Source organism: Narcine bancroftii, chromosome 5 (assembly GCF_036971445.1).
Source record: "Narcine bancroftii isolate sNarBan1 chromosome 5, sNarBan1.hap1, whole genome shotgun sequence".
Classification (NCBI taxonomy): domain Eukaryota; kingdom Metazoa; phylum Chordata; class Chondrichthyes; order Torpediniformes; family Narcinidae; genus Narcine; species Narcine bancroftii.
This window is the reverse complement of record NC_091473.1, coordinates 210,023,317-210,095,405: the sequence shown is the minus strand read 5'-3', so window position 1 is coordinate 210,095,405 and position 72,089 is coordinate 210,023,317. Positions and strand designations below refer to the sequence as shown.

Genomic DNA, 72,089 nt, shown 5'->3' with positions numbered 1-72,089 from the left:
GATGAAGGGAAAGCTGTGGATGTTGTCTATTTGGACTTTTGTAAAGCTTTTGACAAAGTTCCCCACAGGAGGTTAGAAAAAAAGGTGGAGGCATTAGGTATAAATAAGGAGGTAGTGAAATGGATTCAGCAGTGGTTGGATGGAATGTGTCAGAGAGTAGTGGTAGAAAATTGTTTGTCCAATTGGAGGCCGGTGACTAGTGGAGTTCCTCAGCGTTCGGGCCTGGGTCCACTATTATTTGTTATATATAATTAACGATCTGGATGTTGGGGTAGAGAATTGGATAAGCAAGTTTGTGGATGACACAAAGATTGGTGGTGTTGTGGACAGTGAGGAAGATTACTGTAGATTAAAAGGTGATTTAGGAAGGCTGGAGGTGTGGGCTGAGAAATGGCTGATGGAATTTAATACAGTTAAATGTGAGGTGCTACATTTTGGAAAGGCAAATTTAAATAGGTCATATACCTATGACATTGCGGGCTGTTTTACAGGAGCAAAACCTCGTCCTCAGCTTATTGCAACAGATCATCACATATCAGTCACAGGTAAACGCGAGAGTCGTGGATGTCGAACATATGGTAGACAATTAAGGAGTGCAGAGCAACAAAGGGATTTAGGAGTTATGGTAAATAGTACCCTCAAGGCTGATACTCAGGTAGATGGTGTGGTGAAGAAGGCATTTGGAATGTTGGCCTTCATAAATCGGAGTATTGAATTCGAGAGTTGGGAGGTTATGATGAAATTTTACAAGGCATTGGTGAGGCCAAATTTGGAGTACTGTGTACAGTTTTGGTCACCAAATTATAGGAAAGATATAAACAAAATAGAGAGAGTGCAGAGAAGGTTCACGAGAATGTTGACAGGATTTCAGGGTCTGAGTTACAGGGAAAGGTTATGCAGACTGGGGCTTTTTTCCTCTGGAGCGTAGAAGATTGAGAGGGGACTTGATAGAGGTGTTTAAGATTTTAAAAGGGACAGACAGAGTAAATGTGGATAGGCTTTTTCAATTAAGAAAGGGGGAGATTCAAACTAGAGGACATGGTTTAAGATTGAAGGGGGAAAATTATAAGGGGAACATGAGGGGAAATTTCTTTCCACAGAGGGTGGTGGGAATGTGGAATGAACTTCCGGCAGACGTGGTCGAGGCGGGATCATTGGTTACATTTAAGGAAAGACTGGATCGTTACATGGATAGGAGGGGCTAGAGGGGTATGGACCGGGTGCTGGTCAGTGGGACTAGGAGGGTTGGGATTTGCTACGGCATAGACTAGTAGGGCCGAACGGGCCTGTTCTGTGCTGTAAGTGGTTATATGGTTATATGATGATGGGGCAAGTCTGTTTGGCACGATACTAATCAGAGGAAATCAGTTTGTTTGTATGACAAACTACCAGCAATTCTCTGTCTTTCTGAAACCAATTAGAACCTAATTTAGCCTGGTGAGAATTCATAAATGTTAAATCCTGCGCACAGTATAAGAATTATCTGATACCGGTAACTTTTGAGAAGTGAGAAATTACTAACTGGACTATTAAAGGGAAGAATTTCCTGAACATATACACATTACATACACGAATTAGAATTAGAACGGGGTTTAATTAGATTAAGCCTGTAGTATAAGTTAAAGTTCGTTCCTGATTTTATATGTAGAGTAAATTAAAATTAACTTTTGTTGAAATTTGTTAGTGTTAGTGAAATTCTTTTGCTGCTGGGTTTTAAGTCCTCTGGACTCGTAACAGGAAACAATTTAAAATCACTAGCAAGGTAACGAAACACATGAAGTTAGTAAAGATACGGGGAGTGAGGGTGGAATATACTGAAATATTTAGCAATTTCACTCTCACATACTTGCTTCGATGAACTGATGCCAAAATAATCATGGGGTCGAACCGATATAGATGTGCAGGTGAAATAATGAGACAACGCCGGGAGATGTGCCAGATAATTGCTCGCTTCACCGGAATGGAGATCGATGCACAGCACTGGTGTCAGATCATGGATTGTTTTCGAATATTTGATTTTACTTGGAAGAAAGGATGGAAATTAAAATGAAACATCATGAGTGGCTGAAAATTGATGATCCGGTCAAATCCATGGAATGTAACAACCGCACACAACGGAGAGAGACAACACAGGCGCCGCACAGAGAATATAGAACGTGGATGTCGAACATAAAATAACGCATGAATGTATCCGTCAGCACATTCTCTGTCATAGTCTGGCTTGCTACATATAATTTGAATATCCCCCTCCCACCTTTAAGCAATCCTTTTTGACGTTGACACTGGTATTAGATGTCTCTGATCATCCACTTTATCCACGCTTTTATGTGAATATTAATCTAGGCGCACCTGCGCCTCCGATGTTCCATATAAAATTTTCTTTAGAATTAAATACATTTCAATCCAAGGAATGTTCAGGCGAACAAATTCACCACCTCTCAAAAGCTTCTGCTTAAACTGTGTAAGGCAGCGACCAGGACTGTTCACAAGACTAAATCTTTTCCTATTCCCGGTTGCGTCAATTGCGGTTTGACAACCTGAGCATTTTTTAATTACTGCTTGCAGACGGATGGAAGCAATTTTAGGGAGTATTGTTCTCTAACATCTCTCCATTTGTTAACGCGTTCAGGCAGCTAAACCAAGATCGTTTGTTACGTCAACGATCCCATGGATCAGGATCGAAAATGGAAACATGAAGCCGTGTTATTAACCGTATTCGTTTAATATTATGTTAAGGTTAGAGGGATCTGATGCATGAAACTGGAGGGCGATCTCACTGGGTCGAGGAACAGCAACGAAGGGAAATGACATTATTTCATGAATATTTGAAGGAAAAATGAACGAATGTCTTATTCAAAACCAAAGCTGAGAGTAGAACACAATGAACATTCTATGTGGCAAGAGGGAATTGTGGAATAGGGACAATATCAGGGCAGTTTCCAAGAGAGACGCAGCCTTCATACAATCGCACCACGATGCAATTGGTTCTGTGCTGGAGCTCAACCCCTGCGGGATCGGCTTCTCGCTGCTGTAAAGCGATATGTGAGGGGAGAAGAAAGATTTGTCCCGCTGAGAATCAACACTGATAAGCTGTGTCTTTACTGAGTGCGGTCCAACATTTGGAAAGGTGTGAAAATCTGTATGAACAATGTCCTGCACTTCTTCCTAAAGTAGTGAGAAGATCCTGATGAAAGGCGCTGCTGACGCTCTCGTGAGTGCTGGGAACGTCATGTCCGGGATCGGCACGACGTTCTGGCGATGTGTCCGTGTACAGCAACGAGGAAGGTCTATTTGATAATAGAAATACGAAGTACTGCTGATAAGGTGTTACCGAGGGTTTCGGAGTGGGAGAGATGATCTGTTCATAAAACAAAACTGTAAAAGTAAACATAATCGCGTTTATAAGTCACGTATTTCAGATTAAACGTAACACGTGGGAAACTAATTAAATTAATTCAACGATCTGAGTGTATTTTTGTGTTCGTAAAATGTGAATGGTCGGTTGCAAAAAAAAAACAAATGTCACCGAGACCACTTCTTCAAAAACAACCCGGCCATTGGTTAAACCGACGCTCTTTTCTTGAATATTTAATTTAGAATGAACACAAATGAAACAAAGAGAAACCATATATCTCATTGTTACAAATGAATGATTGAATACATGTTGATTTGTATACAGAGAATAAAATGAAAGAAAGCTACAAATAGCCCATCTAAAACCACCTCCCAACCTCCGTTCCCACCTAAACCCCACTATAAGATGCACTAAACTACACAAAAACCCGTAAATTACTAATATACTATCATGAATTATGGATAGATATTACATTGATTTGCTTTAGGAAACACTCAAAAGGTCCATAAAACATTTCATAAGAAACATGATTTATTATGGGAAGTCTTCACTGGTCCAGAGGATTCAAATGAAGTATTTATAATTTTAAAACATATTTTCGAGCATTCGAAATGAAAACCCATAAAAATACAGAATATTTAACTCTCAAATTATATGAATTTTCTTCTCATCGACCACAACGTTGAATCTCTGTTTTCCATCTTCCTAATGTTAAAGAATAATCTGATTTCCACATAACCACAATGCATTTCCTGGCTATCAACAGAGCAAATTTAACAAATCTGATAAACATAATTAAGGAGTTATATTTTCCAAATTCCCCATCAAAAATACCCCAGGATTGAACGAAAAAATTGCACCTGCAATCTGTTGCCAAAATTCACGAACAGAAATCCAAAAAGGTTTAACATTTAATATATAATTGATGTAAAATATTATTCTGTAGTCATCTATATCTTCCATTAATTGTATTAGATTTAGCAGCTTTACATAAATATAGCCAAATATGTTAATCCATTGATATATTGAAATCATGTCCCCATTTTTCCTTTGGCCCAAATAAACCTAATTTAGGTGTGTTGTTTCGTGCAGTATCACATATGTTCATGAAAGAAACTTTTTGACAATTCCGTTAGTAACCAATTGTTCAAATTCTGTACAGTCCTTTAATACAATTTATGGTCCTAATTTAACTCTCAAATAATAGCTCAATTGAAAAAAATAAACAAAAAAGAGTATGATGTGGAATATCTTATCTAATTCGCAGTTCATCAAATGACATTAATCTCGCACTCTGATAACATTCACACAATATATATTCCTTTACTATGCCATATGTTTAAAAATCGAATATCTTTGAAAAACTCATGAGAAAATTATCCAATGGAAATTTTTGGTGGCAGAGAGTTTTCATCATTTTCTAATTTAATTTGATTCCAAATATTAAACAAATATTTCATTAATGTCAACAGTCATTAACCTTGGCTCCCATTTGTAAATAAACTCTTCAGCTGTACCTTCTCCAATTTTATCTAACTCAATTTCCACCCGTGATGGCTTAATATTTCCAAATGTGGGGGGAAGAAACCTTAATTTTACTGTTTTATAGATAATTCTTAAAATTAGGAAATTGTAATCCACCTAGTTCATACTTCTGTTATTTTTCTACCACTATTCTCGCCTTCGTACCTTTCCAAAGACATTATACAACGTGTTTATTTAATTCCTGAAAATAAATATGCTATTGACATTGGAAAAGTCTGAAACAAGTATTGAATTCTCGGTAAGATATTCATTTTAATACAATTGACTGCTCCAATTTAATTTATAGGTAAAATTATCCAACTTTTTCAAATCCTCATTTACTTCATTAAAAAATTGCAAACAAAGCAGGAGATAAAGGACCACCTTGCCTAATTGATCTAGTCAAATTAAATGATTGAGATATTTCCCCAGTAGTTATTGGGTTATCTTAAGGATTTATATAATGTGTTTTAATCCAATTTACAAAATTAAATACAAAACAAAATTTACCTTAATCTTTCAATACAAAAATCCTATTCGAATCTATTAAAAACTATTTTCTGCATCCAATACAACTGCTACACTTATATAACCTCTTTTGTGCTAAACGAACTGCACTTAATAATCTTACTATATTTTCAGAAGTTTGGCTATTTTTAACAAATCCAGTTGATCTATATTTATTCAGAAAGTCAATTATTTATTCGATTTGCTAATATCTTCGCTATAATTTTATAATGAACATTTAACAATGAAAGTGGTCTACATGAAGCTGACTTTAATGGATCCCATTCTTTTGTTTAGGAAGAACTATAATTGTTTCTGGAAGAGCGTATGCACTCGATGCTTGTTCGATTACTTTCATATATAAAGGAATTATTAATTCTTTAAATTATTCATAAAACTCCACAGGAAATTCCACATCCTCTCCTGGAGATGTATTATTCTGTAAACATTTAAGTGCTTCCTTAACTTCTTGTTCAGTCAATGGTCTATCAAAATTATGTTAATCTAGTTTATACAGATGTTCAATTAAGATTCGAAGAGTGATAGCTAAAATACATGTATTGTCGGGATAACAGCTGGAAAAGGGAAACTCTTTCATAATCAGGTGCAATCACTTACCCGGGACCCCGAAGGCAACCACAGTCGGGTAGTATACCATAATCGCCTGCAATATTGGAGGCAACGAAGAAAATAGATAGGCAATGAATGGAATTCTCATCTTGGCGATGATGTGGAGACTGAAAGAGGTAACTCTGTGATAGAATGCAGCTGTGAGCAGCTCGATATACAGCTTTCATCTCTCGCAGGGAGACCATCAATAAACGGTAATTGATATTACTTTCAGAGAAATGAGCGTCGCATAAACACTGCTCACATTTTTGTTTGTGCCCAGCGATGCAGACGCGGGAATTTAAAAGAACGGCGGCACTGTTAGCGGAGAGCTCAGCGACAACCGTTCGGCAAACGGTGAAGCCCGTTTGTGTTTCACCGTCTTACTGCACACACAATTGCAGCCCGGCCCACAATGTTCATCACAGAGCCCGATATTGCTTCTAATTTCAGCATCTAAAGTCTTGATTATCTGCATGAAAATGTTATGATAATCCGTGATCATTGCATGAGGGGACAGTTGAAAGGAAATGCCAACTTCCACGGATTCGCTCCATCACGAAAATCAAGTTCACATATTTCCATCACGTGTAAACATCCTGTGGACTTGCCCACGACCAATAAACAAGTCGTGTCCATTATAACTGCAGTTTGATACATCAGTGACTGCCAAGGCGCTTGTGATAAGTTGCGAGAATATATAAATTATTTGTTCTTCATTCTTCATTATCATGAGGAGGGGGGAGATGAGGAGTCTCTTGAACAGCGGTTCCAACAATAGTCCACGTCTTTTCACACATGTACAAGTTTGTTACATGCAGATCAGAAGGACACTTTCTGCATACAAGAGAAACACGTAACGGAACAGCCCAGGTACTGGCCATTCGGCCCACAACAGTATGTCCACACCGACCATGATATCCAGTTAGAAATACCATATCTCTCCGCATGATTCATCTCTCCTCTCCCCCCCCCCAACCATCCCCCCCCCCCCCCCACCACACACACACATACACACAGATATTCGTGGGCCTATTAAAAGTCTCTGGAAATTCACTCGGGGTTCGACTTGGACCATCTTCATCATACTGGCATCCTCTAGCATCCCAGTTCAGATTCGTGATACCCCTTTACCCAGTTCTTCAGGAACTCTCCAGCAGTCCAATATGAATACCTCCACTGCAGTCCTCGTCGGTTCCTTACTTCATCTCACCAAGGCCACTGAATGTACTTTTTTTGCAGCCGCAGATCCCCTTAATTTCTCCATTGTCGTGATCACCACCCAATGGGTCATCTAAGCACTTGTCATTCTCAAACGAGTGTTGTTCTCCCCATTTTCTGTTATTCTGTGCTAGTCCCCTGCTTCCCTGTTGTCTGAAGCACCTCGTGGCTGATGCATCGCCATAGAATATAGAAACCTGCACCTTGGGCTCTAATTGAACTGGTGAGACAATTATTATTTTTCAATAATGCCCAAGATGATAGGATGTTGATATGAGAAGATAGTATGACTTACATTGTGAATGTGCTTTATCGATTAGTTCATTATATATATATTAATTAATTATATTCAACCCTGGTGAAGAAATTTAAATATGGTACTTGAGATTTACGTTTTAGATATAATAAGAAAGTAGATAGTTTCTTACATTCGGTTGACCATGTGAGACGGTTAAAACATTTTTTAGATAAAATTTTGTGAAGTTCTGTTTATACTTAAAATTCCATTTGACCCTATTATATTTTTATTGGGTAATATTAAAGCATTATTTTAGAGTTAAAGTTAAACAATTTTCAAATTAGTTTTTTGAGTTTGGCTTTAGCAATAGATGGGATATGCCTTGCAGTTCCACAGAAGAATGATATTAAATTGAATATTGAAAGTTGGTATGCGAACATAAGGTTATGTATTCCGTTAAAGAAGATAAGATATAATCTACAATATATTTTTCCTTTTTGTTAAAGTTTGTAACCCGTACATGTATTGGAAGCGTTCTAATTGTTAAAATATTTTACGAGACAGGGGTGGTGTGATCCCAAACCACGACACGTAACTGAATGTATTGGTTTAATTGCTCTTCTCAATTTCGTTTTTCTTCTTATTTATTTTTGGGTTGGTGGGTTGGGTGGGATGGGATGGATAGGGATGGAGGTGGGGGTTTTGATGGAATAAAATATATATTGTATTCTATAATGAATGTATCATTTATTGTTGATTTTCATATTTTCAAACGTTATTTAAAGATAGAAAAACATATCCAATAATCGTCAAAATTATTTTTAAATATGTATAAAAAACAACAACATAAATTTAAAAAATTCAAAGAAAAACCCAAAAATATACAATACAAATATCCGAAAACCCACTCTCCCACCCCTTCCGTCAGCTCCATTAAGGGGAGCCAAAAATATACATTTTATGCTAAAAAAATTACAAATGTTAAGAACAAATCAAAGGATATCTTGATGCATATATTGCAAATACGGAAACCATTTGCTAAGAATAAAAGAATAATTATCTGGTAAATTTTTGCCATAACATTACAAGTTATCAATTCATTATGCCAACGTAGTATATTAATCTCTCTATTGTCCTCCCCAGCTCTCACAACACATTTAAACGCTACTGAAAACCCCAAATGCACAAAAGCAATTTGAATTTTATCCAAACCTAACCCCCTCAACGAAATCAAATTACCCAACAAGACAATCGTTTGGTCTAATGGTAATGCAAAGTTATACAATTTTTCCAAATCAACTTTAATTCCTTGCCAGAATGATTGAACTTTAACACAAGTACAAACAGCACGTAGAAAAGTTCCAATACATGTACCAGATCTAACACATAAGTCTAACTTACTAAATCCATATTTTTTTAGATTCTCCGGAATCAAATATAATTGATGTAAAAAAATTACAATTAACCATTCCACATCATACATTAGTCAACTTAATTACATTTTCCTGATACATATTTGCCAAACTTCATCAGGAAAATTGAACACGAAATCACTTTCCCATTTAAGTTTAGATTTATCCCAATTCGGTTTATCCATATTATCTTGCAACAAATTGAACAATACTAAAGTATTACCCTTCTTCGGTACAGAGGAAATAAAAGACTCAAATCTCATGAAAGTAGGTAAATTAATTTTGCTACCATAATGATAATTTATCAAGGCTCTAAGTTGGTAATACACAATCAAAGAATTTACAGATATATCAAATCGCCCTCTCAATTGATTAAAAGAAAGAAATTGTCTCTTTTCAAAACAATTCTGTATTGTCTTTATACATTTGAAATCCCAAATCTTGAAATAATTATTAAACATTGAAAAGGAAAAAAGTTGGTTATTATACAATGTGGTTAAAATTGATAATTTATCTATTGATCCCAAAACCCTATTTATTAAAATCCAGATCTTTAACAAATATTTCAACAGCGGCATAACATATTCCTGTAACAAATTCAAGTTCCAGCAAAATATAAATTCATGTACCTCGACCTCAGAAATGCACTCCATTTCTACCTTAGCCCAGCTAGGAGGTTGATCTAAATCTATCAACCTACTAATAAACTTCATCTGGGCCGCTTAATAATAATTTTTAAAATGTGGTAACTGAAGTCCAACTGATGCATATTTCCATGTACGTTTATACAGTGCTACTCGAGCTAATTTTTCCTTTCCATAAAAACTCCAGTACTACCTTATTTAAATCCTGAAAAAAAAACTTTTGAAAGTAACCAAGGTATTAACTGAATTAAATATTGAATGCGAGGAAAATATTCATTTTAATACAATAGACCCTACCAATCAATGTCAATGGAAGATCTTTCCATTTAATCAAATCTGCTTTAATCCGTTTTCATATCGGCACATAATTTAATTGATACAATGACTGATAATAAACATCTCAAACACACCTAAATATTTAATTTTTTTTTGTCCAGCTTAATTTGGTAATAATTTTAAATTCTGAATAATCTCCTATTTTAACTAATAAAATTTCGCTTTAATTCCAAATTATATCCTACCATTTCTCAAATTTCGACAAACACTCTTGTAACTGTTTCGACGACCATTCTGGTTCCATCAAATATATCAATACATCATCTACAAATAAATTATTCATATTCTTCATTCATACCCTTCATCCCTCTAATTTCATCGTTTAGCCTAATAGTGTGTGCTAATGGTTCAATAGCCAACGGAAATAAGGCTGGAGACAACGGATAACCCTGCTGAGCTGAACGATTCAACCTAAATCATAGAGATCTGAGCATTTGTCACCACCCTAGCTGTCATGTTTGTATATAAAACTTTAACCCAACCAATAAAAAAGAGATGAATTTCAACTTTTATAACACGTTAATAAAAACATTCCCACTCTACCTACCCTATCAAAAGCCTTTTCTGCATCTATAGCAACCACCATAGGATGGTTAAACTGCTTTCGGTGTGCATTGACCAAAGTAATTAATTGAAGAATATTATCTAATACATTTCTGTTCTTAATAAAACCTGTTTAATCAGTATGTATCAACTTAGATAAGTATGTATCAAGTCTATTAGCTAATACCCTGAGTATAATCTACATTTAATAATGAAATATGTGTATATGAAGACACTTTTAATTGATCTCTAACTTTTTAGAATCACAGTTATTAAAGCACTTGAACAAGATTCTGGCAACTTATTTTCTTCAGTAGCTTGTTTTAACACATCTCCAAATACATTATAAAGAATCATCATAAAGAAAGTTATAAAATTCCACAGGAAATCCCTCATCCCCTGGAACTTTCCCATTGGAATTTCCTGTATAGCTTCCTGAATTTCACAATATGTAAATGGAGATGCCAAGTCCTGAATATCTTTCTCTTCTAATAATGTTAACCTTAATTTAGATAAATAAGATCTACTAGAACCATTATCCTGCTTCCACTCAGAAATATATAATCTTTGATAGAATGAATAAATCTGATGATTAATTTCCTAAGGCTTACAGGTAATTATGGAATTATTTTTAACGGCATTAATAATCCGAGATGCGTGTTCAGCATTCAATTGCCAAGCAAATACCTTATGAGCTCTATCTATTAACTTATAATAATGTTGTTTAGTTCGATTAATTAAACGCTCAAACTGATAAGTTTGTAAAGTATCATGACATAATTTCAATTTTGCTAATGCAGCTCTTTTTAAATCTTCGGTCACATCCTTCTGAAAATGTTTCTCGAAGTCAGCAATCTGGTTTTCCAACTTTAAACTCTGCCATATTCTGTTTCTTAACTTTCGTAGAATAACTAATAACCTGTCCCTTCAAACAAGCTTTTAACGCATCCCACACTACAAAATAACTATCCACAGAATTAATATTCTCAGACAAAATTAAAGAGATATGCTCTTTAACAAAAATAACAAACTCTGGGTTTTTTCAATAACATTGCATCAATCCTCCATCTACATGATGAACGTACCACTTCTGAAACTTCACAGGAAAGAAACTAATAATTAATGGTTTGACAGAACACTACTTTTATATTCAACTTGCAATGCTCTACCCTGTATGTGTGCTGATACCAAAAGGTTGCATCCTAGAAACCTAATCATGTCGTGATGAATAAAACAATTATTTCTCTGTAGGATTAACCTTCCTCTAAACATCTGCCAGATTTAAATCTTTCATCAATGCTTTATTCTGAATTGCTATCCATGATTTCCTTATACCCTTCGGGAACCTTCCAATAAACGATCCAAAACACAATTAAAATTTCCACCAACTAAGATATTTTCATTAGCTTGAGTTAACAATAAAAAAAGCTTCTGAAATAAACTGCTGATCTATATTAGGAGCATAAAGATTAAACAAAGTCCAAGATTCAGCAAAAAGTTTACAATTCACCAGTTAAACTCGACCTAAATATCCCTCTGAAGATTCCAATTCAAATGATAAATTGTTATGAATCCAAATCGCCACTCCTCTTGCCTTACAATTAATAGAAGAAAAAAATACATGTCCAAACCAAACTCTTTTCAATTTCAAATGTTCATTTTCAGTGAAATGTGTTTCTTGTAAAATTAAAATATCAATTTTCATTCATTTTATATAAGACAACACCATATTTCTCTTAATTGGATTATTTAATCCCTGAACATTAATTGTTGCAAAATTCAAAATAAACATTTTACTAACTATAAATATATTTACACTCTATAAAATAGCGCTCCCCTTTATAATCCTTCAAAAACCAATAAAAACAAAACCCACCCCTCAATTAAAAAATATTTAAAAACCACCCACCAGTAAATCCCACCCAAAGGTAGTAACAGCCTAAAATATGTGTGTGGTAATCCCATTAGTGCCGGATGACAGTCAAAGCTATCAGTATTATCCACCCCACCCCATCTCCACCCAGATACACATTCATTATGAATTAAAAACAATCAAATATAGTAAATATATTAACCAAATGATTCCATGCCCAATGATTGTTCTGGATCTTCAATGTCAAGAAGATTCCGTGTCAGTTCTTCTTTCTTTCCATTCTTTCCATTGTTACCATTCTTTCTATATCCATTCCCATTCCCATTTCCATTCCCGTTTTCCCTCCTCTTAGATGACGAGGGTGAAGACGGCCCATTTCTTCGCATTTCTGGAAATGGATTAGCAAAACCCAAGGCATCGTAATCGTGGTAAAAAAATTGAGATTGGAAGTTTCCCTAAAAACCTTCAAAATTGCAGGATAATGAAAAGCAAACATAGACGATCAAGTTCCAAACCTTTAGGAAAAAGCTGTTTACCCAGTACCTCTGCGATCCAATGCTTAAAAATGTTTATTGGATCAGAACCTTCAAAGTCCTCTGGAAGACCAATTATTTTCAAATAATTTGTCTGGATTTGAATTTCCAATTAATCAATCTTCATCAATAAATTCCTTCTTTGAATCCTACAATCTACAAAAGAACTTTCTACTTTTACCCCTTTTTCTTTATTGCGTGGCACCAGATTTTGACATCCAGAAAAATTGTTTCAATTTTTATCTTGTATTATCTTACATAATATCAACAGATTTTATACATCTGTTAATATCACTCTTAATGAAAGTTATTTATTGTTTCATAGTTGACATAAAGTATTTATTTTTGTTTTCACCTCCATGCATCCTTGGGTTATTTGTTTTGACATATTATCCATCTGAAAAGCAATCCCTTCCAAAACAGTATATACTGAGTCCAATCCAGATTCCATTGCCACTTTTGGAGGTCTACCTTCTTGAACTGCAGGCTCCGCCTCCTGGGCAAATTCCAATAAGGAAAGTTCTTCTTCTCCTTCAGTCACCATAAATCCATTGACTGTGCCGCTGGGAGTCTGGACACCCGACGCTGGCACCCTGACTTCATCAGAGCGCCGGCGCTCGGGCCCCCCCACAGCCCATACCTTTTCCAGACGATCACCGACCAGGGAAGATCCGTGCATGCCCGGTAGAATCGGTCTTCGGACGCTACACAGCGCGCCCCCGGGCCACCCAGCAATGTCTTGGGCTCACGGGCCACTTTGACAGTTGGGCCAGCCGCGCGCACCGCTTCACGTGCACGCGGATCGGCTACGACTGAACTGAACAATGTGCCGGCGCCATCTTGCAACTGCCGGATCGGCGCCTATGTCATGCTTGAATGGGCAGGAGTCTTCTGAGGATTGGAGACTCCCAACAATGACTCCATGGATTCAGTTGTACAGGTAAGCCTCAGATTTTCTATACTTTTATATGGTACTTTCTTCTGAATTTGAGTTTTAGATTTCTTCACATTGGTAGCCATGATGAATCACTGTTTTTCAAAAAGCTGTAAATATTATTTTTAACCAATATATACTTTTTAATATCGAGTATACTCATTTTTATTTTCTTTCTTTATTTTTTTCGGGAGTTCAATAATGAATTGGCTGGGGTTGGATGGATAGGGGTAGGGTTGGATGGTTTTTATAGGATAAAATATAGATTGAATTGTATACAATGTAACATTTATTATTGATTATAAATACATTTTTTTTAATGTACTATATCCTTCCCGGCTCATAACTCTCTATTTTATATTCGTCTAACTGTCTAATGAAGAGTCTCCTAAATACCCCAAATGTTTCAGAAAGTATCACGATTTCAGGTGTCATTCCATTTCAGGCAACCACAACTGTATGTAAAAACCTACCTGTGAAGTCTACCCTCAACCTTTCTCCTTTCACTTTGTACATATGTCCTCTACTGTTCACTATTCGTGCCTTGTGATAAAGGCATTGAATGTCAACCCTGTCTGTGCTTCGAATAATATATTAAGTCTGTTCTCATTCTTCTTCGCTGAAAAGAATGAAAAATTCCTTCTCTGATAACCGTGCCTCATAAGACTTATTTTTCAAACAATGCAACATCCTTGCAAATCTCCTCTGCCCCCTCTCCAAAGCTTTCACTTCATTCACATAATGAGGTGACCCGATGGAACACAATACTCCGTGTGGACTCAGCAAAGGTTTGTAGATTTGCCACATGACCTCTGGACTATTGAACTCAATCCCAATATTCTTTGTCTTTGGCTTGGCTTCGCGGACGAAGATTTATGGAGGGGGTAAAAAGTCCACGTCAGCTGCAGGCTCGTTTGTGGCTGACCAGTCCGATGCGGGACAGGCAGACACGATTGCAGCGGTTGCAAGGGAAAATTGGTTGGTTGGGGTTGGGTGTTGGGTTTTTCCTCCTTTGCCTTTTGTCAGTGAGGTGGGCTCTGCGGTCTTCTTCAAAGGAGGCTGCTGCCCGCCAAACTGTGAGGTGCCAAAATGCACGGTTTGAGGCGTTATCAGCCCACTGGCGGTGGTCAATGTGGCAGGCACCAAGAGATTTCTTTAGGCAGTCCTTGTACCTTTTCTTTGGTGCACCTCTGTCACGGTGGCCAGTGGAGAGCTCGCCCTATAATACGATCTTGGGAAGGCGATGGTCCTCCATTCTGGAGACGTGACCCATCCAGCGCAGCTGGATCTTCAGCAGCGTGGACTCGATGCTGTCGACCTCTGCCATCTCGAGTACCTCGACGTTAGGGGTGTGAGCGCTCCAATGGATGTTGAGGATGGAGCGGAGACAACGCTGGTGGAAGTGTTCTAGGAGCCGTAGGTGGTGCCGGTAGAGGACCCATGATTCGGAGCCGAACAGGAGTGTGGGTATGACAACGGCTCTGTATACGCTTATCTTTGTGAGGTTTTTCAGTTGGTTGTTTTTCCAGACTCTTTTGTGTAGTCTTCCAAAGGCGCTATTTGCCTTGGCGAGTCTGTTGTCTATCTCATTGTCGATCCTTGCATCTGATGAAATGGTGCAGCCGAGATAGGTAAACTGGTTGACCGTTTTGAGTTTTGTGTGCCCGATGGAGATGTGGGGGGGCTGGTAGTCATGGTGGGGAGCTGGCTGATGGAGGACCTCAGTTTTCTTCAGGCTGACTTCCAGGCCAAACATTTTGGCAGTTTCCGCAAAGCAGGACGTCAAGCGCTGAAGAGCTGGCTCTGAATGGGCAATCCCAATATTAATGAATTCCTAAACCCCATTTCCCTGAACAACTATGCTATCAACACATACAGTAGTTTTGAAGGTGCATGGATTTGGGGCCACTCTTGTCATCGACCATTAATCCTGTTTTTATCCTGGTTTAGCCTTCCATATTGCATCACCGCACATCTATCTTGTTCATCTCCACATGCCACTTTTCTGCTTAACTCTGCATTATTCCCATTTCTTTTTGGAACCTACAGCAACGTTTAGCACCATTCAGAACTCTCCAAATTTTTGTCATTTGCAAGTATTCTGGCTGCTCCTCCTCCTCATCCACCACCACCTCCTCCTCCTCATCCTCCTCCTCCTCCTCCTCCTCCTCCTCATCCTCTTCCTCTTCCTGCCCTTCATCGTCATCGTCGTCATCTCCAGCCGTCTCTGCCGGATGTAACTGGAGTCAATCCCGTTACAAAAGCATCAAACTTCAAGGCAGTGCGTGTTGTTGCACATTGACTGCCCTAACATCACATTCGTTTGCCAGTGAGTCGAGGGTCAGTACGGAGGCAGCATAATTTTCCCCGGGTTTCTGGCGTCTAGTCAGCAACTGGTGTCGAGAATGCACCACATTCAGTGGCGCTGCATAGTAAGCAGTCAGACGTTCCCGGGCTATAGCCAGAGTGGTGGATCCTTACCATATGGCGAAAGTGACCTCACCCAGCAGAGAGTTCAGGTGACCCCACTGTATCGCCTCAGTGACTACGTTGTTTCGAGTCATGTAGTAATCGAAACAAGCAATCGAGTGTTTGAAAATTTCTCTGCCCTCGGGGCAGACTTGCCGATTATCAGCCGCTCTGGCTTGAGTGCTGCATCAATTTCTGCTAATAAAATTGAAGTTCTAGTTGATGAAGTCGACAAAGATGAAGTGGTCAAATAATACTCATGACTTTTATTAGCAGAGACTCATGGTACAATAATGAAAGACAATATGTGCATATACAGATATATCCAAGGGGAGTGTCCTTAACAGTAGAAATAATGCACAGCCAATATTAGTATCACACCAATTGGCAGAGGGGATACAGGCAGCTTGGCAGACATTAACCGCAGTTGCCAGACATGTATAAACATAACTTCGTGTGTGAATATTAACTTGTCGCTCAGTGTCATCAATATGAAGGAGCCGGTCATTGATTTCCGAATGATGGGTAAACTATACTCCTCTGTTAATATCAGTGGAAATGAGCGTGAGACAGAGAGAGAGAGAGAGAGAGAGAGAGATAGAGAGAGAGAGAGAGAGAGAGAGAGAGAAAGAAAGAGACAGAGAGAGACAGAGAGAGACAGAGACACAGACAGACAGACAGACAGACAGACAGACAGACAGACAGACAGACAGACACACACACACACACACACACACACACACACACACACACACACACACACACACACACACACACACAGATATGAGAATTCAGTTCTGAAATTTTTACAGTTCAGCATCAATAGCTGCGACTGCAAGTGTACAAGCCTGGTCAAACGATTTGTGGCCCATACAAGAGGAAATTATGGCCTGCCATTTGTTTCACTTGAAATAAGAGAACTAAAAAGAAACTCTGTGGTGACCTTAACGAAAGAGGTCCTCTGGCCTCGTAGCATTCTCCTGTCTTGAACCACATTTGCAGGCGCATCGTTCAAAGTATCCGGTTGGAGGCCATGCTACCTGGTTCAGGAAATGTCCACTCAAGACCGAAGGAAAATGCAGACGTTTGTGAAATGAAGTGTGACAAGATCGCACAGTTTACTTTCCATCAATTCCGCCATCAATTTCTGCTCCCTTGGAGAAGCACACAATATATTAAAAGGCTCGAGCTACGCCGCTGACACTTCGATCACCCTGAATCCGTGGAGAAATTAAACCATACCACCTGATTCAATAACTTATTATTTTCCACCGTTATAAGAATGTTCAACGAATCAGACACAGAAATAATTAATTTGACTTCAATCTTTTCCAATTTAAATTTACCCACAAATACAAACTCATTGCGCTTTCTTTCTTCCAACTTTCCATGGGATAACAGGTTGGCGAGTTCCTGATTCAAAGAAAGGCAGAGAGGAAACTCTCTGTTTTTAAATGCTGGTGGAATCCGATATCCGGAACGCCGACTTTATTTTCCTCCCTTGAAACATATGAATAGTATTTTTCCCGGATATTTCATCACGTTGATCATCTCCTTCCTGAATTTAGACTGAGTCACTGCATAAATGCAAGTGTTTGTGACGCAACTCAGAACCAAGAGCATGTAACTGGTTTGGTCCGCGATAAACATCGGATCATGCATAGTGTTAATGATAAACCTCTGTGAAATTTGCATCCACAGGAAAAATATTAAATAGGTCATCCAAAGCACTATGAAGTTTCCTGATACTGCAAAGAGTAAGATAATGGACTTCCTTCGACTCTTCACCTCAGAATCATCCTGATCCGCATAATTCTTGCTGCCTTTCAGGACCTTGCGGGCTCTCGTGGCTGCAACAATATGCACGACCGTCAGAACATTAAGCAGTGATATCAGGAACATTGGGAGTATAGGAGTTAACACTCGATGAATCCACGTGAATGATATCCATCCAGGATGGGTCCAAGCCTGACTTCCGAATACACAGAACCAATCTGTGTTACCCACTGTAAATATGGGTTCAAATAAAAAGAACCAAGGGATGTTTTTACAGAAGAACAGCGGGAACACTATTGCTATCACATTGCGGGCTGTTTTACAGGAGCAAAACCTTGTCCTCAGCTTATGGCAACAGATCATCACATATCGGTCACATGTAAACGCGAGAGTCAACCACACGGAAATATCGGTGGTGGCGTGAATAAGTGTAGCCTGGAAAGCGCACACCTGGGTTATGAAGAGGAACGTTGTAGGAAAATATAACTCGTTCATATGATACAGTATCACGTCAAAGACAACGACCAATAGATCCGCCGTTGCCATGGTAACGAGGTAGGTAGAGACACACCTGGAGAGACCGCAATTCACCCGCGAGAGGATCATGATGGTCATCACGTTCGCTGTGACATGAAAACAATGCATGGTCAATATATATATATATAAATTTAGGCGTTTACTACACGTTTATGAATTATTGCTGTGATGGGTTGACCTTCGGCGTTGACCCAACTGAAGAAAACATAATAGTGGTAAAATTAACAATTAATCCACCATTTTGTACAGCATTCATATCCGATCTCTCATATGGTAGAACTGCACCAAATTTTCGAAATTTCTGTACCAATCATCTACCCTCTACACTTCATTTGACAATTTTTGAACCCTGATTTACATTCTACTATCCGCAACCTTTGCCAATCATATTAATGATATTATTTCTTCATTATTTATTAACTTACTGGTTCTGCCCTATGAGCTCGTCGACACGTCACCAGCGCTTTGTACAAGTTGGAAAAATTGGATTGAATATGACAGAATAAATTTAATGGAGACAAGTTTAATTTGTTGCATTTAGGATGGACAAACCAAGCTAAGGTGCACACGGTAATACCCAGGGCCCTGAAGAGTGATGTAGAACAGAGGAAGCGAGGAATACAGATACATAATTCCCTGAAATTGACGTAACGGGTAGTTGGGGTCACAGCGAGATCTCTGGCATACTATTTTTAGTTTCGGTTACCTAATAAAAGGAAATATATCAATACGTTTGAAATTGTGCAGATACTTACGAAGTTTTGCAGGAATTCGGGATAGTTTAACAACTTAGATCTATATTACCTGGAGTGTAGAAGAATGAGGCGAACTTTGATAGATTAATTGCAAATAATATTTTTTTTCCACCGAGTAGAGATGTACAAAGCAGAGAACTTGCTGTTTTGGTGAATCGAAGACGTTTGTGGGAATATAAAGAGAAGCTTCTTCACACAAGAATTTGAATGAGCTGTCAGCTGAAATAATGAATGCGGCATCAATAGTAACATTTTAGAACCATTTGGGCAGGTCCATGGCTGAGAGGGTTATACAGGGACAAGAACTGGTACACTTGCGTGGATCTAGACAGAATAAACATTCTGCAAAGATTAGAAACATTGAGGGTCCTATTTCCATGTTATAACGTTGCATGGTGCCCTTTGATCAAATATACGGACGGAATCAGTTTACACATACTCAATCGGATACTGAGCTTCTAATTCAATACATGACTTCACTACGAGATTGGAATGAGCAGTGAAATGGGTGTGTGCAATACTCGGTCAGTTAAAAATACCATATTCCTAAGTGAGGGAATACCATGCACTGAATAAAAAAAGATAATGAATGTAAGGCCACCCCAGGAATGTTTTGCTGAATTGACCACATCGCTGTAAATTATAATTTTATATGTCATATGTTTTATATTTTATATGTTTATTATATGTCTGGGTACAGTGTTTACTTTGAAATAAGCGAAACAAAAGGAATTCTCTGATGATCTGGAATAAGATGTTATCATTTCGAAAACTGTTGATGGGGCATGTCTCTTTGGCACGATACTAATCAGAGGAAATCAGTTTGTTTGTATGACATACTACTAACAATTCTCTCTCTTTCTGAAACCAAGTAGGACCTAATTTAGGCTGGTGAGAGTTCATACATGTTAAATCCTGCGCACAGTATAAGAATTATCTGATACCGGTGACTTTTGAGAAGTGAGAAATGACTAACTGGACTATTAAAGGAAAGAATATCCTGAACATATACACATTATATACACGAATTAGAATTAGAAGGGGGTTTAATTAGATTAAGTATTTAGATTAAGATTAATTTAATTAGTATAAGTTAAAGTTTGTTCCTGATTTTATGTGTAGAGTAAATTAAAATTAACTTTTGTTGAAATTTGTTTGTGTTCGTGAAATTCTCGTGCTGCTGGGTTTTAAGTTCTCTGGACTCGTAACAAGAAACAATTTAAAATCACTAGCAAGGTAACGAAACACATGAAGTTAGTAAAGATACGGGACGTGAGGGTGGAATATACTGAAATATTTAGCAATTTCACTCTCACATACTTGCTTCGATGAACTGATGCCAAAATAATCAATATAGATGTGTAGGTGAAATAATGAAACAACGCGGGGAGATGTGCCAGATAATTGCTCGCTTCACCGGAATGGAGATCGATACACAGCACTGCTGTCAGATCATGGATTGTTTCCGAATATTTGATTTTACTCGGAAGAAAGGATGGAAATTAAAATGAAACATCATGAGTGGCTGAAAATTGATGATCCGGTCAAATCCCTGGAATGTAACAACCGCACACAACGGAGAGAAACACAGGCGCCGCACAGAGAATATAGAACGTGGATGTCGAACATAAAATAACGCATGAATGTATCCGTCAGCACATTCTCTGTCAAAGTCTGACTTCCTACATATGATTTAAATATCCCTCTCCCACCTTAAAGCAATCCTTTTTTGACGTTGACACTGGTATTAGATGTCCCTAATCATCCACGTTATCCACGCTTTTTATATAAGATGTGAATAGTTATCTTGGCGCACCTTCGCCTCCGATGTTCCATATAAACATTTCTTTTGAATTAGATAGATTTTAATCCAAGGAATGTTCAGGCGAACAAATTCACCACCTCTCAAATGCTTCTGCTTAAACTGTGCAAGGCAGCGACCAGGACTGTCAACAAGACTAAATATTTTCCTACTCCCGGTTGCATCAATTGCGGTTTGACAACCTGAACATTTTTTTTTATTACTGCTTGCAGTATTAGGGAGTATTGTTCTCTAATATCTCTCCATTTGTTAACGCGTTCAGGCAGCTAAACCAAGATCGTTTGTTACGTCAACGATCCCATGGATCAGGATCGAAAATGGAATCATGAAGCAGTGTTGTTAACCATATTCGTTTAATATTATGTCAAGGTTAGAGGGATCTGATGCATGAAAATGGAGGGCGATCTCACCGGGTCGAGGAACATCAACGAAGCGAAATGAAATTATTTCATGAATATTTGAATGAAAAATGAACGAATGTCTTATTCAAAGCCAAAGCTGAGAGTAGAACACAATGAACTTTCTATGTCGCAAGAGGGAATTGTGAAAGAGGGACAATATCAGAGCAGTTTCCAAGAGAGATGCAGCCTTCATACAATCGCTCCACGATGCAATTGATTCTGTGCTGGAGCTCAACCCCTACGGGATGGGCTTCTCGCTGCTGTAAAGCGATATGTGAGGGGAGAAGAAAGATTTGTCCCGCTGAGAAGCAACACTGATAAGAGGTGTCTTCATGAGTGCGGTCCAACATTTGGAAAGGTGTGAGATTCTGTATGAACAATATCCTGCCCTTCCTCCTAAAGTCGTGAGAAGATCCTGATGAAAGGTGCTGCTGACCCTCTCGTGAGTGCTGGGAACATCATGTCCGGGATCGGCTCGATGTTCTGGCGATGTGTCCGTGCACAGCAACGAGGAAGGTCTATTTGATAATAGAAATACGAAGTACTGCTGATAAGGTGTTACCTAGGGTATCGGAGTGGGAGAGATGAAAAACTGTAAAAGTAAACATAATCGCGTTTATAAGTCACGTATTTCAGATTAAACGTAACACGTGGGAAATTAATTAAATTAATTCAACGATCTGAGTGTAGTTTTGTGTTCGTCAAATGTGAATGGTCGGTTGAAAAAATAAACAAATTTCACCGAGACCTGTTCTTCAAAGAAAACCCGGCCATTGGTTAAACCAACGTTCTTTTCTTGAATATTTTATTTAGAATGAACACAAATGAAACAAAGAGAAACCATATATCTCATTGGTACAAATGAATGATTGAATACATGTTGATTTGTATACAGAGAATAAAATGAAAGAAAGCTACAAATGACACATCTAAAACCACCTCCCAACCTCCGTCCCCTCCTAAACCCCACTATAAACTACAGTAAACTACAAAAAAAAAACCTAAATTACTAATATACTATCATGAATTATGGATATATATTAAATTGGTTTACTTTAGGAAACACTCCAAAGGTCCATAAAACATTTCATAAGAAACATGATTTATTATGGGAAGTCTTCACTGCTCCAGAGGATTCAAATTAGGTATTTATAATTTTAAAACTTATGTTCGAGCATTCGCAATGCAAATCCATAAAAATACAGAATATTTAACTCTCAAATTATATGAATTTTCTCCTCATCGACTGCAACGTTGAATCTCTGTTTTCCATCTTCCTAATGTTAAAGAGTAATCTGATTTTCAAGTAACCACAATGCATTTCCTGGCTATGAACAGAGCTAATTTAAAAAATCTGATAAACATAATTAAGGAATTATATTTTCCAAATTCCCCATCAAAAATACCTCAGGATAGAACGGAAAAATAGCACCTGCAATCTGTTGCAAAAGATCACGAACAGAAATCCCAAAAAGTTTAACATTTAATATATAAATGATGTAAAATATTATTCTGTAGTCATCTATATCTTCCATTAATTGTATTAGATTTAGCAGCTTTAAATAAATGTAGTCAAATATGTTAATCTACTGATATATTGAAATCATGTTTCCATCTTTTCTTTGGCCCAAATAAACCTAATTTAGGTGTGCTGTATCTTGCAGTATCACATATGTTAATGAAATAAACTTTTTGACAATTCCGTTAGTAACCAATTGTTCAAATTCTGTACAGTCCTTTAATACAATTTCTGGTCCTAATTTAACTCTCAAATAATAGCTCAATTGAAAAAAAATAAACAAAAAAGAGTATGACGTGGAATATCTTATCTAATTCTCAGTTCATCAAATGACATTAATCTCGCACTCTGATAACATTCACACAAAATATATTCCTTTACTATGCCATATGTTTAAAAATCGAATATCTTTGAAAAAGGCATGAGAAAATTATCTAATGGAAATTTTTGGTGGCAGAGAGATTTCATCATTTTCTCATTTAATTTGATTCCAAATATTAAACAAATATTTCATTAATGTCAACAGTCATTAGCCTTGGCTCCCATTTGTAAATAAATTCTTCAGCTGTACCTTCTCCAATTTTATCTAACTCAATTTCCACCCGTGATGGTTTAATATTTCCAAATGTGGGGGGAAGAAACCTTAATTTTACTGCTTTATAGATAATTCTTAAAATTAGGAAATTGTAATCCACCTAGTTCATACTTCTGTTATTTTTCTACCACTATTCTCGCCTTCGTACCTTTCCAAAGACATTATACAACGTGTTTATTTAATTCCTGAAAATAAATATGCTATTGACATTGGAAAAGTCTGAAACAAGTATTGAATTCTCGGAAAGATATTCATTTTAATACAATTGACTGCTCCAATTAAATTTATAGGTAAAATTATCCATCTTTTCAAATCCTCATTTACTTTATTAAATAATGGAATATAATTGAATTTATATAATTTTTTTCAGGTTATTATCTGTACGTATTCCTAACTACGTAATCCCAGCGTTAGACCATGTAAATTGAATATCTCATTGACATTGTGAAAAATCACCCCATATCTTCTTTTTTATCCCAATTTATTTTATAACAAGAAACATTTCCACAATCTATCAGTTGTTTATAAAGTCTAGGCAATGATAGTTGTGTCTGAGTCAAATATACAAACATATCATCTGTAAATAATCTTATATTAAGTTTGATTTACCATAAAACTGTTGATCAATGGAAATAATATGTTGCAAGAGTTTCTATAGCCAATGCAAACAAAGCAGGAGATAAAGGACAACCTTGCCTACTTGATCCAGTCAAATTAAAGATTGAGATATTTGCCCATTAGTTATTAGGTTAGTTTTAGGATTTCTAAAAAAAGTGGTTTAATCCAATTTACAAAATTAAATACAAAACAAAATTTACCTAAATCTTTCAATACAAAAATCCTATTCAATTCTATTAAAAACTATTTTCTGCATCGAATACAACTGCTACACTTATATAACCTCTTTTGTGCTAAACGAACTGCACTTCATAATCTTACTATATTTTCAGAAGTTTGGCTATTTTTAACAAATGCAGTTGATCTATATCTATTCAGAAAGTCAATTATTTATATATTTGCTAATATCTTCGCTATAATTTTATAATGAATATTTAACAATGAAAGTGGTCTACATGAAGCTGACTTTAATGGATCCCATTCTTTTGTTTAGGAAGAACTATAATTATCGCCTTTGAAAATATTTCTGAAAGAGCGTATGCACTCGATGCTTGTTCGATTACTTTCATATATAAAGGAATTATTAATTCTTTAAATTATTTATAAAACTCCACAGGAAATTCCACATCCTCTCCTGGAGATATATTATTCTGTAAACATTTAAGTGCTTCCTTAACTTCTTGTTCAGTAAATGGTCTATCGAAATTATGTTAATATAGGTTATAAAGACGTTCAATTAAGAATCTATTTATTGTCTGGATAACAGTTGGAAAAGTGCAACTCTTTCATAATCAGGTGCAATCACTTACCCGGGACCCCGAAGGCAACCACAGTCGGGTAGTATACCATCATCGCCTGCAATATTGGAGGCAACGAGGAAAATATATAGGTTACGAATGGAAATCTCATCTTGGCGATGATGTGGAGACTGAAGAGATAACTCTGTGATAGAATGTAGTTGAGAGCGGCTTGATATACAGCCTTCATCTCTCCCAGGGAGATCATCAATAAACGGTAATTGATATTACTTTCAGAGAAATGAGCGTCGCATAAACACTGCTCACATTCTTGATTGTGCCCAACGATGTAGACGCGGTAATTTAAAAGAACGTTTGGGAATAACTAAACGGCGGCACTGTTAGCGAAGAGCTCAGCGCCAACCATTCCGCAAAACGTGAAGCCCGTTTGTGCTTCACCGTCTTACTGCACCCACAATTGCAGCCCGACCCACAATGTTCATCAGAGAGCCCGATATTGCTTCCAATTTCAGCATCTAAAGTCTTGATTACCTGCATGAAAATGTTATGATAAACCGTGATCATTGCATGAGGGAACAGTTGAAAAGATATGCCAACCTCCACGGATTCGATCCATCACGAAAATCAAGATCACATATTTCCATCACGTTTCAGTTTTATGGACTTGCCCATGACCAATAAACAAGTCGTGTCTATTATAACTGCAGTTTGATAGATAAGTGACTGTGAAGGCGCTTGTGATAAGTTGCTAGAATATAGAAATTATTTTTGATTCTTCATTATCGTGGAGAGGGGGAAGGTGAGGTGTCTCCTGAACAGCGATTCCAACAATAGTCCACGTCTTTTCACACATCTAGAAGTTTTTTACATGCAGCTCAGAAGGACACTTTCAGCATACAAGAGAAACATGTAACGGAACAGCTCAGGTACTGGCCATTTGGCCCACAGCACTATGTCCACATCGACCATGATATCCAGTTAGAAATACCATATCTCTCCACATGATTCATATCTCCTCCCCCCAAAACGCCCTCCCCCCCCCCCCCCCACACACACACATACACACAACATTCTCTGTCTCTGGAAATTCACTCGGGGATCTACTTGGACCACCTTCAGCATACTGGTATCCTCTAGCATCCCAGTTCAGATTCGTGATACCCCTTTACCCAGTTCTTCAGGAACTCTCCAGTAGTCTAATATTAATACCTCCACTGCAGTCTCCGTCGGTTCCTTACCTCATCTCACCAAGTCCACTGAATGTACATTTTTGCAGCCGCATATCACTTAATTTCTCCAGTGTCTTGTTCACCACCCAATGGGTCATCCACGCATTTATCATTCTTTAATGGGTGTTGTTATACCCATTTTCTGTTATCCTGTGCTAGTCCCCTGCTTCTCTGCTGTCTGAAGCACCTCGTGGCTCATGTGTCCCCATAGAATATAGAAGCCTGCACCTTAGGCTCTCATTGAACTGGTGTGACACAATTATTATTTTTCAATAATGCCCAAGATAATTGGATGTTGATATGAGAAGTTAGTATGACTTACATTGTGAATGTGCTTTATAGATTAGTTCGTTATATATATATTAATTAATTATATTGAACCCCAGTGAAGAAATTTAAATATGCAACTTGAGATTTATGTTTTAGATTTAATAAGGAAGTAGATAGTTTCTTACATTCGGTTGATCATGTGAGACGGTTAAAATATTTTTAGATAAAATTTTGTGAAGTTATGTTTATACTTAAAATTCCATTTGACCCTATGATATTTTTATTGGGTAATATTAAAGCATTATTTTAGAGTTAAAGTTAAACAATTTTCAAATGTATTTTTTTGAGTTTGGCTTTAGCAGTAGCTGGGATATGCCTTGCAGTTCCATGGAAGAATTATATTAAATTGAATATTCAAAGTTGGCATGTGACCATGAGGTTATGTATTCGGTTGGAGAAGATAAGATATAATCTACAAAATATTTATCCTTTTTGTTAAAGTTTGTTAAAATTGTTAAAATATTTTACGAGACAGGGGTGGTGTGATCCAAAACTGCAACACGTAACTGAATGTTTTGGTTTAATTGCTCTTCTCCATTTTGTTTTTCTTCTTTATTTATTTTTGGGGTGGTCGGTTGGGTGGGATGGGATGGATATGGATGGAGGTGGGGGTTTTGATGGAATAAAATATATGTATTGTAGTTTATAATGAATGTATCATTTATTGTTGATTTTCTTATTTTCAAACCTTATTTAAAGATAGAAAAGCAGATCCAATAATCGTCAAAAATTATTATTACAAATATGCATAAACAACAATAAATACAAACTCAAAGTACCCCAAAAAGTATACAATACAAATATCTCAAAACCCACTCTCCCACCCCTTCCGCCAGCTCCCTTAAGGGGAGACAAAAATATAAATTTTATGCTAAAAAAATAATAAATGTGAAGAACACTTCAAAGTATATCTAGATGCATATATTCCAAATATATAAACCATTTGCTAAGAATAAAAGAATAATTATCTTGTAAATTATAGGTAAATTTTTTGCATAACATTACAAGTATCAATTCATTATGCCAACGTAGTATATTAATCTTTCTATTGTCTTTCCAAGTTCTCACAAAACATTTACATGCTACTGAGAACACCAAATGCACAAAAGCAATATGAATTTTATCCAAACCTAACCACCTCAACGAAATCAAATTACCCAAAGCTATATAATTTTTCCAAATCAACTTTAATTCCTTTCCAGAATGATTGAACTTTAACACAAGTACAAACAGCATGTAGAAAAGTTCCAATACATGTATCAGATCTAAAACATAAGTCTAAATTGCAAAATCCATATATTTTGAGTTTCTCCGGAATCAAATAAAATTGATGTAAAAAATTACAATTAACCATTCCACATCATACATTAGTCAACTTAATTACATTTTCCTGATACATATTCGCCCAAACTTCATCAGGAAAATTAAACACGAAATCACGTTCGCATTTAAGTTCAGATTTATCCCAATCCGGTTTATCCATATTATCTTACAACAAATTGAACAATACCAAATTATTACCCTTCTTCTGTACAGAGGAAATAAAAGACTCAAATCTCATCAAAGTAGGTAAATTAATTTTGCTACTATAATAATAATTTATCAAGGCTCTAAGTTGGTAATACACAATCAAAGAATTTACAGATATATCAAATCGCTCTTTCAATTGATTAAAGGAAAGAAATTGTCTCTTTTCAAAGCAATTCTGTATTGTCTTCATACCTTTAACATCCCTAATCTTTAAATAATTATTAAACATTGAAAAGGAAATAAGTTGATATTATACGAAGTGGTTAAAATTGATTATTTATCCTTTGATCCCAAAACCCTATTTATTAAAATCCAGATCTTTAACAAATGTTTCAATAGCGGTATATCATATTCCTATAACAAATTCAAGTTCCAGCAAAATATAAATTCATGTACCTCGAACTCTGAAATACATTCCATTTCTACCTTAGCCCAGCTGGGAAGTTGATCTAAATCCATCAACCTACTAATAACCTTCATCTGGGCTGCTTAATAATAATTTTTAAAATGTGGTAACTTAAGTCCACCTGATGCATATTTCCATGTAAGTTTATATAGTGCCACTCGAGCTAATTTTTCCTTCCCATAAAAACTCCAGTACTACCTTATTTAAATTCTGAAAAAAAAAACTTTTGAAAGTAAACAAGGCATGAACTGAAATAAATATTGAATTCGAGGAAAATATTCATTTTTAATACAATAGACCCTACCAATCAATGTCAATGGAAGATCTTGCCACTTAATCAAATCTGCTTTAATCCGTTTGCATATCGGTACATAATTTAACTGATACAATGACTGACAATTAACATCTCAAACACACCTAAATATTTAATTTTTTTTGTCCAGCTTAATTTGGTAATAATTTTAAATTCTGAATAATCTCCTATTTCAACTGGTAAATTTTTTTTTTTTATTCCAAATTACTTTATATCCTACCAGTTCTCCAATTTCGACAAACACTCTTGTAACCGCTTCAACGGATGTTCTGGTTCCATCAAATATATCAATACGTCATCTACAAATAAATTAGTCATATTCTTCATTCATAGCCTTCATCCCTCTAATTTCATCTTTTTGTTTAATAGTGTGTGCTAATGGTACAATAGCCAACGGAAATAAGGCTGGAGACAACGGACAACCCTGCCAAGTTGAACGATTCAACCTAAATCGTAAAGTGATCTGACCATTTATCACCACGCTAGCAGTCGTGTTCGTATATAAAGCTTTAACCCAACCAATAAAAAAGAGACGAATTTCAACTTTTCTAACACGTTAATAAAAATATTCCCACTCTACATTATCAAAAGCCTTTTCTGCATCTATTGCAACCACCATAGGATGGTTAAACTGCTTTCGGTGTGCACTGACCAAAGTAATTAATTGAAGAATATTATCTAATACATTTCTGTTCCTAATAACACTTGTTTGATCAGTGTGTATCCACTTAGGTAAGTATGTAGCAAGTCTATTAGCTAATACCCTGACAATAATTTTGTAATCTACATTTAATAAAGTAATAGGTGTATATGACCTCTGGGGGGATTCCATCCATACCTGCTGCTTTGCCACTTTTCAGTTGTTCGATTGCCTTATATGTCTCATCCAGGGTGAGGACCTCATCCAGCTCTAGCCTTAGGGGCTGTTGAGGGAGCTGGAGCAGAGCGGAATCTTGGACTGAGCGGTTGGCACTGAAAAGAGATTGGAAGTGTTCTGACCATCGGTTGACGATGGAGATCGTGTCGCTGAGGAGGACTTTGCCGTCTGAGCTGCGCAGCGGGCTTTGGACTTGGGGTGAGGGGCCGTACACAGCCTTTAGAGTCTCGTAGAAACCCCTGAAGTCGCCAATGTCCGCGCTGAGCTGTGTTCGTTTGGCGAGGCTAGTCCACCACTCATTTTGGATCTCCCGGAGTTTGAGCTGAAGATGGCTGCATGCGCGACGGAAGGCTTGTTTCTTCTCTGGACAGGACGGCTTTGTAAGGTGAGCCTGGTGGGCAGCTCGCTTCTTTGCCAGCAGCTCCTGGATTTCCTGGCTGTTTTCGTCAAACCAGTCCTGGTTTTTCCTGGAGGAGAAGCCCAGTACCTCTTCAGTGGATTGCAGTATGGTAGTCTTCAACTGATCCCAGAGGGTTTCAGGGGACGGGTCCATGAGGTGGGTTGCATCGTCGAGCTTTGCTTTGAGGTTTGCCTGGAAGTTTCCTCTCGCTTCGTCTGACTGCAGGTTTCCAACATTGAACCTCTTTCTGGGGGCTTTACTGTTCCTTGGCTTTGGCTTGAAGTGAAGGTAGAGCTTGCAGCGAACCAGCCGGTGGTCAGTGTGGCATTCCGCGCTAGGCATGACCCTGGTGTGGAGCACATCTCGTTTGTCACTTTCTCGCACCAGGATGTAGTCCAGGAGGTGCCAGTGTTTGGATCGGGGATGCATCCAGGTGGTCTTAAGGCTGTCCCTCTGCTGAAAAAGGGTGTTTGTAATGACAAGCCGCTGTTCTGCGCAGAGCTCCAACAGGAGGCGCCCATGTCGTTGCACTTGCCGTCGCCATGCTTGCCCAGGATTCCTGGCCAGGTTTCTGAGTCTTTGCCGACACGAGCGTTGAAGTCGCCCAGGATGACAACCTTGTCGGCTGTAGGGGTGCGTTGGATGAGGTTGTGCAGGTCGGTGTAGAACTTGTCCTTTTCTGCTGGTTCCGCCTGGAGGGTTGGAGCATAGACACTGATGAGGGTGATGCGACGCTTGTTTTGAAGGGGGAGTCTCATGGACATGATTCGGTCCGAGAAGCCTGTCGGAAGGTTTTCGAGTTTGGAGGCAATGAAGCTCTTGACCATGAAGACTACACCAGATAGGCGTCGTTCATCTGAAGGCTTGCCAGACCAGTAGAGTGTCTGGAAGGCTGGCGGCAAGACTCTGCATGCCAAACTGGATGAGTTTTTCAAGCTTTGTTGGGACCAAGGAAAACTGCCTCAGGAACTTCGTGATGCCACCATCATCTCCCTGTACAAAAACAAAGGCGAGAAATCAGACTGCTCAAACTACAGGGGAATCACGTTGCTCTCCATTGCAGGCAAAATCTTCACTAGGATTCTACTAAATAGAATAATACCTAGTGTCGCCGAGAATATTCTCCCAGAATCACAGTGCGGCTTTCGCGCAAACAGAGGAACTACTGACATGGTCTTTGCCCTCAGACAGCTCCAAGAAAAGTGCAGAGAACAAAACAAAGGACTCTACATCACTTTTGTTGACCTCACCAAAGCCTTCGACACCATGAGCAGGAAAGGGCTTTGTCAAATACTAGAGCGCATCGGATGTCCCCCAAAGTTCCTCAAAAAAATTATCCAACTGCACGAAAACCAACAAGGTCGGGTCAGATACAGCAATGAGCTCTCTGAACCCTTCTCCATTAACAATGGCGTGAAGCAAGGCTGTGTTCTCGCACAAACCCTCTTTTCAATCTTCTTCAGCATGATGCTGAACCAAGCCATGAAAGACCCCAACAATGAAGACGCTGTTTACATCCGGTACTGCACGGATGGCAGTCTCTTCAATCTGAGACGCCTGCAAGCTCACACCAAGACACAAGAGAAACTTGTCCGTGAACTACTCTTTGCAGACGATGCCGCTTTAGTTGCCCATTCAGAGCCAGCTCTTCAGCGCTTGACGTCCTGCTTTGCGGAAACTGCCAAAATGTTTGGCCTGGAAGTCAGCCTGAAGAAAACTGAGGTCCTCCATCAGCCAGCTCCCCACCATGACTGGAAAAACAACCAACTGAAAAACCTCACAAAGATAAGCGTATACAGAGCCATTGCCATACCCACACTCCTGTTCGGCTCTGAATCATGGGTCCTCTACCGGCATCACCTACGGCTCCTAGAACGCTTCCACCAGCGTTGTCTCCGCTCCATCCTCAACATCCATTGGAGCGCTTTCATCCCTAACGTCAAAGTACTCGAGATGGCAGAGGTCGACAGCATCGAGTCCATGCTGCTGAAGATCCAGCTGGGCTGGGTGGGTCACGTCTCCAGAATGGAGGACCATCGCCTTCCCAAGATCGTGTTATATGGCGAGCTCTCCACTGGCCACCGTGACAGAGGTGCACCAAAGAAAAGGTACAAGGACTGCCTAAAGAAATCTCTTGGTGCCTGCCACATTGACCACCGCCAGTGGGCTGATATCGCCTCAAACCGTGCATCTTGGCGCCTCACAGTTTGGCGGGCAGCAACCTCCTTTGAAGAAGACCGCAGAGCCCACCTCACTGACAAAAGGCAAAGGAGGAAAAACCCAACACCCAACCCCAACCAAACAATTTTCCCCTGCAGCCGCTGCAACCGTGTCTGCCTGTCCTGCATCGGACTTGTCAGCCACAAACGAGCCTGCAGCTGACGTGGACTTTTACCCCCTCCATAAATCATCGTCCGCGAAGCCAAGCCAAAGAAGAAGAAGGTGTATATGAAGACACTTTTAATTGATCTCTAACTTTTTTGGAATAACAGTTATTAAAGGACTTGAACATGATTCTGGCAACTTCTTTTCTTCTCTAACTTGCTTTAACACATCTCCAAAAGATAAATAATCATAAAGAAAGTTATAAAATTCCACAGGAAATCTATCATCCCCTGGGACATTCCCATTGAAATTTCCTGTATAGCTTCCTGAATTTCAAAATATGTAAATGGAGATTCCAATTCCTGAATATCGTTTTCTTCTAATACTGGTAACCTTAATTTAGATAAATAAGATTGAATTATTTTTAACGGCATTAATAATCCGAGATGCGTGTTCAACTTTCAATTGCCAAGCAAATACCTTATGAGCTCTGTCTCCTGACTTAAAATAATGTTGTTTAGTTCGATTCATTAAACGCTCAAACTAATAAGTTTGTAAAATATTATAACATAATTTAAATTTTGCTAATGCAGCTCTTTTTAAATCTTCGGTCACATCCTTCTGAAAATGTTTCTCGAAGTCAGCAATCTGGTTTTCCAACTTTAAACTCTGCCATATTCTGTTTCTTAACTTTCGTAGAATAACTAATAACCTGTCCCTTCAAATAAACTTTTAACGCGTACCACACTACAAAATAACTATCCACAGAATTAATATTCTCAGACAAAATTAAAGAGATATGCTCTTTAACAAAAATAACAAACTCTGGGTTCTTTCAATAACACTGCATCAATCCTCCATCTACATGACGTACGTACCACTTCTGAAACTTCACAGGAAATAAACTAATAATTAATCGTCTGTATAAAAGTAACACAACTTTTATATTCAACTTGCAATGCTCTACCCTGTAGGTGTGCTGATACCAAAAGGTTGTATCCTATAAACATAATCATATCGTGATGATAAAACAATTATTTCTCTGTAGGATTAACCCTCCTCTAAACATCTGCCAGATTTAAATCTTTCATCAATGCTTTAATCTGAATTGTCATTGTTGATTTCCTTATATCCTTCAGGAACCTTCCAATAAACGATCCAAAACACAATTAAAATTTCCACCAACTAAGATATTTTCATTAGCTTGAGTGAACAATAAAAAAAGCTCCTGAAATAAACTGCTGATCTATATTAGGAGCATAAAGATTAAACAAAGTCCAAGATTCAGCAAAAAGTTTACAATTCACCCGTTAAACTCGACCTAAATTTTCCTCTGAAGATTCCAATTCAAATGATAAATTGTTATGAATCCAAATCGCCACTCATCTTGCCTTAGAATTAGAAGAAGAAAAGGCCACCTGTCCAACCCAAACTCTTTTCAATTTCACATGTTCATTTTCAGTCAAATGTGTTTCTTGTAAAATTAAAATATAACTTTTCATTTTTTTAATATCAGCCAATACCATCTTTCTCTTAATTGGATTATTTAATCCCTGTACTATAAATGTTGCAAAATTCAAAATAGACATTTTACTAACTATTAATATATTTACACCAGGAAAACTGCCTCAGCATCTTCGTGATGCCACCATCATCACCCTGTACAAAAACAAAGGCGAGAAATCAGACTGATCAAACTACAGGGGAATCACGCTGCTCTCCATTGCAGGCAAAATCTTCGCTAGGATTCTACTAAATAGAATAATACCTAGGGTCGCCGAGAATATTCTCCCAGAATCACAGTGCGGCTTTCGCGCAAACAGCGGAACTACTGACATGGTCTTTGCCCTCAGACAGCTCCAAGAAAAGTGCAGAGAACAAAACAAAGGACTCTACATCACCTTTGTTGACCTCACCAAAGCCTTCGACACCGTGAGCAGGAAAGGGCTTTGGCAAATACTAGAGCGCATCGGATGTCCCCCAAAGTTCCTCAACATGATTATCCAACTGCACGAAAACCATCAAGGTCGGGTCAGATACAGCAATGAGCTCTCTGAACCCTTCTCCATTAACAATGGCGTGAAGCAAGGCTGTGTTCTCGCACCAACCCTCTTTTCAATCTTCTTCAGCATGATGCTGAACCAAGCCATGAAAGACCTCAACAATGAAGACGCTGTTTACATCCAGTACTGCACGGATGATGGCAGTCTCTTCAATCTGAGGCGCCTGCAAGCTCACACCAAGACACAAGAGAAACTTGTCCGTGAACTATTCTTTGCAAACGATGCCGCTTTAGTTGCCCATTCAGAGCCAGATCTTCAGCGCTTGACGTCCTGCTTTGCGGAAACTGCCAAAATGTTTGGCCTGGAAGTCAGCCTGAAGAAAACTGAGGTCCTCCATCAGCCAGCTCCCCACCATGACTACCAGCCCCCCCACATCTCCATTGGGCACACAAAACTCAAAACGGTCAACCACTTTACCTATCTCGGCTGCACCATTTCATCAGATGCAAGGATCGACAATGAGATAGACAACAGACTCGCCAAGGCAAATTCCGCCTTTGGAAGACTACACAAAAGAGTCTGGAAAAACAACCAACTGAAAAACCTCACAAAGATAAGCGTATACAGAGCCGTTGTCATACCCACACTCCTGTTCAGCTCCGAATTATGGGTCCTCTACCGGCATCACCTATGGCTCCTAGAACACTTCCACCAGCGTAGTCTCCACTCCATCCTCAACATCCATTGGAGCGCTTTCATCCCTAATGTCGAAGTACTCGAAATGGCAGAGGTCGACAGCATCGAGTCCACGCTGCTGAAGATCCAGCTGCGCTGAGTGGGTCACATCTCCAGAATGGAGGACCATCGCCTTCCCAAGATCGTGTTATATGGCGAGCTCTCCACTGGCCACCGTGACAGAGGTGCACCAAAGAAAAGGTACAAGGACTGCTTAAAGAAATTTCTTGGTGCCTGCCACATTGACCACCGCCAGTGGGCTGATATCGCCTCAAACCGTGCATCTTGGCGCCTCACAGTTTGGCGGGCAGCAACCTCCTTTGAAGAAGACCGCAGAGCCCACCTCACTGACAAAAGGCAAAGGAAGAAAAACCCAACACCCAACCCCAACCAACCAATTTTCCCCTGCAGCCGCTGCAACCGTGTCTGCCTGTCCCGCATCGGACTTGTCAGCCACAAACGAGCCTGCAGCTGACGTGGACTTTTTACCCCCTCCATAAATCTTCATCCGCGAAGCCAAGCCAAAGAAGAAGAATATATTTATACTCTATAAAATAGCTCTCCCCTTTATAATCCTTCAGAAACCCGTAAACCCACAACACACTCCTCAATAAAAAAATATTTAAAAAACACCCACTAATAAGTCCCACCCAAAGGTAGTAACTGCCTACAATATTGGTGTGGTAATCCCATTAGTGGCAGATGACAGTCAAAGCTATCACTGTTATACTCCCCACCCCACCCCCACCCAGATATACATTAATTATGCAATTAAAAACAATCAAATATAATAAATATATTCAACCCAATGATTCCACGCCCAATGATTGTTCTGTATCTTCAATGACAAGAGGACTCCGTGTCAGTTCTTCTATCTTTCCATTCTTTCCATTGTTACCATTCTTTCTATACCCATTCCCATTCCCATTTCCATTCCCGTTTACCCTCCTCTAAGATGACGAGCGTGAAGATGGCCCATTTCTTCGCAATTCTGGAAATGGAATAGCAAAACCCAAGGCATCGTAATCGTACGAAAAAATTGAGATTGAAAGTTTCCCTAAAAAACCTTCAAAATTGCAGGATAACGAAAAGCAAACATAGCCAACCCAGTTCCAAACCTTTAGGAAAAAGCTGTTTACCCAGTACCTCTGCGATCCAATGCTTAAAAATGTTTATTGGATCCGAACCTTCAAAGTCCTCTGGAAGACCAACTATTTTCATGTTATTTGTCTGGATTTGAATTTCCAATTAATCAATCTTCATCAATAAATCCCTTCTTTGAATCCCACAATCTACAAAAGAACTTTCCCCTTTTTCTTTATTGCGTTCCACCAGAATTTGACATCCAGAAAAGATTGTTTCAATTTTCATCTTGTATTTTCTTGTATAATATCAATAGATTTTATACATCTGTTAATATCACTCTTAATTACAGTTATTTATTGTTTCATAGTTGACATTTATTCACATAACGTTTTCATTTTTGTTTTCACCTCCATGAATCCTTGGGTTATTTGTTTTGACGTATTATCCATCTGAAAAGCAATCCCTTCCCAAACAGTAAATACTGAGTCCAATCCAGATTCCATTGCCATTTTTGGAGGTCTACCTTCTTGAACTGCAGGCTCCGCCTCCTGGGCAAATTCCAATAAGGTGAGTTCTTCTTCTCCTTCACTCACCATAAATCCTTTGACTGTGCGGCTGGGGGTCTGGAGACCAGACGCTGGCACCCTGACTTCATCAGAGCGCCGGCGCTCGGGCTCCCCCACAGCCCGCACCTTTTTCCAGACGATCACTGACCTGGGAAGATCCGTCCATGCCCAGTAGAATCGGTCATCCGACGCTACACAGTGCATCCCCGGGCCACCCAGCAATGTCTCGAGCTCACGGGCCACATTGTCAGTCGAGCCACCTGCGCGCACGGCTTCACGTGCACGCGGATCGGCTACGACCGAACTGAACAAAGTGTCGGTACCATCTTGCGACTGCAGGATCGGCGCCTATGTCATGCTTGAAGGGGCAGGATTGGAGACTCCCAACAACGACTCCATGGATTCAGTTGTACAGGTAGGCCTCAGATCTTCTATACTTCTATATCTTCTCAAAAGATCAATTAGGCTCCTGAGGCACGATCTTCCATTCAGAAATACATGATGACAATCTTCGACTGTACTTCTCCAAATGCTCATCGATTCTATCCTTAAGAATCCTCTCCAACATTTGGCACACTATTGATGTAAGACTCGCTGGTCAATAATTCACACGATTCTTCCTATTACAATATTTGTTTAAACAAGGAGACCATGTTTGCCAGTTTCGTGGCAATCGTCCAGGACTTCCCATTTTTGCAAAGGGTGCACAAAGATCATAGCCACAGCGTCAGATATCTCTTCCCTCACATACCACTGCAACTTGAGGTAGATCATGTCCAGTCCCAGGGAGATCTCAATCTCAATGATTTAAGAATATTCAACACCTCCCCTTGCTTCATAACAGCATAATTCAGCACACAGTCATGTTCTATTCAGACACCACCATGATCAAGATTCTTTTCACTTGTGAATACTTAAGCTATGTATTCATTTAGGACCTCCACAATCTCCATCCCAGCAGCCACCTGTCTTCTCCTTTATTGATCAGCAGTCCCATAATCTTTCTTGCAGGCCTTGTGGTTGCAGAAATTTTAAATAAAGCATCATCATTTACACTCCAATAGGCAGCGAGAATTGGAGGAATACATATGATGAATCATAGCAGACAGGTACAGGAAACATAAGATTGTGAAAGTTGGAGATTTTAGTTTTCCACATATTAAGTGGGATTTCTGTGAACTAAAAGGGCTGGATGGATGGGAGTTTGTCAAATGTGTTCAGGAAATATTAGAGTAGTTGGCTTTGTATGGAGCCAAAAGCGATGGGGAGATTTTATTTATTTATTTTACATCAGTATTTATTCAGGAAACTGAGTAATGGGAAGTACAGAAAGTAATCCATGAAGTAATGGAATCTATAGGGGTTAAAGAGGAGTATGTGATTGCTGTTTTAAAGAAAAAAAGGCTGGATAAATTTTCAGGGCCTGGCAGGTATTCTCCCGGATCTTTAGGGTGTTGAAACAAGAATTGAAGGGCCTCACAGAAATATGAAATATATCTACAGCCATGATGTAGTGACAGAGGGTTGGTGGATATCTCATAATGTTCTGTGGTTTCAAAATTCTTTAAAAATATCACTGGAAATGATAGGCCATTGACCCTGAGTTGAGTAGCAGGAAAATTATTAGAAGTTGTTGTTTGAGAATGAATAAACAAATATTTTGATAGTCAACACAGACTGGGGATAGTCAACACTTTGTGTGTTAAGATTTAACTGATTTAGCTTTTCAAGGCACTTACCAGGAAGTTTTATTAAGGAAAGGTGGGATATGTTGTCTACATGGACTTTAACAAGGCCTTTGGCAAGGTCCTATGTGGGAGGTTAGTCAGCAATGTTCAGACATTTGTTAAACATGGTAAACTGGATTCATCATTGATTTATATGGGAAGAGCCAGAGAATGGTGGTGGATGATGGCCTCACAGATGGTAAGCATATGACAAATGTTGTGTATCAGGGATTGGTTATGTCATGTCATTTGTTGTCTATATCAATGATACCATAGTAAATTGGATCAGCAAGTTTGCAGATGACACAAAGATTGGAGGCATTTCCGACAGCAGTGATGGTTTTCAAATCTTTCAAAGGAATCTGAACCAGCTGGAAAAATGGGGTGAACAATGGCAGATGAAAATTCAATGTAGACAAGGGTAATGTATTACATTATGGAAATACAAACCAAGGAATGATATACATGGCTAATTGTAGTGCACTGAGGAGTGCAGGAGAACAGAGGTATCTGAGAATACAGAATTTAGACACTCCAGAAAGTGACATCGTAGGTAGATATGATTGTAAAGTGTTCTTTTGGCATATTGGCCTTCATAAATCAAAGTATTGAGTTCAGGAGATGGGATTATCGTTTAAAGTTGTATAAGATAATCATGAGGTCATTTTGGCATATGTGTTCAATTTTGGCCTCTGAACATTGCGATAGATAGTAATAAGATCAAAAGAGTGCAAAGAAGATTGACCAGGAGTTGTCTAGATTTCAGGGACATATTTACAGTTAAACAGGTTGAGACATTCTTTCCTTAGAGAGTCAGTGAATGAAGGAAAATTTTACATAGGTATTTGAAATTATGATGTGTACAGACAGAGTCAGGTAGGTGAGATACAAGCTCGAGGACATGGCTGAAGGGCGAAGGGGGGAGGTTTCATAGTAGCAGACTTTCTAAATGAGTCCACATCACAAACCCATGCTTAGGAAGGAAAATCAAAGGTAGGAATTCAATAGTGATAATCTGGATATTGCTCCCTGTGCCACTCACTATGAGAGTAGGAATGGCTGACGAGTTGGTGCAGGGGGAACAGGTTCAGATTTGTGGATCACTGGGATCACTTCTGGTGAAGTTAGGAACTGTAAAAAGGACGGACTGTCCGAAATGGAGAATGACTAACATAAAAGCGAGCAAGTTTGCTGAAGCTGTCAGGTCAATTTTAAACAAGTGTGAGAGGGAGAGTGGAACTACAATGTGACAGCAGAGACTAGAACAGAAGGTGGAAAGGATGATGCAATATCTTGTGAACACGTAAAGAATGTCAGATGGGGAGGAAGCATAAATGTCGTTGGTTGGAGTGTCTGAAATGTGTCTAGGTCAATGCAAGTTGTATTAGAAATAAAGGTGTTAAAGCTAGAGCATAAACTATTACTTTGTATTGTGATGTTGTGGATGATGCAGAAACTTAGGAGATGCAAAAATAGGATTGTCTGATGGAGGTACTGGAATTTAGAAAAGGAATAGGATGGGAAGAAAAAAGAGTGGTAGAATGACTGCTCAGTGATAGAGAATATCACAACTGAGGAGAAGAATGCATGATGTGGTGGGAGTGTCTATTAAATCGATGAGGGTGAAAGTCAGAAGCTGGAAGGGAGCAGTCATAACATTGGGTGTAGTCTTTCGGCTCCTAAAGAGAAGACAGCATTTGGAATGATGCAGAAATATCTGGGCTGTTGTTATGGGAAATTTCAACTTAAGACATTTTCTCTGACCCCCCTGACTATAAGTGGGTCAGAATGGTAGGATATGTCCGCTGTTTCCAGGAAGGATTCCTGAAACAGTATGTGAATCATCCTATGAGAGGGGAGGCCATACTGAATTTAGTACTGGTTTGTAAATGTGATCAGGTGACATTACTCTCAGTTGGGAAGCATTATGCTACTGGTGTCGATTCCCTGAGTGTCAGCATAGCTAAAGTAATGATAAATACAAAAAAAGTTGTGAAATGTTTATTTGGGGATGGCTAATTCAGATGCCGTGAGGCAGGGAGAGAATATTGGGAATATATATTCTCGGGAGAATGTACATGAATTATGCAAGGAATGTTCAGAGATCACTTGAATGGGGTTCTGGATAAGTTTATCCCCCAGACACAGGGAAACGATGGGATGAAAAAGGAAGTGTGGTTATCAAAGTAGTTGAGATCACTAGTTGAGGAAAAGAAGGGACGTACATTCGATTTAGGAAGCAAAAAAGGAAGGTCTCACGAGAATTACATGATAACCAAGAAGTAAATTAAGAAAGGACTTAGGAGAGTTCAAATGAGACGTGAGAACGGTTTGGGAAGTTTGATTAAAGAAATACCTAATTCTTTCTCTGCATATGTTAAGAAAAGAAAAATGAAGAGAGTGAAGTTAGGGGCACTTAGGTATAAGGGATGCAACATGTGTCTGAAGAAGTTTGGGAGATTTTAAATTATAAAGTTGCTATTGTATTCACTATAAAAATGGAACTTGGTCAAGATGAGCTCAGAATATAACAAGTATATCTGCTGGAGGACGTTAAGATAAGAACTAAGATGTACTGGATCTTGTTAAAGGATGAGTATTGATTAGATCCCAAGACCAGATGTGATATCCTTGTACCCTAGAGTGTTTGGGAAGGTAGGAAAAATATTGATGGGCCATTGGGAATGATCTTTGTATCCTTTTTGTGACAGAGAATTTGCTGGAAGTGTTGGGTATGACAAACTAGTCCTGTTGATATTGGGCAGAATCAAATATCATGGGCATGTTAGACCATGTGTCATAGATCAGCGGTGGGAAATTATGAGATATAATTCTGAAGGAAAGGATTTCCCAACATTGAGATGAAACAGTCTACTCAGGTTTAGTCAGTATGGCATTGGGATGAGAAGGTCATGCTTCACGAGTGTAATTGAGATTTGTTTTCAGGAGAAAATCAAAGAAAACCACTTTTAATGTGGTATTCATGTATTTTAGTAAGGTATTTGTCAAGACCTCCCATGGAAGGCACATTGATAAAGTCACGAGACATGGGATCCATGGAAAACCGGCTATATGGATTCATGATTGGCTTGCCTGTAGAAAGCTGAATGTCATAGTGGACAGCAACTACTCTGCCTGGAAGTCAGTGAGTAGTGGAGTTTGAAAGTTCTTGGCCCCATAGATTGGCTAAAGTTTTTCCAAAGTTGATTCATATTGATCAAACAGGTTGTATAAAGAATAGATACGCTTAACATTTTGCGCATGATTAGTTTGGTTAATAGATTTCGACAATCTTTAGATCACCTGATGGTGATATCCTTAGATGCATAAAAAGCATTTGATAGAGTTGAATGGAATGTTTTTGTTTAAAGTTTTGGAGAAACTTATTGGATGGATTAGGGCTTTATATAGCAAACCGGTAGCTAGAGTATTGACGATTGGTTTGATTTTGAAATCTTTTAAGTTAATTCGATCAACTCATCAAGGTTGTCCTTTATCACCAGCTTTATTTGCGTTAGTGATTGAACCTTTAGCACAGTTGGTAAGACAAAATACACACATATAAAGTATGAAAGTTTTAGATGAGGAGTATAAAATTAATTTATTTGCTGATGATGTATTGGTGTATTTAATAAACACAGCTCAGTCACTTTGGCATTTGAAGGAATGTTTAATACAATATGGATGTCTTTCTAGATATAAAATTAATTGGGAAAAAATGTGAAATATTACCAGTAAGTGAAGGAGATTATTCAGTTTATAAGAATATTATTAATTTGAAGTGGACTGATCGAATCAAATATCTGGGTATAATTTTGAATGTTAATTATCAATCTTTATATAAATTTAATTATGTTCCATTAATGAAAAAAAATTAAAATTGATTTGATTAAATGGAAAGATTTACCTATTAATTTAATGGGAAGAATATATACAATTAAGATGAATATCATTCCGCTTATACAATATTTGTTTCAATCTATTCCGTATTTACTTGATAAATTTTTTTTCGAGATTTGAATAAAATGGTTAGGGAGTTTTTATGGAGGGGTAAATTTTCGACAGTAGCTTTGAATAAATTAACTTGGAAATATGAGTTAGGGGAAATACGTTTACCATATTTTCAAAATTATTATGAAGCAGCCCAACTTAAATTTATTAGTTAATTGATGGATTTGTTACGGCCTCCTAGTTGGGCTAAAATTGAGATGGCAAGTATTTCTGAATTTGAAATACATCAATTTTTGTTTATGTGGAATATAAATTTGTTACAACAATATAATATGCCTATACTAAAACATTTAATGAAGTTATGGATAAAGAAAAAATAAAATGATAGGCTCTAGGGATAAATTGTTGGCTTTGACTCCATTGTATAATAATCAACATTTCTTTTTCAATACATAATCAAAGTTTATTGCATTGGAGATTTAAAGCTGTGAAAGATTTGGGAGATTGTTTTAAAGAGGGTAAGTTTTGATCTTTTAATCAGATGAGGGAAATTTTTGGTATTGATAAGAACTCTATATTTTTTCATTATCTAATTCGATCTTTGGTAAAATGTATGTTTGGTAGCGATATGATTTTACCTAAAATGACTAAATTTGAGACTTTTCTTATGATGGTACCAGAGAATGGTTGTATTTCATCTATGTATCAAATATTACAGGATGGTATGGATAAAAATGGTTGGGATAGATCTATATTTAAATGTGAAGTGGATATTGGTTTTATTTTTTCTGAAGATGATTGGTTAGATATCCGTTATGATAGTGTAACGAGATTGGTAAATGCACGTTATGCAATAATTAATTACAATTTTTACATCAATTATATTTGAAACCTGAAAAATTAAAAAAAATATTGTTTTCATGAATCAGATTTGTGATTTAGATGTGGTGATATGGTTGGAACTTTTTTCATGCTGTTTGGTTATGTATACATATACGATCTTTTTGGAAGAACATTCAATTGTTTTTAGAATATCTGTATAAGATTAAAATAGTTTTAGATCAAACGCTATTTTTATTGGGTAATTTGCAACCTCTGAAAGGTTTGGGATTAGATAAGTTCCAGCTGGCTTTTGTATATTTAGCTTTATCCGTAGCGAAAAAATGTATTGCTAGTACGTGGAAAGATACAAATATGATTGATATTAATAGACAGCATAATGAGATAAAATATTGTTTAATAATCGGAAAAATTACATATGTTTCGCATGATAATTATAATTTTTTTATTAATAAGTGGTTGTTATACTCGGAATATTTACATTTTAATCTCTATTGACTAGATTTTAATATGTATATTTAACTTTTTCTTTATTATTCTTTCTTTTTTATTTTTTATGGCTCTCCTTAGGAGAGTTGGCTGAAGTGGGGGAGGGGGTGTTCTTTTCTCTTTTTTTTCCTATATATATATTAAAATAGCGTTCATATTTATGTTTAATTGCTGTATATGTCAAATATTATTTGTTTTTTTGAACGAATAAATAAAGATTTTTAAAAAAGAAAGTTCTTTGCCCCCTGTTTTTTATAATGTTTATAAATGACAAGGACTAAGACCTTCAGGGATAGATAAGTATGTTTGCAAATGATACAAAGCTTGAAGGTTTTGCGGGTAGTGTTAAAATTCATAGTATGTTATAATGGGATATATAGTGGATGCAGAGTTGGGCAGAAAATTGATAGATGGCATTCATTTGTATAAGCGTAAGATTATGCATTTTGGAAAGTCAAAACTGATGGCTGAGTGCAGGGTTAATGGAAAGATTTAACAATCTGAAAGGACAGAGGGATCTTGTGGTCCAAACATACAGACCTCTCAGTTTTGTGAGGAAGATCGCTATGATATTTAAGATGGTGCATAGTAAGCTGAGTCATATTAGAAGGGAATAATGTCAGGAGTCGTGAGGTAATATTGCAGATCTATAAATGTCTGATGAGGCAACACTTAGAATATTGATCTCTGTTCTGGTCACCTCATTACAGGAAAGATGTGGAAGCTATGCGAGAATATTACCTGGACTGGAACATGCATCTGATGCAAGGGCTTTTCTCATTGGAGTGAAGAATAATGCGATTTGACATAAGAGAGGATTACAAATATATATGAGAGGCATGTACAAGGTAAACAATCAGCATATGTTTTCCCAGGTCGAGAGTAGCAAGCACAAGAGATCATCTTTAAAAAGTGAAGGTTGAGTGCTGAGGGCAGATATTATAGTGAGATTTTATGCAGAGTTGTAGGTGCCTAGAATACCTTGCCAGGTGGAGGCTGAAACATGAGGTTGCAATGGTGGTAATAGGGACATCTACGAGACTCTTAGACAGCCACACGGATGAAAGAAAAGTAGAGTGTCATGAGGTGGGAAAGATTTATTTTTTCAGTTAGGTATATATCAGTTGGCACAAGATCACTGGCCGAAGTACATTTACTGCATTATACTCCAGGTTGATTTGAAATCTTCCACTGCAAGTCATCTCAATCACATTTGAGTATTTGTGTACCCTGCTCACAGCTCGCATTTCAACAGTGATTTCTGGTGCTTTGTTTCATGCTCGACGTGTTACACCTCGTTCTAATATCGAAGTCATTGGAGTATATCGTGTGTGATCGTGGAGAAGCACTAATCCAGACATACCTCAGTAGACTCTGCAGGGCATTCCAACAGAGGTCAATTATTCATACGTACTGTTTCCAAGTGAGGAGTTGATGAAATATTGGTTGCACTGATTTTCACCAGACACATTTGTTATGGAGTCCAGACGACCCCAAAATCCAGCAGCAATAGATATGCACTGCAAGACAGAGTTACTTAAACAAAATTTTCCAGATGATCTTCTTTCTTTCAGATCACCTTTCACACTGCTAGTCTTCTCCTTCGACCAGACAGCCTTCCAATATTTGCGAGCCTGTCCCTCTTGAACTCATTTCTGTCTGTCTGTCTGTCTGTCTGTCTCTCTCTCTCTCTCACTCACTCTCTCTGTCTCTGTCTCTGTCTCTCTCTCCTCTCTCTCTCTCTCTCTCTCTCTCTCTCTCTCTCTCTCTCTCTCTCTCTCTCTCTGTTTCACACCCTCCCTCTATGAGAGCAAAATTGTTCCCTCTCTGTCTACTAAAATCACATGGTCCCCTAGGCAAACTGTATTCTGCAACTTTATTTCGTTCTTGCAAAAAGCATTCTGCAAAGCCCTGCAAATACTCTGTGTTTTGAAATGCGTGTGTGTGCAACCTCCGAAACCACCTCTAAATACTCTGTCACACATTGCATTAATTATACAATGGTTCCAAGACTTGAGAATGAGCCTAGTTTAAGCCTATCATTACAGAGGCATGATAGGGAAGAAATGTAACTGCAAATCATGAAATAAGGCAATATTGACTAGACATCCGTGATTAAGGAAGTGATTTAGCGTTTGTCTTCAGCTTCGGCTTGGGAGTTGCGAAGGAGAGAGAGGAGGGAAGACGAGAGCACAACGCCACAAATGAAGGAAACCTCTCTGATTGAATGGATCCAAAGCGGTTAACGTGGCATTAGGAAGATTATGGCCCGCCTTTGATTATGATTGACGTTGCAAATATCCGGACAGTGGAAGAGTCCGATCAGGGCAGGCAAGATGGGGAAAAATGTGAAATAAATCGAATCTATGTCAGAAACATATGGTTTAAAAAAGACAGAACGACTGTTTCCTAAATGTACTGATGGGCGGATAATTAATTTAATATAGACATGCAGCACGGTAACAGGCCATTTCCACCCACGAGCTCGAGCAGCCTAGTTACACACAATTGACATAAAACCCTGTCACGTTTTGAACGATGGGAGGAAAGCGGAGCACCCGGAGGAAACCCAGGCAGACACGGGAGAAGGTACGAACTCCTAGTCGGATTTGAATCCCGCTCGCTGATGCTCGAATAGTGTTGCGCCAACATCTACATTAGCAATGACGCTCCTTGTGAGGAGCCCGTGCTCAATGTGTGGGTGGAGGACAGGTGGGTTCCAAGTTTGTGGTCTATCTGTAAGGAAATCTTTGATCCATGAACAGGTGAGAGGATGAAGGCCCAGAGCAGACAGTTTGCTGACTAGGATATCGGGGATAATGGTGTTAAAGGCTGAGCTGAAGTCCACGAAAAGTTCCTGTGTTCCAGATGGCTCAGTACATTGTGGAGGATGATGGATATGGTGTCTTCCATCGTTCTGTTCGCTTTATAAGCGAACTGGTGTGGGTCGAAGGAGGAAGGGAGACAGTCTTGGATGTGGCCTAGGACCAGTCGTTCCAGGCAATTCTGCAAGAGATACAATGATAAACAAAGATAAAGTTAGCATAAACATCATTAATCATGTATTGTTCGTGGCAATCTCGGACCACAACATATTTTTTTTTGTGTTATGAAAAGTAAACAGCAGAAATCCAGATGTCAGGGCTGGGAAACTACGTTTTGAAGTATGAATGATGCAACATTTTGTGTGAGGGTCGTTCTGCCACTTACCCATTGGAATTTATATAAATATAGAAGCAACCATATGTGGGAGCTCAGAATTCAGGGAGATCTCTGCTTGAGACATCTCCTGACGAGTCATCATCACTTCCCGTATAGGAATTGAACATTTATAATAAAACCTGCATGCTTGAAGAGATATTTTTATTGTGTTCTTTTGCAGTCTGATTTCATTTCAGAGGAGCGGGCTGACTTCCACGTAAAACGAACGAGTGTCTTATTTAAAACCAAAACCGAGAGTAGAACACAATATTAGTTTCTCTGTGACAAGATGGAATTGTAAAAGAGGGACAATATCAGTGCAGTTTCGAAGAGTGATGCAGCTTTCCTGCAATCGCACGTCGATGCAATTGATTCTGTGCGGGAGCAGAACCCATAGGGGAGCGGTTTCTCGCTACTGTAAAGAGACATATGAAGGGTGAAAAAAGATTTGCCCCGCTGAGAATCAACACCGGGTGCGGTGCAACACTTGGAAAGGAGTGAGGATGTGAATGAATAATATCCTGCCCTTCCTCCTAAAGTAGTGAGAAAATCCTGATGAAAGGCATTGCTGACGTCGGGTCGGCTCGACATTCTGGCGATGTGATTGTGCACTGCAACGTGCAAAGTCTATTTTATAATAAGAAGACAAATTATTTCTGATAAGATATGAGCGAGAGTAGCGGAGTGGGAGAGGTGATTAGTTCCTAAAATAGAACTCTGAAACTGAACATAATCGCGCTTGTAGATCACGTATTTCAGGTTAAAAATAACACGTGGAAAATACATTAAATTAATTCTCGTCTGAGTTTGTTTTTGTTCGTAAAATGTGAATGTTCGGTTGAAGAAAGATAAATGTCACCGAGCTCGGTTATTTAACACGAAACGGGTCAGTGACGGCTAAAATCCATGGTTTGTCCAGATAACAGCCGGAAAAGATCAATTCTTTTATAATTAGGTGCAACTACTTACCCGGGAGTCCGAACGCAGCCACAATCGGGTAGTAAATCATAACTGCCTGCAACGTTGGAGGCAACGAGGAAAATGGATAGGCAGTGAGTGGATCTGTCATCTTGGCCAAACAGTGACGGGGAAACTGAGGCAGAATACAGCAGATAGCGGCTAAATATACAGCCTTTATCACTCCCAGGGAGACTGTTGTACTCGGGTCATCAATAAAAGGTAATTGATATTACTTCCAGAGAAATGAGCATCGCATAAATACCCCTCACATTCTTGTTTGTCTGTATAGATGCATATGCAGGAATTTAAAAAAATAACTAGTTTTTAAATGACAAAACGGCGGTACGGTTAGCGGAGAGTTCAGCACCATGCTATTACAACCGTCGACAGGATTGAATCCAGTCCTTTCTCGAAGGAGTTCGGACGTTTTCCTTTTCTGAGTTGGTTTCCCTCGATGGTTTTGGTTCCCTCCCATTAACACTTAAAACTTATTGTGACGGATATATTATATTTTATATTGTATATAGATTTGTTTTCTTAAGGCAGATAGATTGTGGGGGTTTCTAGTGTAGGTTAGCACACAAACATTTCACAAAACAAATTTCATTTAAAATGAAAGAGCTTTGCCGAAAGTGAGTTATGCAGTCCCCAGAGCGTTTGCAAAGACCAGAACACAACGAAAATGCTTTGCTAAAGAATTTCAAAAACAGGTGTAAATGGATTATTGTTTTGAAAGCAACTAGAGAGAGAGAGAGAGAGAGAGAGAGAGAGAGAGAGAGAGAGAGAGAGAGAGAGAGAGAGAGAGAGAGAGAGAGAGAGAGAGAGTGAGAGAGAGAGAGAGAGAGAGGGGGGGGAGAGAGAGAGAGAGTGGGGGCGTGGTGAGTGAGAGAGAGAGGGTGAGTGAGAGAGAGAGTGAGTGAGAGAGAGAGAGAGGGTGAGTGAGAGAGAGTGAGAGAGAGAGAGGGGCTGGTGAGTGAGAGAGAGAGACGGTGAGTGAGTGAGAGAGAGGTGGTGAGTGAGAGAGTAAGAGTGAGAGAGAAGAGAGAGAGAGGGTGAGTGAGAGAGAGAAAGAGTGAGTGTGTGTGTGTGTGTGTGAGAGAGAGAGAGAGAGAGGGAGGGAGGGAGAGAGAGAGAACACCCTTGTGATCCATACAAGATGAAATGGCTGGCTGGAGTGTTTCACCCAAAATAATGGAAACAATAAGGAACTCTGTGGTGACCTGCAGAGGAAGAGGTTATCATTTGGAAAACCCTGATGGGGAAAATTTCTTCAGTAAGACACTGAACTGACTGATAGAAGTTAATCACTTTGTGTTCGTGTCCAACGAGCAACAAATCTCTCATTGAAACAAATAAGAAACTTCCTGACTGGTCATCAATTAACTTTATGCACCAGAGCTTGGTGAAAATTCATAAATGTTAAATTCTCTGCACAGTATAACAAGTGCCAGTGAACTTGGAGGAGTGAAGAATGGACTGTGAACCAAAGAACTTTTCTGAACTTGTACACAATACATCCACGTGTACATAGAATTAGAAGGGAATTAAGATAGGTTAAGGTAAATTAATAGTAAGAAGTTAAAGTTTCATCCTGTTCTTATGTTTATAGAAAATCAAAAGCAACATTTGTTTAAGTAACCATTTGTCTTGGTGGATTTCTATTGCTGCTGGAGCTTGGGTTCCTCTGGGCTCGTAACAACTGACCTTATAAATTAATTTGTGAGTTCGGTGATCTGAGCTCCCGTGCCAAACGTACATGTCACCGTGTTGTATCTCCGAATATTTTTAATTAAACGTCTCCAAAAATGAAACAAAATCCTGAATGTTCCTTTATGCAATCTCAGCTGCACCACTGTCTTAGTTGAAAGGTCACGGCCTCTGTTTTCTATTGATGTGTCACTTGAAATCAATGAGTTCTGCGCACCTTTCACCATTTCTCTAGCTGACCCACAAGCAAGCGTTTTAGCTCCACTATTGGATTCTGTCTCCCAACAAGTTTTGTAATTGACGAAGAATGTGGGCTCCGAAAACAATAAATGTGATATAAAATAATCGGGTTAGGATTGTGAGTTTAGTGTCATGTGTGATCGGATCATGGGCGTTAAACGTTCTTTCTGATACGTGGTTCAGATAAACACAATGCCCCACTTATTATATCGGTAGTCCAAGACAAGGTTTACATTCCAGTGGTTAATTTTTGGATTGCAACTGATCCTCTGCAAGTGTGATGAAGATGGGGAAGTATTTCGTGCCTACTGATCCCAAACTGTCACTGGACAAAGTGTAGAAACACAAGCATGTGGACAATATTTGAGGAAATCTGGACAACGTCAACATGCTCTGCCATTCATGATGGCCCAGGGAGAATCATTAATTTTCAAACAAGCTCCTCACCCTTCGCAAAACCTCTTGACCTCCTTTATCTACAGTAATTTTTCTATCACATTCCGAAATAGATGGCGACTCCACCTCTCACCATGGATAACAATTCAACAGCTTTGTCAATTTTGAATGAAAAAGAAATCGACGCAGGGCCACTACACACTTTCTAGTCCTAGTTTTCAAACGATGCTCTCAGCAAAGCTCTTGAACAGCTTTGCTGGTAATTTGCCTGTCGATGTTACTCTCATTTTTCTGTTAGTAATTTCATGGGCACAATACTGATTCGGCCATGTACCTACAGAGAAGATGCTTGTCTGTGTATCTCCACAGTCTCCCTGCACTTTCATCGCAATTCACAGATTTACAATGTTCAAATCCAAAAAGGACAGGCCCCCATAAAATGTTACACAGTCCAGAGGACCCCAAAAACCAGCAGTAATAGATATGCACCACAACACAGTGTTACTTAAATAAAAGTATTTTTAATTATATTTGAGCAAGAAAACTTCCATAACAATTAACTTAGAGCTGGTGCCTGGAAAAACAGCAGCAATGGATGTGGATACATTTTTGTTGCAACCATCACCTGCAGAGCTGAAGAGCATGAGAAAAGAGGAACTGATGGTTATTTCTAAGGCACTAAACATTTTTGAAGTTAACTATTGGATGAGAAAAATACAAATAGAGAGGATTTAGTGAAATATTACATGTGAAGGAATATTTGTTGAAGAAGACTTGGAAAAATTTCCAGAGAATAGATCTTTTGAATTTCAATTAGAATTGGAGAAATTAAAGATGCAAGAAGAAAGAGAGAATTTGAGGGTGCAAAATGAAAGGGAGAAACGTAATTTTGAGTTGAAGAGACAACAATATGAAGTTGAAAAAAACAAAGAGCAGAGGCAGAAGAAGCTGAAAAGGACAGTCAGTTATTATTAGCAAAGTTAAGAATGGTGATAGAAAGAAGTATGAGAATTGAGGCTGTAACTCCTGGGGAGATGTTTTGGGCTAATAGAGAGGTATATCTAGTGCTTCCTATTGATGAAGGAGATATAGATTCATATTTTCAGCTTTTTGTAAAGGTTTCTGAGAGTTCAAGATGGCCAAAGTAGAAATAGCCGCTTATGCTTCAAAGTGTCTTGAGGGGAGAACACAAATTGCATACTGTAGCTTGACTGCCAAGCAAGTGTCAAATTATGATACTGTTAAACATGCAGTATTGAAAGCTTATGAATAGGTTCCAGAGTCATATAGGCAAAAATCTAGGAGTTTGGTGAAAACAGGGAAGCAATCTTATATGGATTTTGCTCTGAAGAAATCTGTGTGTTTTGACCGTTTCTGCACCTCACAATGAATAAACAATGATTTTGACAGATTGAGAGAATTAATATTGATAGAGGAAATTAAAAGGTGTGCCCAAGAGGAGATTAAAGTATGCTTGGATAAGAGAGACGAGGGGACGAGGCAACAAACTGTTAGATTAGCAGACAAATTTGCTCTGATTCACAAAAGTACATTCCAGAATAATAGACATTTTCAGAGAGCTAATGTGGAACAGATAATAAACCTGTTCATAAGGTTAGTATGGAGCAGGATCGTAGGCCTGAAATAAATTCTGGAGAAAATGTTACAAGAAAAGATGAAGGAAAGGACAGAGTTTCTGCATTTTTATGTCATTATTGTAAGAAACCTAGTCATGTGTTGTGAATTGTCCAGACCTGAAAAAAAAGGGAAAAACAGGTTTTACCAGAACCATGTATTAAAACAGTGGAATTTAAGGAGAGCAGAGGTGCCAAACCTGGTAAGGAGGTAATGGATGTTTTAAAGCCTTGTGTGTCAGAGGGCTTTGTCTTAATAAAAGAGGGAGAACCACAGGTTCCAGTAACATTATTAGATATACTGGAGCTGCTCAGTCATTGTTGATGGAAAGTGTTTTAACTGTGGATCAAAGGACTGACACAAAGGAGAAAACATTGATTAAAGGTTTTGGAGATGAGGTAGAGTCAAATTTGCTTCACAAGGTTGTGCTGAATTTAGAATTAGTCAAAGGACCTGTTGTAGTAGGAATAATTCCAAAGTTACCCATGCAGGGTGTCTCGCTTTTGTTGGGGAATGATTTGCAGAGTTGGGTCAATTTTAAGATTGGCAAATCGGCCTAGTAAGGATGTGGGTACTAGCATGATGAGATATATCCTGTATGCGCAGTAACTGGATCTGTGACTAAGAAAATGATGACAGGTGAAGAAAATCCAGTTGATAGCGATTTACTCCGTACTTCTGAAGTATTTATGAAAGAACAGGGTCATTGTGAGAGGAAGGATTTCTATTTGTCAAGGAAAGAGTTAATTCAGCAACAGAAAATAGATACAGATCTTGTTAACTTAAGGGAGAAAGTAGTAACTGAACAGGAGATTAAATAAATGGCTTCTGGATATTACTTAAAAGGTGAAGTGTTGATGAGAAAATGGAGACCTCTTGATATACCTGCTAATGAAGAGTGGGGAATGATTTATAAGGTGGTTGTTCATAGAAACTACCGGAAGGAAATATTAGATCTAGCCCACAGTACACTGTTTGGGTGTTCATCTTGGTGCAAAGAAAACCATGAATAAGATTTTGAAACAATTTTTCTGGCCTGGTTTGAGGAAGGATGTTGTAAATTGGTGCTGGACAGGTCATGTTTGTCAGGTTGTGGGGAAACCTAACCAGGGTCCTCCAGTGGTTCTGGTTATCCTATTCCTGTTGCTGGTCATTGTAGAGTGTGTAGGTCCCCTGCCGAAAATGAAGTCAGATAACCAGTACCTGTTAACAATTATGAGTGCAACGACGAGATTTCAGAGGCTATCCCACTGAGAAATATTAAAGCCAAAACTGTGGTAAAAGCTCTGGAAATATTTTTCACAGTGTTTGGAGTACCAGAAAAGATCAAGAGTGATCACAGATTCAACTTTATGTCTGGGTTGTTTCAACAGTTAGTTTATCAGTCGGGAATAAAGCAGATCACTTCATCTGCATACCATCCTGAAACTCAGGGAGCTTTGGAAAGATGTTATTCTCCTCTTAAAAATATGATGAGAGTTTATTGTATGGAGAATGGAAAAGATTGGGATGAAGGTATTCATTTATTGTTATTTGCATCAAGGGAGGCTGTGCAGGAGTCATTATGTTTCAGCCCTTTGAAATTGTGCTTGGACATCAAGTTAGAGAACCTTTAATGTAGATAAAATAATAGTGGGTTAACGAGGATGTACAGTTGAAATTGCTGGATTATGTTTTTAAATTTAAGGATAGGTTACAAAATGTGTGGACTTTGGCTCAATAATATGTGGAATTGGTTCAGGGTAAAATGAAGCATTTTTTGACGGGAAAGATCAGGTGACAAATTTTAAGACCGGAGGTAAAGTTTTGATTTCCAACACATGACAATCCTTTGAAAGCTAGATTTTCTGGACCACACACAATTAATTTAAAACTGAATGATGTTAACTATGTTGTTAACACTCTAGATGGAAGGTATAAAATGCAAGTTTATCACATTAATATGTTGAAAACGTTTTTCAAGAATAAGGAGAGTGGAGAACAATCTGTAACAGAGGTGTTGGCTGTTGACAGGGTGGAGGAAGTGGTGGATCATAAGATTATGGAAACAAAATATTGTGAGGGTAACCTTAAAGAAACGATGGTTCCTGCATGCCTGTCTAACTCAACAATTTTGAAAAAATTGGAAGAAACGTTAGGCCATATTAAGTTACACGAGCAGATGAAGTTGAATGAATTTTTTTGAAATACATAATTTTGTTCCCTGATGTTCCAGAAAGGACAGCAGAGATTTACCATGATGTAGATGTGGAGACGAAAATCCCATTAAACTGCACCTAAATAGAATAAACATTGAAAAGAGTAAAAGCATGGATCAGGAGGTGATGGTTCGGGAATGACATTATTAGACCTTCGAACTCAGATTGGAGTTCTCCTTGTAATCTGGTGCCAAAACCAAATGGAACTGTTAGGTTCTGTACAGATTATAGGAAGGCTAATTCAGTAACTAAAACAGATGCTTATCCTATTCCGAGAATAGATGACTGTATTGATTAAATTGACAAAGCTAAATTTCTTACTGTTGAATTTGTTACTGGTGTGTGCCTTTAACTGAGAGAGGAAAAAATATTTCAGTTTTTGTAACTCCATCCAGTTTATACGAATATAATGTGTTACCTTTTGGTATGAAAAATGCCCCTTCAACATTCCAGAGGATGATTAATTCTGTAATCCAAGATGCTTATATTTATGACTTGGTCACTAAAAGTGACTCATGGGAAGAATATCTAAGGCAATTGGACAAATTGATTTCAAGATTATCTAAAGCAAACCTAACTGTTAATTTAGTAAAGAGTCAATTTGCAAATGTCATGGTAACATACTTGGGTTATGTAATTGGCCATGGCAAAGTTGCACCTATTCAAGCTAAGGTGAATGCAATTTCTGAGTTTCCTATTCCCAATGGCACGAAAGCAGTGGGAAGGTTTTTAGGAATGGCAGGATATTAAAGGAAATTTTACTGAAATTTTGCTAAGGTTGCTCTTCCGTTAAACAATCTTTTGAAGAAAGGGGAGATATTTGTATGGACTAAAGATTGTCAGGTAGCTTGAGCAAATTTACAGGAGATGCTATGCCATTGCCCTGTGTTAAAAACTCCTGAATGTTTGTAACAGTGGACGCCAGTGAGGGAGCAGCAGGTGCAGTTTTATTGCAAAAACGTAATGAAATTGACATTCCAGTTGCCTACATTTCAAAAGAAAAACCAATGAGCATATAAAGAACTATTCCACTATTGAAAAAGAATTGTTGGCTATCATATTTGCTCTGCAGAATTTTGACGTGTATCGTGGTACCTCTCATGAACCAATTGTTATATTCACTAACCAGAATCCTCTGGTGTTTTTCAATAAAATTAAGAATAAAAACAGAAGATTGTTAAACGGGGGTTGGATATTACAATAATATGATCTGCAAAGTCATCATATCGGAGATGTAAATAATGTTATTGCCGATTGTTTGTCAAGATGTTAAAATTGATCATGTATAAAATACTTAAAAATTGAATTACTGTACTATAACATGTTATATATTGTGTATAGTATCTAGTAGTTTTAAGATAGTTAAGTTAAATGAATTTTAACTCAAGAGTTCAAATTCCCTTGAAAGGGAGAATCTGTGACAGAATATTTACAGGTGGTTTGGAGAAATTGTTAGAGCGGGTTGCACACACACATTTTTAAACAGAATCTTTGCAGGATTTTTGCAGAAAGCAGAAAAGTTGAAGAATACAGGTTGCCTGGGAACATGTGATCTTTGCAGGCAGGCAGAGAGGAGTTTTGCTTTCAGAGAGAAAGAGAGAGGAGATTGTCCATTCCAGAAGCACAAGCTGGCAAACATTGGAAGGCTGCCAGGTCAACAAAGAAGACTGGGGAGATTGGAATTTCGGAGGATGGGGGCCCTGGTTAATGCACTTTGCTATATGTGGTTTAATGATTCTAGTGGGCTTATTCATTGGAATAGCCATCCTACGATGTATTATCACTAGATTAGTTTGCTCGGCTATTGGAGCGAAGAAGATGGTATTTTTAAAAAACCCATGGCAGATGAACAACAACAAATTCAACTCATGTTACGACAATTTGAGGAAACAAAAGGTGAACAATAATGCAGTTTATTCAGAAATACATCGGAAAGAGAAAAAATTAGGAATTGTGAAAAATGGTTGAAAGTGATTAAACTTGCACTATTCTGTGAAAAGCGATGGAATGCAAAGTATGTAGATTAGAGTTTGACAGAAGACAGTACTAACTAGTGAACTCCTTCTCATCTCGAGCCCCAAGGATGCAAGGATCAGGTTCAGGCTGGTACAGTCAACTAAGATAGTCTATAAATAGTACTGCGCTTGATTAATAGAGACATGAATAGGAACTTCAACGCCCCTAAGGAGGTAATGAACTAATTAATATAACATGCGATGTATGAAGAGTGAGGAACTGAGTAATACCTGGATTGATGGAAGGGAGAAGAATGTTGTAATGTGTAGGGATTTTGATTGGAAGAAAGTAAATGAAGGTGGGGTGATGGTGAGCGCAGGACTGTACAAAGGAGTGCTGATTCTGAACCTCCGGGGTGTCTCCAGACCAGGGACACCTGACTCTGCAGACTCGAATTAAAGCTGAACCTGTTCTCCGAGACTTTTTTCTCCAGAGTAGACATTGTGAACACTTCATATTTCACAAGACGGCGTCCTGTTGTTTGCTGGAGAAGGTTAGGGATTTTGCAAGTGAGAGAGAAAGGACATGTTGCCTGGTAGTTTGAGTATCAGAGGGGGAGGGAGGGAGAGAGAGAGGAGGGGTGAGAGAGAGAGAGAGAGAGAAGAGAGAGAGAGAGAAAGAGAGAGAGAGAGAGATAAAGAGATAGAGAGACAGAGAGAGACAGACACACACACACACACAGAGAGAGAGAGAGAGAGAGAGAGAGAGAGAGAGAGAGAAAGAGAGAATTCTGTTCTTCAGATTTTACCTTTCAGCAGCAGGAGCTGCGACTGCAAGAGGACGAGCTGGCAAGATAAAAATCAAATTTTTGAAGACGGGCTGTGAGTGCTTAGTTCATCCTGGTCAAAGGTCGTATGGCCCATACAAGAAGAGATGACTGGATGCGGTATGTTTCCATTGAAATAAGAGAAATAAAAGAAACTTTGTGGTGACTTTAAAGAAAGAAGTTATCTTTTGGAAAACGCTGATGTGGCAAATTACTTCAGCAAGACAATGACGTGAATAATTAGGAGGGATCCGTTTGCGTCTAGCGAACAACAAGTCACTCTCTGAAATCCTACAAGATCCTTCCTGAGAGGTAACCATTTACCATTCAAGCAACAAAGACTGGGGAATGTCAAATTCAGTGCATAGTATAAGAATTGCCTGCAACCAGAGAACTCGGAGGAATGGAGAAACGACACTTGTCTGTGAATTAAAGAACTTTTCTAAACTTGTAACACATATTACATACACGTGCGCTTAGAATTAGAGGGGGGTTAAGTTAGTGTGATGAGTTAAAGTTTGATTCTATTTTCATGTTTAAAGATAATCAAAGGGAACTTTTGTTTCAATAACAATTTGTCTTGGTGAATATCTATTGCTTCTGGCGTTTGGGGTCCTCTGGGCTCGAAGCACACTGCTGTCTTGAACTACATTCGTTCAAACTATCCAGTTGGAGGCCATGCTACCTGCTTCAGGAAATGTCCACTCAAGACCGAAGGAAAATGCTGAAGTTCGTGAAATGAAGTGCGAAAAGATCGCACAGCTTCCTTTCCATCAATTCCACCTGCAATTACTGCTCCCTTGGAGAAGCAGACAATATAGTAAAAGGCTCGTCCAACGCTGTTGACACTTCGATCACCCTGGATCTGTACAGAAATTAAACCACATTATTGCGAGATCACCACCTGATAAAATAACCAAGTATTTTCCACCGTTGTAAGAATGTTCAACGAATCAGAATCTGAAATAATTAATTTGACTTCGATCTGCTCCAACTGAAATTTTCCGGCAAATAAAAAGTGCGCTGCGCTTTTTTTCTTCCAATTTTCCATTGGAAAACAGGTTCGCGTGTTCCTGATATAGGGAGAAGCGGAAAAAAACTTTCTGGTTTTAATTTCTGGTGGAATCCGATATCCGGTATGCCGACGTTATTTTCCTCCATTGAAACATTTCAGTACTATTTTTACCGGATATTCCATCACGTTGATCAGCTCCTTCCTGAATTTAGACTGAGTTACTGCATAAATGCAAGTGTTTGTGCAGCAACTCAGAATCAAGAGCATGTAACTGGTTTGGTCCGCGATAAAAATCGGGTCATTCACAGTGTTAATGATAAACCTCTGTGAAATTTGCATCCACAGAAAAAAATATTAAATAGGTCATCCAAAGCAATATGAAGTTTCCTGATAGAGCAAAGAGTAAGACAATGGACTTCCTTCAACTCTTCACGTCGGAATCATCCTGATCCGCATAATTCTTGCTGCCTTTCAGGACCTTGCGTTCTCTCGTGGCTGCAACAATATGCACGACCTTCAGAACATTAAGCAGTGATATCAGGAACATTGGGAGTATAGGAGTTAACACTCGATGAATCCACATGAATGATATCCATCCAGGATGGGTCCAAGCCTGACTTCCGAATACACAGAACCAATCTGTGTTACCCACTGTAAATATGGGTTCAAATAAAATGAACCAAGGGACGTTTTTACAGAAGAACAGCGGGAACACTATTGCTATCACATTGCGGGCTGTTTTACAGGAGCAAAACCTCGTCCTCGCTTTATGGCAACAGATCATCACATATCGGTCACATGTAAACCACACGGAAATATCGGTGGTGGCGTGAATAAGTGTAGCCTGGAAAGCTCACACCTGGGTTATGAAGTGGAACGATGTCGGAAAATATAACTCGTTCATATGATACAGTATCACGTCAAAGACAACGACCAATAGATCCGCCGTTGCATGGCCACGAGGTAGGTAGAGACACACCTGGAGAGACCGCAATTCTCCCGCGAGAGGATCATGATGGACATCACGTTCGCTGTGACATGAGAACAATGCATCAATTAAGGCGTTTATGAGACTTCTTACCGTGATGGGTTTAGCATCGGCGTTGACCCAACTGAAGGAAACATAATAGTGGTAAAATTAACAATTAACCCAACTTTTTCCACAGCATTCATATCCGATCTCTAATATGGTAGAACTGCACCAAATTTTCGAAATTCCTGTACCAATCATCTACCCTCTACACTTCATTTGACAATTTTCGAACCCTGATTTACATTCCACTATCCGCAACCTTTGCCACTCATATTAATGATATTATTTCTTCATTATTTATTAACTTACTGGTTCTGCCCGGTGAGCTCGTCCACACGTCAACAGCACTTTGTACAAGGTGGAACAATTGAATTGAATATGAGAGAATAAATTTAATAGAGACAAGTTTAATTTGTTGCATTTAGGATGGAAAACCCAAGGTTGGGTGCACACGATAAAACGCAGGGCACTGTAGAACTGAGGAATCGAGGAATACAGATACATAATTCCCTGAAATTGACGTTACGGGTAATTGGGGTCACAAATAGATCTTTGGTATACTGTTTTCAATTTCGGTTACCTAACAAAAGGAAAGATATCAATATGTTTGAAAATGTGCAGTGACTTACGAAGTGTTTACAGGAATTCAGGAATTGACATGGAGGGAAAGTTTAACAGCTTAGATCTATATTACCTGGAGCGTATATGAATGAGGAGAGTTTTGATAGATTAATTGCAATTAATATTTTTTTTCCACCGAGTAGAGATGTACAAAGCAGAGAACTTGCTGTATTGGTGAATCGAAGACGTTTGTGGGAATATAAAGAGGACCTTCTTCACACAAGAATTTGAACGAGCTGTCAGGTGAAATAATGAATGCGGCATCAATAGTAACATTTTAGAACCATTTGGACAGGTCCATGGCTGAGAGGGGTATACAGGGATCTGAACTGATACACTTGCGTGGATATAGGCAGAATAATGATTCTGCACAGATGAGAAAGATGGAGGGTCCTATTTCCATGTTATAACGTTGCATGGTGCCCTTTGGTCAAATTTACCGATGGAATCAGTTTACACATACTCAATCGGATACTGAGCTTCTAAGTCCATACGTGACTTCACTACGAGATTGGAAGGAGAAGTGAAATTGGTGTGTGCAATACTCGGTGAGTTAAAAATGCCATGTTCCTATGTGAGGGAATACCATGCACTGATTAAAATAAGATAATGAATGTAAGGCCACTCCAGGAATGTTTTGCTGAATTGACCACATCGCTGTAAATTATAATTTTATATGCCATATGTTTATATATTTTATATGCTTATTATATGTCTGGCTATAGTGTTTACCTTGAAATAAGCGAAACAAAAGGAATTATTTGATGAGCTGGAATAAGATGTTATCATTTCAAAAACTGATGATGGGGCAAGTCTCTTTGGCACGATACTGATCAGAGGAAATCAGTTTGTTTGTGTGACAAACTACCAAAAATTCTCTGTCTTTCTGAAACCAAGTAGAACCTAATTTAGGCTGGTGAGAATTCATAAATGTTAAATCCTGCGCACAGTCTAATAATTATCTGATGCCGGTGACCTTTGAGAAGTGAGAAATTACTAACTGGAAAAGGAAAGAATTTCCTGAACATTACATTACATACATACATTACATACATACATTACATTACATACACGAATTATAATTAGAAGGGGGTTTAATTAGATTAAGTCTATAGAATAAGTTAAAGTTTGTTCCTGATTTTATGTGTAGACTAAATTAAAATTCACTTTTGTTGAAATTTGTTTGTGTTAGTGAAATTCTCGTGCTGCTGGGTTTTAAGTTCTCTGGACTCATAACAGGAAACAATTTAAAATCACTAGCAAGGTAACGAAACACATGAAGTTAGTAAAGATACGGGGTGTGAGGGCGGGATATACTGAAATATTTAGCAATTTCACTCTCACATACTTGTTTCGATGAACTGATGCCAAAATAATCATGGAGTAGAACCGATATTGATGTGCATGCGAAATTATGATAAACACGGGGAGATGTGCCAGATAATTGCTCGCTTCACCGGAATGGAGATCGATACACAGCACTGGTGTCAGATCATGGATTGTTTTCGAATATTTGATTTTACTCGGTAGAAAGCATGGAAATTAAAATCAAACATCATGAGTGGCTGAAAATTGATGATGCGATCAAATCCCTGGAATGTAACAACCGCACACAACGGAGAGACAACACAGGCGCCGCACAGAGAATATAGAACGTGGATGTTTAACAGAAAATAACGCATGAATGTATCCGTCAGCACATTCTCTGTCAAAGTCTGACTTGCTACGTATGCTTTAAATATCCCTCTCCCACCTTAAAGCAATCCTTTTTTGACGTTGACACTGGTATTAGATGTCCCTGATCATCCACGTTATCCACGCTTTTCATATGAGATGTGAATATTTATCTAGGCGCACCTTCCCCTCCGATGTTCCATATAAAATTTTCTTTAGAATTAAATAGATTTTAATCCAAGGAATGTTCAGGCGAACAATTTCACCACCTCTCAAAAGCTTCTGCTTAAACTGTGTAAGGCAGCGTCCAGGACTGTTAACAAGACTAAATCTTTTCCTATTCCCGGTTTTGACAACCTGAGCATTTTTTTTATTACTGCTTGCATACGGATGGAAGCAATTTTAGGGAGTGTTGTTCTCTAACATCTCTCCATTTGTTAACGCGTTCAGGCAGCTAAACCAAGATCGTTTGTTACGTCAACGATCCCATGGATCAGGATGTAAAATGGAAACATGAAGCCGTGTTGTTTACCGTATTCATTTAATATTATGTAAAGGTTAGAGGGATCTGATGCATGAAACTGGAGGGCGATCTCAACTGGTCGAGGAACAGCAACGAAGGGAAATGACATTATTTCATGAATATTTGAAGGAAAAAATGAACGAATGTCTTATTCAAAACCAAAACTGAGGGTAGAACACAATAAACTTTCTATGTGGCAAGAGGGAATTGTGGAAGAGGGATAATATCAGGGCAGTTTCCAAGAGAGATGCAGCCTTCATACAATCGCACCACGATGCAATTGGTTCTGTGCTGGAGCTCAACTCCTGCGGGATCGGCTTATCGCTGCTGTAAAGCGATATGTGAGGGGAGAAGAAAGATTTGTCCCGCTGAGAAGCAACACTGATAAGCTGTATCTTAACTGAGTGCGGTCCAACATTTGGAAAGGTGTGAGAATCTGTATGAACAATATCCTGCCCTTCCTCCTGAGAAGAACCTGATGAAAGGAGCTGCTGACGCTGTCGTGAGTGCTAGGAACGTCATGTCCGGGATCGGCACGACGTTCTGGCAATGTATCCGTGCACAGCAACGAGGAAGGTCTATTTGATAATAGAAATACGAAGTACTGCTGATAAGGTGTTACCGAGGGTATCGGAGTGGGAGAGATGATCTGTTCATAAATCAAAACTGTAAAAGTAAACATAATCGTGTTTATAGGTCACGTATTTCAGATTAAACGTAACACGTGGGAAATTAATTAAAGTAATTCAACGATCTGAGTGTAGTTTTGTGTTCGTCAAATGTGAATGGTCGGTTGAAAAGATAAACAAATGTCACCGAGACCTGTTCTTCAAAGAAAACCCGGCCATTGGTTAAACCAACGTTCTTTTCTTGAATATTTTATTTAGAATGAACACAAATGAAACAAAGAGAAACCATATATCTCATTGGTACAAATGAATGATTGAATACATGTTGATTTGTATACAGAGAAAAAAATGAAAGAAAGCTACAAATGACACATCTAAAACCACCTCCCATCCTCCGTCCCCACCTAAACCCCACTATAAACTGCACTAAAGTACAAAAAAAATTATATTACTAATATACTATAATGAATTATGTATATATATTAAATAGGTTTGCTTTTGGAAACACTCAAAAGGTCCATAAAATATTTCAAAAGAAACATGATTTATTATGGGAAGTCTTCACTCGTCCAGAGGATTCAAATGAAGTAATTATAATTTTAAAACTTATGTTCGAGCATGAGCAATGCAAATCCATAAAAATACAGAATATTTAACTCTCAAATTATATGAATTTTCTTCTCACCAACTACAACGTTGAATCTCTGTTTTCCATCTTCCTAATGTTAAAGAGTAATCTGATTTCCACATATCCGCAATGCATTTCCTGGCTAGCAACAGAGCTAATTTAACAAATCTGATAAACATAATTAAGGAGTTATATTTTCCAAATTCTCCATCAATAATACCTTAGGATTCAACGGAAAAATAGCACCTGCAATCTGTTGCAAAAAGTCACGAACAGAAATCCAAAAAGGTTTAACGTTTAATGTATAATTGATGTAAAATATTATTCTGTAGTCATCTATATCTTCCATTAATTGTATTAGATTTAGCAGCTTTACATAAATGTAGTCAAATATGTTAATCTATTGATATATTTAAATCATGTCCCCCATCTTTCGTTTGGCCGAAATACACCTAATTTAGGTGTGTTGTATCTTGCACTATCACAAATATTAATGAAATAAACTTTTTGACGATTACGTTAGTAACCAATTGTTCAAATTCTGTACAGTCCTTTAATACAATTTCTAGTCCTAATTTAACTCTCAAATAATAGCTCAATTGAAAAAATAAACAAAAATGAGTATGATGTGGAATATCTTATCAAATTCGCAGTTCATCAAATGACATCAATCTCCCACTCTGATAACAATCACTGACTTTATAAATTCCTTTATTATGCCATATGTTTAAAAATCGAATATATTTGAAAAAGGCATGAGAAAATTATCTAATGAATATTTTTGGTGGCAGAGAGTTTTCATTATTTTCTAATTTAATTTGATTCCAAATATTAAACAAATATTTCATTAATGTCAACAGTCATTAACTTTGGCTCCCATTTGTAAATAAATTCTTCAGCTGTACCTTCTCCAATTTTATCTAACTCAATTTCCACCCGTGATAGTTTAATATTTCCAAATGTGGAGGGAAGAAACCTTAATTGTACTGCTTTATAGATAATTCGTAAATTAGGAAATTGTAATCCACCTAGTTCATACTTCTGTTATTTTTCTACCACTATTCTCGCCTTCGTACCTTTCCAAAGACATTATATAGCTTGTTTATTTAATTCCTGAAAATAAATATGGTATTGACGTTGGCAGAGTCTGAAACAAGTATTGAATTATCGGAAAGATATTCATTTTAATACAATTGATTGCTCCAATTAAATTTATAGGTAAAATTATCCATCTTTTCAAATCCTCATTTACTTTATTAAATAATGGAATATAATTGAATTTATATAATTTTTTCAAGTTATTATCTGTACGTATTCCTAAATACTTAATCCCAGCGTTAGACCATGTAAATCTAATATCTCATTGACATTATGAACAATCACCCCATGTCTTCTTTTTATTCCAATTTATTTTATAACAAGAAACATTTCCACAATCTATCAGTTGTTTATAAAGTCTAGGCAATGATAGCTGAGTCTGAGTCAAATATACAAACACATCATCTGCATATAATCTTATATTAAGTTTGATTTACCATAAAACTGTTGATCAATGAAAATAATATGTTGCAAGAGTTTCTATAGCCAATGCAAATAAAGCAGGAGATAACGGACAACCTTGCCTACTTGATCCAGTCAAATTAAATGATTCAGATATTTGCCCATTAGTTATTAGGTTAGCTTTAGGATTTCTAAAAAAAAGTGGTTTAATCCAATTTACAAAATTAAATACAAAACAAAATTTACCTAAATCTTTCAATACAAAAATCCTATTCGAATCTATTAAAAACCATTTTCTGCATCCAATACAACTGCTACACTTATATAACCTCTTTTGTGCTAAACGAACTGCACTCAATAATCTTACTATATTTTCAGAAGTTTGGCTATTTTTGACAAATCCAGTTGATCTATATTTATTCAGAGTCAATTATTTATTCAATTTGCTAATACCTTCGCTATAATTTTATAATGAACATTTAACAAGTTGACTTTAATGGATCCCATTCTTTTGTTTAGGAATAACTATAATTATCGCCGTTGTAAAGGTTTCTGGAAGAGCGTATGCACTCGATGTTTGTTCGATTACTTTCATATATAAAGGAATTATTAATTCTTTAAATTATTTATAAAACTCCACAGGAAATTCCACATCCTCTCCTGGAGATATATTATTCTGTAAACATTTAAGTGCTTCCTTAACTTCTTGTTCAGTAAATGGTCTATCGAAATTATGTTAATCTAGGTTATACAGACGTTCAATTAAGTTTCGAAGAGTAATAGCTAAAATACATGTCTTGTTGGGATAACACCTGGAAAAGGGCAACTCTTTCATAATCAGGTGCAATACTTACCCGGGAACCCGAAAGCAAACACAGTCGGGTAGTATACCATAATCGCTTGCAACATTGGAGGCAACGAGGAAAATAGATAGGAAATGACTGGAACTCTCACCTTGGCATTGATGTGGAGACTGAAAGAGATAACTCTCTGATCGAATGCAGCTGAGAGCGGCTTGATATACAGCCTTCATCTCTCCCAGGGAGATAATCAATAAACGGTAATTGATATTACTTTCAGAGAAATAAGCGTCGCATAAACACTGCTCACATTCTTGGTTGCGCCCAACGATGCAGACGCGGGAATTTAAAAGAACGTTTGGGAATAACAAAACGGCGGCACTGTTAGCGGAGAGCTCAGCGCAAACCGTTCCGCAAAACGTGAAGCCCGTATGTGTTTCACCGTCTAACTGCACCCACAATTGCCACCCGGCCCACAATGTTCATCATAGAGCCCGATATTGCTTCCAATTTCAGCATCTAAAGTCTTGATTATCTGCATGGAAATGTTATGATAATCCGTGATCATTACATGAGGGGACAGTTGAAAGGAAATGCCAACCTCCACGGATTCGCTCCATCACGAAAATCAAGATCAGATATTTCCATCACGTTTCAGCACCCGCGTGTCCTGTGGACTTACCCACGACCAATAAACGAGTCGTGTCTATTATAACTGAAGTTTGATATATCAGTGACTGCTAAGGCGCTTGTGATAAATTGCGAGAATATAGAAACTATTCGTGATTCTTCAGTATTGTGGGGAGGGGGGAGGCGAGGAGTCTCCTGAACAGCAGTTCCAACAATAGTCAACGTCTTTTCATACATCTACAAGTTTGTAACATGCAGATCAGAAGGACACTTTCTGCATACAAGAGAAACATGTAACGGAACAGCCCAGGTACTGGGCATTCGACCCACAACAGTATGTCCACACCGACCATGATATCCAGTTAGAAATACCATATCTCTCCACATGATTCATATCTCTCTCCCCCTACCCCAAACACACAAACACACAAACACACAAACATTCGCGGGCCTGTTAAATAACTCTGGAAATTCACTCGGGGATCTACTTCGACCACCTTCAGCATACTGGCATCCTCTAGCATCCCTGTTCACATTCGTGATGCCCGTTTACCCAGTTCTTCAGGAACTCTCCAGCAGTCCAATATGAATACCTCCACCGCAGACTCCGTCGTTTCATTACCTCATCTCACCAAGTTCACTGAATGTACTTTTTTGCAGCCGCAGATCCCTTCATTTCTCCCGTGTCATGATCACCACCCAATGGGTCATCTACGCACTTCTCATTCTCAAACGGATGTTGTTTTCCCCATTTTTTGTTGTCCGGTTTGCGCTGAGCTCTCCGCTAACAGTGCCGCCGTTTTGTTATTCCCAAACGTTCTTTTAAATTCCCGCTTCCCTGTATTCTGAAGCACCTCGTGACTGATGGGTCGCCATAGAATATAGAACCCTACACCTTAGGCTCTCATTGAACTGGTGACACAATTATTTTTTTCCACAATGCCGAAGATGATTGGATGTTGATATGAGATGTTAGTATGACTAACATTGTGAATGTGCTTTATAGATTAGTTCATTACATATTTATTCATTAATTACATTCCACCCCGGTGAAGAAAGTTAAATATGCTACTTGTGATTTATGTTTTAGGTGTAATAAGGAAGTATATAGTTTCTTACATTCGGTTGAATATGTGAGACGGTTAAAACATTTTTTGGATAAAATTTAGTGAAGTTATATTTATACTTAAGATTCCATTTGACCATATGATATATTTATTGGGTAATATTAAAGCATTATTTTAGAGTTAAAGTTAAACAATTTTCAAATTTATTTTTTTGAGTTTGTCTTTAGCATTAGCTGGGATATGCCTTGCAGTTCCACGGAAGAATTATAGCAAATTGAATATTCAAAGTTGGCATGCGAACATGAGGTTATGTATTGCGTTAGAGAAGATAACATATAATCTACAAAATATTTATCCTTTCAGTTAAAGTTTGTAATGCGTACATGTATTGGAAATGTTCTAATTGTTAAAATATTTTACCAGACAGGGGTGGTGTGATCCCAAACCGCGACACGTAACTGAATGTTTTGGTTTAATTGCTCTTCTCCATTTTGTTTTTCTTCTTTATTTATTTTTGGGTTGGGCGGGATGGGATGGATAGGGATCGAGTTGGACGTTTTGATGGAATAAAATATATATTGTATTTTATAATGAATATATCATTTATTGTTGATTTTCATTTTTTCAATCATTATTTAAAGATAGAAAAACATATTCAAAAATCGTCAAAAATTGTTTTTACAAATACGTATATAAAACAACAAAAAATAAAAAAAACTCAAAAAATCCCAAAAGATACACAATACAAAAATCCCCAAACCCACTCTCCCACCCCTTCCGCCAGCACCCTTAAGGGGACTCAAAAATATAAATTCTATACTAAAAAAATTATAAATGTTAAGAATAATTCAAAGTATATCTAGATACAAATATTCCAAATACGGAAACTATTTGCTAAGAATAAAAGAATAATTATCTTGTAAATTATAAGTAAAGCTTTTCCATAACATATCTTGTTATCAATTCATTATGCCAACGTACTATATTAATAACTCTATTGTCTTTCCAAGTTCTCGCAACACATTTACACGCTACTGAAAACACCAAATGAACAAAAGCAATTTCAATTTTATCCAAACATAACCCCCTCAACGAAATCAAATTACCCAACAAGACAATCGTTTGGTCTAATGGTAATGCAAAGTTATACAATTTTTCCAAATCAACTTTAATTCCTTGCCAGAATGATTGAACTTTAACACAAGTACAAACAGCATGTAAAAAAGTTCCAATACATGTATCAGATGTAAAACGTAAATCTAAATGACTAAATCCATTTTTTTTAGTTTCTCTGGAATCAAATATAATTGATGTAAAAAATTACAATTCACCATTCCATATCTTTCATTAGTCAACTTAATTACATTTTCCCGATACATATTTGCCCAATCATCTTCAGGAAAAATAAACACTAAATCACTTTCCCATTTAAGTTTAGATTTATCCCAATCTGCTTTATCCATATTATCTTGTAACAAATTGAACAATACCAAAGTGTAACCCTTCTTCAGTACAGAGGAAATAAAAGACTCAAATCTCATTAAAGTAGGTAAATCAATGTCGCTACCATAATGATCATTTATCAAGGCTCTAAGTTGGTAATACACAATCAAATCGCTCTCTCAATTGATTAAAAGAAAGAAATTGTCTCTTTTCAAAACAATTCTGTATTGTTTTTATACCTTTAAAATCCCAAATCTTGAAATAATTATTAAACATTGAAAAGGAAATAAGTTGGTTATTATACAATGTGGTTAAAATTGGTAATTTATCTTTTGATCCCAAAACCCTATTTTTAAAAATCCAGATCTTAACAAATATTTCAATAGCGGCATATCATATTCCTGTAACAAATTCAAGTTCCAGCGAAATATAAATTCATGTACCTCGAACTCAGAAATACATGCCATTTCTACCTTAGCCCAGCTAGGAGGTTGATCTAAATCCATCAACATACTAATAAACTTCATCTGGACCGCTTAATAATAATTTTTTAAATCTGGTGACTGAAGTTGACCTGACGCATATTTCCATGGAAGTTTATACAGTGCCACTCGAGCTAATTTTTCCTTTCCATAAAAACTCCAGCACGACCTTATTTAAATCTTGAAAAAAAGCCTTTCGAAAGTAAATAAGGTATTAACTGAATTAAATATTGAATTCGAGGAAAATATTCATTTTAATACAATAGACCTTACCAATCAATGTCAATGGAAGATTTTTCCACTTAATCAAATCTGGTTCAATACGTTTTCATACAGGCACATAATTTAACTGATACAATGACTGATAATTAACATCTCAAACACACCTAAATATTTATTTTTTTTGTCCAACTTAATTTGGTAATAATTTTAAATTCTGAATAATCTCCTATTTCAACTGGTAAAATTTCGCTTTTATTCCAAATAACTTTATATCCTACCAGTTCTCCAATTTCGACAAACACTCTTGCAACTGCTTCAAAGACCGTTACGGTTTCATCAAATATATCAATAAGCCATCTACAAATAAATTACTCATATTCTTCATTCATAGCCTTCATCCCTCTAATTTCATCATTTTGCCTAATAGTGTGTGCTAATGGTTCAATAGCCAACGTATATAAGGCTGGAGGCAATGGACAACCCTGCCGAGTTGAACGATTCAACCTAAATCGTAAAGAGATCCGACTATTTGTCACCACGCTAGTAGTCGTGTTCGTATATAAATCTTTAACCCAATAAATAAAAAAGAGACGAATTTCAAATGTTCTAACACGTTAATAATAAATTCCCACTCTACCCTATCAAAAGCCTTTTCTGCATTTATTTCAACCACCTTAGGATGGTTAAACTGCTTTTGGTATGCATTGACCAAAGTAATTAATTGAAGAATATTATCTAATACATTTCTGCTCTTAATAAAACCTGTTTGATCAGTATGCTTTAACTTAGGTAAGGACGTAGGAAGTTTATTAGCTAATACCTTGACTATAATTTTATAATCTACATTTAATAAAGAAATGGGTGTATATGAAGACACTTTTAATAGATCTCTAACATTTTTGGAATAACAGTTATTAAAGCACTTGAACAAGATTCTGGCAAATTCATTTCTTCAGTAACATGTTTTAACACATCTCCACATACATTAGGTAAATCATCATAAAGAAAGTTATAAAATTCAACAGGAAATCCATCATCCCCTGGGACTTTCCAATTGGCATTTCCTGTATCGCTTCCTGAATTTCAAAATCTGTAGATGGAGATTCCAATTCCTGAATATCTTTCTCTTCTAATACTGGCAAACTTAATTTAGATAAATAAGATCTACTAGAACCATTATCCTGCTTCTCCTCAGAAGTATATAATTTTTGATAGAATGAATAAAACTGATCATTAATTTCCGGAGGCTTATAGGTAATTATTGAATTCTTTTTAACGGCATTAAAAATCCGAGATGCGTGTTCAACTTTCAATTGCCAAGCAAATACCTTATGAGCTCTATCTCCTAACTTATAATAATGTTGTTTAGTTCTATTAATTAAACGCTCAAACTGATATGTTTGTAAAGTATTATAACATAATTTCAATTTCGCTAATGCAGCTTATTTTAAATCTTCGGTCACATCCTTCTGAAAATCTTTCTCTAACTCAGCAATCTGGTTTTCCAACTTTAAACTCTGCCATATTCTGCTTCTTAAATTTCGTAGAATACCTAATAACCTGCCCCTTCGAATACGCTTTTAAGACGTTCCACACTACAAAATAACTATCCACAGAATTAATATTCTCAGACTAAATTAAAGATATATGCTCTTTAACAAAAGTAACAAACTCTGGGTTTGTTCAATAACATTGCATTAATCCTCCATCTACATGATGAACGTACCACTTCTGAAACTTCACAGGAAATAAACTAATAATTTATTGCCATTGCAGGCAAAATCTTCGCTAAGATTCTCAAATAGAATAATACCTAGTGTCGCCGAGAATATTCTCCCAGAATCACAGTGCGGCTTTCGTGCAAACAGAGGAACTACTGACATGGTCTTTGCCCTCAGACAGCTCCAAGAAAAGTGCAGAGAACAAAACAAAGGACTCTACATCACCTTTGTTGACCTCACCAAAGCCTTTGACACCGTGAGCAGGAAAGGGCTTTGGCAAATACTAGAGCGCATCGGATGCCCCCCAAAGTTCCTCAACATGATTATCCAACTGCACGAAAACCAACAAGGTCGGGTCAGATACAGAAATGAGCTCTCTGAGCCCTTCTCCATTAACAATGGCGTGAAGCAAGGCTGTGTTCTCGCACCAACCCTCTTTTAAATCTTCTTCAGCATGATGCTGAACCAAGCCATGAAAGACCTCAACAATGAAGACGCTGTTTACATCCGGTACCGCACAGATGGCAGTCTCTTCAATCTGAGGCGCCTGCAAGCTCACACCAAGACACAAGAGAAACTTGTCCGTGAACTATTCTTTGCAGACGACGCCGCTTCAGTTGCCCATTCAGAGCCAGCTCTTCAGCGCTTGACGTCCTGTTTTGCGGAAACTGCCAAAATGTTTGGCCTGGAAGTCAGCCTGAAGAAAACTGAGATCCTCCATCAGCCAGCTCCCCACCATGAATACCATCCCCCCCACATCTCCATCGGGCACACAAAACTCAAAACGGTCAACCAGTTTACCTATCTCGGCTGCACCATTTCATCGAATGCAAGGATCGACAACGAGATAGACAACAGACTCGCCAAGGCAAATAGCGCCTTTGGAAGACTACACAAAAGAGTCTGGAAAAACAACCAACTGAAAATCCTCACAAAGATAAGCGTATACAGAGCCGTTGTCATTCCCACACTCCTGTTCGGCTCCGAATCGTGGGTCCTCTACCGGCATCACCTACGTCTCCTAGAACGCTTCCACCAGCGTTGTCTCTGCTCCATCCTCAACATTCATTGGAGCGCATTCATCCCTAACGTCGAACTACTCGAGATGGCAGAGGTCGACAGCATCGAGTTCACGTTGCTGAAGATCCAGCTGCGCTGGGTGGGATATTTCTCCAGAATGGAGGACCATCGCCTTT

At 38.0% G+C, this 72,089-nt stretch overlaps 1 long non-coding RNA gene across 1 annotated transcript; it reads left to right on the top strand.

The window, feature by feature from the left end:
- The first annotated feature begins 13,607 nt into the window (after window positions 1-13,607).
- LOC138762904 (uncharacterized) lies at window positions 13,608-29,355 on the top strand. Its single transcript, XR_011357232.1, has 3 exons — window positions 13,608-13,735; window positions 25,017-25,235; window positions 29,157-29,355. It is a non-coding gene; the product is annotated as an uncharacterized lncRNA (long non-coding RNA).
- Window positions 29,356-72,089: the final 42,734 nt, after the last annotated feature.